Below are 60,948 nucleotides of genomic sequence, written 5' to 3'. Positions count from 1 at the left end.
AGTTTGGGATGAGTCTTCCCTATTTCTCACAGTCTGTCTTGAATTTGGCATCCTCAGCTGTGGCCTGCTGAAGTCTGGTGGCACCGAGTTGTAAAGCTTGGACCCATATCTGTCTCCAAGGTTCCCCAAAGTTTATGGTTCAGACCAGGCATTGTGGTCTGAATGAAAATTATGTGATAAGTGTGGTTGGTTTCCCATGGGCTTGATACAAAGCCAAATGAAGCTTGGCCATTTGGACTGAGTTTTGCCTTGAGATTTTGAACTCACAACTCAGAGTGAAACTTAGGTGGGAAACAAACAGTGAATTAAAGATTTATAGTCTCATGAAGTGACACCATCAAGGTTTGCACACCCAATCATTAGTGCTCCTTAAGAGTGAAATTCACCCCCTCCACTGCATGAGGTTTTATGCATGGAACTCCACAGGAGTAGTTGGGAATAGAAATCAACTCCTAACCTATGGGCAAGTCCTGGAGCTGCAATGGCTCCATGGCACTATGTCAGCATGTACTCATTGCAAGCCCCTCTGAACCTGGAGAATCTGCTCTGCGTTCTAGAACTCATGTTCCTGGTCTTGACCTACCCCAGTGGTCTCTTCTATGCCAGTCTATTCAAAGCTGTTATAGATTCCCTCTACATGGCAAATAAGGGGTGTAGCTCCCCTGTGCACCCTCTCTATCTGCACTCCCTCCCCTTAAAGCCTCACCTCTGGGATTTAATATCTCATATAATGTTGAACCTATATATTTAATTTCACCCTCAATGCCTGTATTTGAAGCATTCAAGAAACAAAGCAGAGTTTGCCACTATTCTTCTTATTAGCAATATCTGATCATATTGAATTTTGTAATTCATGGACATGTACCTCAAGGTGCATTTTGATAAACTGGAAGGATAAACAACCTTACTACTTTGGTACTTCCAGTCTCTTTAGCGAAACTCAATCATAGCTAGCTAGTGGCAAAACAAAGTGTTGTTAGTTGTAAATGGCCCTAAGGAAAAGAATAAACTTTGTTTTACTGAACTGGAGGTGATGTAGTTAATCTACTCCAAGCACAGCAGATGGCATGAATAAATTGTTCTTTGAACTCAATGGAAATATTCACCTGCATAAATTTACTCATGTGGAAGAACCATTTGCTTGATTAGGATTAATAATAAGGAATATGCTCTCACTTGTCAAGTTGTCTTTTTAAGACTTCCATTCTGCTGTTCTGTACCATAGCATTCAGATTAGCTCTCCCCATTTTCCCCACTTTTTTTATTCTGAACACTTTTTAAAAATGTATTGGTCTCTTTTTTGTCTGTTGTGTTTCTTGCATGATGTTGGTTGAATGAATTGATTCTAGCATGTTATTTTTTAAGGATAAGATTCAAACCTTCTTTGGATTTTTGTGTATGTCTTGCTGTTATTCTTACCTGTGCTGTTATCATTTCAGAGCTCTTAAATTAAGAAGGATGGGTGGGGTCCATAGCTGGATTGCAAACCTCAAAGGAACATTTAGACACTTCTTGAAATGTTACTGGTTGGTGAAGACAATGGTTCTCTATCTTCTGAACCAGGGCTGAACCAATGTCTTAGGAAGGGACAGTTTTCAGCTGGGATGTAACTCCTAGGTCCAGATCATTTATGGCATTAAAGATCTTATAATGTTTCTTATAAGAGTATGGGCATTAACCCTATTTTCCTAATCAAATTTCAGCTCAGATAATTATATTCTACCTACCTAAATTCCCCCTGCAATTTTAGCTAGGAAAAGAGACAGTGTTACTATTATTGATTGCATTCAGTACATAATGTAGATTACTTAAATAATACTTTGCTTCATTTTTGTCCTAAAAATATCCAAGAGACAGCCAAAACACAGCCAGGATGGAAATGATCCATACTTATTCCTTTCCCACCTCACTTAGTTTGTCAATGATTGTAAGTACTCTAGTACTGCGTGTTTTTTGTTGTTCTTTTTACAGTCCAGGTCTCAAGCCTGCTCGCACTAAAACCAATGACAAAAATTCTCTTGACTTTGATAGGGATAGGAGCAAACACTAAATGCAGAGGGAAAAACACTGGATGTTATCAGATTGGATTGGTGGAAATACACTCAGAACCAGCCTGGCTCAGATGCAATCATTATAAATACACCCAATAAATGAAAGCATATTTAACTGAACTCCCCAAATTGCTTTTGCTTTATTATAAATGTTGAACACTCCAGTAGTACCATAATCATGCCTGGTGGTTTACAGAAGTACTTTCAGTCTAGGACCCCCATCCAGCTCCCATTGTAGTCAATTTCAAAATTTCCACTGACTTCACTGGGAGTACAAACAGTGCCTTACAGGAGACAAACACAAACCCAGGTGAACAAAGGTACAACAAATGAAGACACTATAATTAATATAATGGTGCAGATCAAGCTTCTGAATCTGGACCAGATCCCCAGGCAGACTTGTGGATCTGACCCAAAGTGCAGAAGCCTGATTTGCAATATAGTCCAGGCCAGCTGTGCTCTGTGTCACCTTACTGCTCCTCTGATCCTGGGACCAACCCTGGAGCAAGTTAGAGCTGCCTAATGGCTGCTCTAAATTATACCAACAGGATTGATCCATTCTGGCCATAATTACTCCTGCCATTAGCAATGCCCCAAACCTCTCCTTTATGATGTGGTATAGGGGAGAAGGTGGAGTGGCATACAGCCTATGTCAGGGAAATTCCCCACTGGACAGAAAGCTGACAACCCAGGCCTTTTAAAAAGTCTAGCTATTTTCTCACTGTCTGTCTCCAACTCCAAAGGGAGCTGAGTATTTCCTCAGATTTCATGCCCAGATGTGACAGAAGGATCCAGAAGTTTAAAAATAAAGCTTTGAAGAACTGGACACTTGTGAAACTACAGACATGCAAAGTAAAATTCATCCCGGTGCAGAGGACCAGCAGCAAGGCCTATGCAGCCCATACATCTTCAAAATAGGGCTTAAATGAGAAGTAAGGGATGCAGAAGCCTTGTGCTGGCTCTTGACACAGGAGTGAATTTCACCTGCTGTGGGAGAACAGTTTGCTCCTACTGTAGCCATGTGAGGTTGATGAGGCTTGTATTTGTATTGATGCAATCAAACTCAACAACACTTACTGGCAAAATCCTTAGGCCCAATATAATCCAAAGAAATGGAGGGAAAAACATGCATAGACAAACACATCTAGTTACATAACTTACCTACAACCTTCATTACAATAGCTGGGGGCTGTTCTACTAAAAAGAACAAATGTATGTTATAATTTTTGCACACTTTTGCCAGCAATGACAAAAATGGAGAAATCTGCTCACACCGATGCTATTTTAATTCCAAAGCCTATTGCAATTTCTACTGGAAACATTAAGGTAGGAGCTGTGAGTAATCACATGGCTACATTCCTTTCCTATCTAATCTACTGACTTATATTGCCTCCATTCCGCATAGTATTTGAGAACCTAATGCACACTCTACAGATGCAAGTAGGCCTTATGCATGTGCATCTCTCTACTGACTTCAATAGAATTACTGATGAGTGAAATTCACTGGACCCACATAGAGCCTAAGAATTCAAGCTTTATGCAGCTGGAGTACAGGTCAATTGGGGATACAGAACCCACACCCAGACCCCTCAAAGCAGAGCCAGTGGGCTATTCATGATCTGGAGTAGCCACTACACGAGGGGGGTCACAATCATGCAAGATGATGTAGAGGCACTCTGATGCTTTACTTTGTAAGGTGTAAAGAAACTCAAGAAACTCTCAAGAAACTCCCTGAAAAAGCACAAGAACAATTCCGGACAGACACACCCCTAGAATCCCTACCAGGGGTACTCTATTGGCTACCCAGATCTATAAACCTGAAAATCCTGGACGCCCCATCATCTCAGCCATTGGCACTCTGACAGCAGGATTGTCTGGCAATGTAGACTCCCTCCTCAGGCCCTACGCTACCAGCACTCCCCGCTATCTTAGAGACACCAATGACTTCCTGAGGAAACTACAATCCATCGGTGACCTTCCTGAAAACACCATCCTAGCCACTATGGATGTAGAAGCCCTCTACACCAACATTCCACACAAAGATGGACTACAAGCCATCAGGAACAGTATCCCAGATAATGTCACTGCAAACCTGGTGGCTGAACTTTGTGACTTTGTCCTCACCCATAACTATTTCACATTTGGGGACAATGTATACCTTCAAATCAGCAGCACTGGTATGGGTACTTGCATGGCCCCACAGTATGCCAACATTTTTATGGCTGACTTAGAACAACGCTTCCTCAGCTCTCATCCCCTAATGCCCCTACTCTACTTGCGCTACATTGATGACATCTTCATCATCTGGACCCATGGAAAAGAAGCCCTTGAGGAATTCCACCATGATTTCAACAATTTCCATCCCAACATCAACTTCAGCCTGGTCCAGTCCACACTAGAGATCCACTTCCTGGACGCTACAGTGCTAATAAGTGATGGTCACATAAACACCATCCTATACTGGAAACCTAATGACCGCTATGCTTACCTACATGCCTCCAGCTTTCATCCAAACCACACCACACGATCCATTGTCTACAGCCAAACTCTACGATACAACCGCATTTTCTCCAACCCCTCAGACAGAGACAAACACCTACACGATCTCTATCAAGAATTCTTACAACTACAATACCCACCTGCTGAAGTGAAGAAACAGATTGACAAAGCCAGAAGAGTACCCAGAAGTTACCTACTACAGGACAGGCCCAACAAAGAAAAAAACAGAAAGCCACTAGCCATCACCTTTAGCCCCCAACTAAAACCCCTCCAACGCATCATCAAGGATCTACAACCTATCCTGAAGGACGACCCATCACTCTCACAGATCTTGGGAGACAGGCCAGTCCTTGCTTACAGACAGCCCCCCAACCTGAAGCAAATACTCACCAGCAACCACACACCACACAGCAAAAACACTAACCCAGGAACCTATCCTTGCAACAAAGCCCGTTGCCAACTGTGTCCACATATCTATTCAGAGGACACCATCATAGGGCCTAATCACATCAGCCACACTATCAGAGGCTCGTTCACCTGCACCTCTACCAATGTGATATATGCCATCTTGTGCCAGCAATGCCCCTCTGCCATGTACATTGGCCAAACTGGACAGTCTCTACGTAAAAAAATAAAGGGACACAAATCAGACATCAAGAATTATAACATTCAAAAACCAGTCGGAGAACACTTCAATCTCTTTGGTCACTTGATTACAGACCTAAAAGTGGCAATTCTTCAACAAAAAAACTTCAAAAACAGACTCCAAAGAGACTGCTGAATTGGAATTAATTTGCAAACTGGATACAATTAACTTAGGCTTGAATAAAGACTGGGAGTGGATGTGTCATTACACAAAGTAAAACTATTTCCCCATGTTTATTCCCCCAACCCCCCACTGTTCCTCACGCTTTCTTGTCAACTGCTGGAAATGGCCCACCTTGATTATCACTACAAAAGGTTCCCCCCCACCATTCCCCACTCTCCTGCTGGTAATAGCTCACCTTACCTGATCACTCTTGTTACAGTGTGTATGGTAACACCCATTGATTCATGTTCTCTCTGTATATAAAATCTCCCCACTGTATTTTCCACTACATGCATCCGATGAAGTGAGCTGTAGCTCACGAAAGCTTATGCTCAAATAAATTTGTTAGTCTCTAAGGTGCCACAAGTACTCCTTTTCTTTTTGCGGATACAAACTAACACGGCTGCTACTCTGAAATTTGTAAGGAATGTGGATCCTGTGTGATATAAGGTAGCAATATATACATGATATAAGGTAGCAATAACCATCTGATAAATTGCAGAACCAGATGATAAAGGAAATAATAAATCCTAGTCCCCTGGTACTGCTACTGACTGACTCATTTCATTTGCCCTGGTAGGACTGCCAAGCAGATCCTTGAGGAAGCCTGCCTGCCATGCCCAACATTATAGTGCCTGAGCTGGTACTTGTTCTGGATGTGGAACTCCCTTTGAAATCAATGGAAGCTTTCATGTGAAAAGATGGCAGGATCAGGCGCCAGTATCTTTTTCAACTCTGAGTAATGAAAGCAGCCATATGAAATATCTAGACATCCTAGTCCTGCCTTGTGCAGCAAGCCCACAACATAAAGTGAATGCCTTTCTGGGTTTTTTTGAATGGTTGGTGCATGTTTGTTTGTGTGTGTCTGTATATCTGGTGTCCATTTCTAAATATGTATGTTTGTTTGAGAGAGTGTCAATATTAATGGAGAGAAAAAATACTAGATCACAAAAAGTGATTTCTAAAAAATAAAAAGGGCTATAATGAAGAAGTGTGGGATTTCCCAGTGGATTTCTGCCCTCCAAATTTTCATTTGTAGTGTACATAACATACATTCCAGCCACTTCCAAATTACCACTATGTGTATTGCTTTGCTTTCCCATTTCTGCTTTGGGGGTCTCTACTTCTACTTAAATGGAATCAGACAAGTGTGAAAGAACATGCATACTTTGTTAATCAGTAATAATCTTTCAAGTATTTTCTGATAATCCCCCAAGAAGCCTAAGAAATGTCTTTATTTCTTCCAAGCAATTTCCTAGCTGGTTCATTTTGCTGTTAGTAACAGTAAATACATTATATGCACACACTCATCCCCTTTTACACAGAAAGACTTCATGGGACAAATTTTATTAGGTTCAATATACTGTAAATCATTTCATTCTTGTGTTGTTGTTATTCCACGGTGGAATAATGTAATATTGTTACAACTGAGTAACTCTGGGGTTCTCAAACTGGGTGTTGCGACCCCACAGGGGGTCGCAAGGTTATTACGTGGGGGGAGGGAGGTTGCAAGCTGTCAGCCTCCACCCCAAACCCTGCTTCACCTCCAGCATTTATGATAGGGCTAAATATAAAAAAGTGTTTTAATTTATAAGGGGGTCGCACTCAGAGGCTTGCTGTGTGAAAGGGGTCACCAATACAAAAGTCTGAGAACCACTGGAGTTATTAATGAATTTGGCCCCATACTGCTAAATCAGCCTAAGAACAAAACTAATACTCTTCATTGCATGTTGGTCTATAACTTGTTTGATGATGAAAATAGGATAGCAGTGCCCTTCTGATGCAAAACTGACCAAACCAACAGGACATTAAAAATGTTCCTCTTGGGCCCTGTTTTGCAAACCCATATGAAAATAGTTACTTTACACACACAAGTAGTTTCACCGCCTTCGGGTACAATGGGACTGCTCATGTGAAGTAAACTGCTTCACTTCTGTAAGGGTTTGCAGGATTGGGTCCTTCGTGCCCAGCAATTAACTACTGTGGTGCTGGGCAATGTAGAAAAACCCAAGACATGTATTATTGACTACTGCTTTAGGTTTATTTTCACAGGCTCATTGGATTAGTTTACCAGTCCTGTGCTGTTATTTTAGGCTGGTAATTTACTCACCCCGAGTATATACCGAATTTTAACTGTCAAACGTGTACCTAGACATAGGAGGCTTGTAAATGTAAGCAGTGTAGACCCACTTCAGGGGAAGCCACACAGTCCACCATTCTCGGGATGTGATCATAGAAACACACTATGAAATAACAGGGAGTAATAATGTCCCTACTCAGGAGGGCCCATCCCCCCTCCCTTCTTCAATGTTACAGTTGTTTCCTTCTAATAAATTGGTTGAGACTATTATAAATCCCCCCTCGAAATCCCCAGTAATTGCTTTCAAATGTTGGCACCTCTGGAAAACTCTGAGCCTGAGAGGATTAAATGTTTCTCTCCAGAAATAAATGCCCTGATTGCAGCACCTTTTCCTTCAGCTCCCAACAGGGAGCAGCAGCAACTTAACTATTCCCCCCCCCCCCCCAGCCCAGGCAGCAGCTCCAGCTCCACGCCCGCCCTGCCGCAGCGGAGCTAGCCCCGCGCTCACGTCCCAAGGTCACCGCGCTGCCCGGCGCTGAGGCGAGGGCCGCCGGCAGGGCCGCGTGCGCACCCGCGCTGCAGGTGTGGGGCCGGCCCGCCGCTCTCGGGGAGGGCGGGCGCGGTGGGAGTCGCTCCGGTTCGCATCCCCAGGGCGCGGGAGGGCAGCGCTCGCTCGCGCATCCCGGGCGCCCTGCCGGGGTCCCGGCCAGCCGGGGGATGGGCTGCGGGCCAGCCCGGCTGCCGCTCTGCCGGTCCCGGGCTGCGCTCCGGCGGCGGCGGCCGGAGGGAGGATGGCGACGGCAGGTTATAAAGGGCTCGCTGCCTCTCCCCGCCCCCTGCGCGGGCTGAGCCGGAGTCGCCCTCCTCCCCCCGCCGGCCTCAGACGGGGGCATGGAGTTGGCGGGAGCCTATAAAAGCCCCTGACGGCGAGCCGGGGCCACCGTCCTGCAGGAGCCGGCCAGGCCAGGAGAACGAGACCATGTCCCATCACTGGGGTTACGCCAGCCACAACGGTGAGCGAGCCGGCGCGCCGGGCTCCATCCCCCGGGGGTCCCCGCTGGGCTTCCCCGGCCGGCTCCCGGCTGCTCCGCCGGCACCTGCCGCAGCCACCGCGCGGCTCAGCCTGCGCCGCTGCTCTTTGCCCCTTGGCAGCGCCGGCTCCGCTGAGCGCGGGGCGGTGCGGGGCATGCCCTGCCGCGGAGCCGGGCGGTGCTGCGGCCGGCACGGGGACCGCATTGCCTCTGGCACCGGGGGGGCGGGGGGGGGGAGCCGGCTTGGGGCGCTGTGGAGGTGGAGGGACCGGCCCCAGCGCGATCTACCCCACTGAAGCCCATGGCAGCGCCTCCGGATTTACTGAGCTGAGATCGGAAGCCGGCCCCAGGAGCCCCGATTGCTCTAGTTGGGGGGGGGGTCTGGTGACGTGCGGTCACTGCCCCCCTGGAAGTGCGGTTCCTGGCAGAGGCATTGCCACGCAGGTGCCCGGTCCCAGGGCGTTCCTCCTTCTTCCAGCCCCACGAGCTCTTTCCCCAACCGCTGGACAGTTCAGCCGAGGGTGGCTCTGTCCTTTGCGATGAAGTTTCTCTCATAGATCTGGACTCGTGGGGGAGGCTGGAGCATCTTCTGGTTTCTCCTGACAGCAGTACTGTAGCGGAGCTCTTCAAATCAGATGGGGAGCGGGGGAGAGGTCAGACCTGTGTCCCCTGCACATCCCAACCCCTGCTAAATGCAGTGAGGGGCTGGGCGGGCAATCAGCGCAGGATCGGGCCCTCCTGCGTCCACACCGCATCCGCGTCTCGTGAGTTCTCTCATTTAAGGCGCTTGAGACCAGCGTCTCCCTAACGTGAATGGTCAGTTCTCAGGATCTCCGGGTTTATGTGGCAAGGGCCGGAGGTGGCGAAGACGGGTGCATCGTTAAATATTGATGCAAGAGTTAAAGCAGCAAATGCACTTATAGCATCAACTCCTCTATTGCATTTGTTATAAATTATTTCCACCCTCTGTGTCTTGCCTGCATCTTTTTCACGTTGGATTTTTGTGTGCTTTCTCTTGTAGGACCTGCTCATTGGCATGAGAATTTCCCCATTGCCAATGGAGAGCATCAGTCCCCTATTAATATCAACACCCAGTCCGCCCAGTATGACGCTTCTCTGAAGCCTTTGCATGTCCATTATGACCCCTCCACAGCTAAAAACATCGTCAACAATGGGCACTCTTTCAATGTGGAGTTTGACGACTCTGCTGACAAATCAGGTGAGTCCTCGCTTTCAGGTGCTCCTGTAAGGGATTGAAATTGGACAGATTGGGAAGGGGGGAGAGGATTTTAACACTTTCCTCCTTATCTTCTACTAAAACGATGTGGTGAAATCCGGCTCCCGCTGAAGTCAATGGGAGTTTTTACCTCATCGGGTCAGGATTCAACCCATAAAGATTCATTCACTTCATTTAGGCATCCTTTGCTCTAATTACAAGAAAGTTGATATTTTATGTACTGTCTTGACCTGGCCTGATCCAAAGGCCACTGAAGTCAAAGGGAATCTTTTCAGTGAATTCAGTAGGATTTGCATCATGCCTCAAATGCACAATAGACAGAAGTAAGGTAATTTATCAGGGATGACAAAAGTGTATTTCTCCACCTGAAAAATACTAGCTTTGAGTAATACCTGCTAAATGGTTACAGTAAAAAGGCAGGATGCACTGCAGGAAGAAAAGGACAACAGAATAGCAAAACAACTAAAATTAGCAACTTGAAATGATTTGGAAATAGCTTCTTCAGTTTTATATTTTTGCTGCCAACAATTGCAGTGCAGAAAAAGGGGGCATCTCTCCAGGTCAGTACTGGGACAGCCAGGAAATGAGTTTGATATTCTCTAATTTAAATCCGCATCAGCCCTGGCATTCCCTGACTCTGTGCTTTCTAGATAAAGATAGCAATACATGTAGCATGTTCCCACACAGTTCACTGAGAGCTAGCTATTCTGCGGTATTTCAGGAGCCTGTTCATTGTACTGTACTGACAAGGGCCTGATCCTGAAAACCTCTATACACATGATCTGTCCTTACTCACAGAAGTAGTCCCATTGAAGTGGATGAGAGTATTTGCATGAGTCAGGGCTACTTGTATGAGCAAGGGTTTTGCAGGCTTGCTCCCTAATTGTAATTTCTCAGCTGGCGGGATTTGCAGAAATCACCACCCTTCTGCAATGAATGTGCCTCTATATTTAATTTAGAAAGGGGAAAACAATCCCTCTGTAGAGACAGTAGCTGCCTTCTCTAGACACTGCCTTATTTAACTTGCTTGAGCAAGTGCCCTGTTTTTCCTAAGCAGTTCCTTGGCAATGTCATTTAGGGGATGGTGCTGAAAACAAATTATCAGTGCCTACAATATTTTGTGTGTGTGTGTGTATGAACCTAGGCAGTATTGTAGTTGTTCAAAACTATAATGAAAACTCAACAACATATTTTCCAACCTGCCTTTAGAGTAAATGGGACTAAATGGATAGCTAAATGTTTCACAAATGTATAGACAAGGATATACAATTCAGTCAGAACATCCATTGTAGCATGAATATCTGTTTTGCTTCAAGAAAAGGAGTACTCTGACTCACACAGTTTTGTAGTGCCCAATTCTGTGCTGAGAACTCTTAAGTCCTGTTAAAGTTGGTTGGAATTGACAGTGCTCAGCGCCATGCAGGTTCAAACCTTTAGTGAATTTTAACTATGTCATGAGAAGTGGGAAACATGATGAAATTGCAAAAAGCAGATTTGCTTTTCAGGGCCGCATCCTTCTCCGTGTGTGTGTGTGTGTGTGTGTGTGTGTGTGAAGGATGTTGTGAAACTTAATTTAAATTCAGTAACTCAGAAACAGAAAACTGCCAGGGTATATAAAAGTTTTCATAAATATCCTTTGGAAGAACAGCTCCTAATGAGAAAAAAAATAGCACAGAAATTGAATATCTCTATTCTGCGAGAATGATTCACACACAGCTACAGCTTGCAGAGAGTGGGAGGAGGAGGGGATGAGAGTGAAAATACAGTAGCTCTACAACTCATCAAACACTGGACTGGAAAAAAAAAACATTATACAGATATCTGTATACATTCACCTGAGGGTAGATTCTGTACTCTCTGATAGTCTTGAAAATCCCGGTACATAAAATCTAGCTGGCTGCACACTTAATTGATTAATTTGTATGCATTTAACTAGTTAGCCTAATTTTACAACACAACAAAAGCTGCTTATGACTTGCTTACATTTCATGCACTTCCTATATACAACATTCTGATGCTGAGCTTGATTATTTGTTTACCAAGTTCCTGGTTAAACATAATGTAGCAAGCACAAGGAGAAATTATAAGAATTTATTTTATGTGATGTCCCTTTTTACATTAAAAATTAAGGACCTAATCCTGCAAATACTTATTAAAAGGTGTAGTTCTCACGCCGATGAGAAGTCCCATTTATGTCTGTGGGACTACTTAATGTAGTAAGCACACCATGAAGTAGTAAGTAAGGTCCTGATTTGTGACTAATTTTACACACAAGTAATTTTATGCAAAGAAGTAGTCCCATTGGCCTAGATCCTACAAGCACTTAAACATGTGCATAGTTTGGCTTGTGTGACTAATCCCATTGAAGTCAACAGCACTACTCTTGTGACTAAGGTTATGCATATACTTAAGTGTTTGCAGGATGAGGACCTTATTGTTTACAGAATCAGGGCATGTCCCTGAAATTACAGGCAGAGGTTCTAATGTCTTAGTAAAAATAGGTGCAAGAGCAAAAAACGTTTTTGGATAAAATCTTTTGGAATAGCATCATTGTGACCATTATGCATTTCTCTGATTCAGACAATATTTCATGTGGTCATTATTAATAAAATAATCATTAAAATAAACAGAAATTAGAGATCAGAATATCCAGATACCTGATATAAAACATAGCCCCTAGAAAAGAAAAGGTTCCATATATATTTGTTATATAATGCATTGCATGTGTCTCCTGCATAACTTGTTGAGTGCCTAAACACTAATGCAAAAAAAATGTATTTAAAAATCATCCCTCTCCCTTGCTGAGGCACCAAGGTATTGTGCAGTGTAATAAAAGTCCAAAATAAATGTTTAAATCTCTTCAAAATAAAAACAATTCCATGTGTCTTTTACGAATACTCTATTGTCATAGGGGAAAAAAAGTCTTTAGTCTGCTCTTTTAGAAAATTTGCTCTTTGGTAATAACAGAAGCTTATATGTGCATAATTCTTGATTCAATTTCTATTTTCATTATTCCAGTATCCCAAGCATGTTCAGTATTCTAAAAAACTCCTTTGTATAGTAATGGTTTAAGATTTCTAAACTAAATCATGATAGAAAAAGGTATGTGATAGCTTCAGAAAATTTAAATTTTTAGAAACCACTAAGTATTGAGAGTAATCTTTTTTAAAAAAATGTTTTATAAAAGCTCTCGGCCCAATCCTGCAGCTCTTACTTACAAGTGTAGTTCTTCTGAAGTTCTTGGAACTACTGGTAAGGATTAGATGGGCAGGATTAGACCCTGGGCTTTTTAAAGTGTGTCCTTAATATTTTACGGTTACTAGTTCAGCCTTAGAAATGCTGTAAGTAGTGAAATGCCCACAAATCAATAGTGACATTTATTTTACTCAAGCGTTTTTCTATTTTGAAAGGCCACGATTTTCCCTTAGTATGGACATTTTATGTATTTTGTTTTGTTTGCAATTTTACGGAAAGCTTTCTGAGACTGTTTGTACCAAGCAGGATACAAACTACTCCAATTATTTTTATCTTCTCTTCATCCACTTTAATTCTTGTGGCTGAACATTTTATTTGGCTTCTCCGTGTCTACACATCATTTTGGAGGAAGCAGGAGTGAGCTTCCCAGCCTGGGTCAACAGACTTCTGCCAGCGGGGCTCATGTTAGCACTCTAAAAATAGGTTTGTAGACACTGTTTGAAGTTGCGGCTTGAGGTAGGAGCTCAGGCTCTGAAGTTCACCCCACCCCTCCTCAGGCTTCATAGCCCAGGCTGCACCTTCAAAGCAACTGTCCATACAGCTATATAGAAAGTGCTAATGTGAGCCCTGCTAACCCGAGTACGTCGACCCAGGCTGGGAGGCTTGCTCTCACTTGCTCCAAAATCCTGTATAGACATACTCTGTGGTCTTTTAGTAATAGTGAAAGTGTGAGTATTTCCTAGCAGTGGCATTTAAAATGTCTGACACTTTAAATAAGGGCAAATAGTCTCTTTGCTACAAATACCATAGGGCAGTGGTTCCCACACTTGTTCCGCTGCTTGTACAGGGAAAGCCCCTAGCAGGCCGGGCCGGTTTGTTTACCTGCCTCATCTGCAGGTTCGGCCGATCGCGGCTCCCAGTAGCCGCGGTTCTCTGCTCCAGGCCAATGGGAGCTGTTGGAAGCAGCGGCCAGTATGTCCCTCGGCTCACACCGCTTCCAGCAGTTCCCCTTGGCCTGGAGCAGCGAACCCCGGACACTGGGAGCCGTGATCGGGCGAACCTGCGAACGCAGCAAGTAAACAAACTGGCCCGGCCCGCCAGGGGCTTTCCCTGCAAGCGGCGGAACAAGTTTGGGAATCACTGCCATAGGGACTAAATCAAAGACTACAGTGTATCCATTCTGATATCTCAGAAATGCAACTACATCAATGGAACACCTCAAGGTAGTAAGCATTACATGCAGTATTTAGTGTTTGCAGGATCAGGCCCGAAAATATTATAATAAATGCACCTTATTCTTGGGATTTGTCCCTACTGCATTTGTAGCAAAGATGATATTTGCACCTAGTTAAAGTTACAGGCACTTTAAATCCTGTTGTGAGGAAATAGTTACACTTTCACTATTGCTAAATGACCGCAAGAAACAGCGACTAACCAAAGTTGACAACTGACTTGCCTCAGGACAGCTAAAAGTGTCAAGAAAACCTGTAACCTGGTTATAACCTGATTTATATAAACGTTTCTCAGAAATGTTTTCACAATATGCATAGGGCCTTAATTTCAATGGCACTGCTCACAGTAGTGAGCACAATGCTCTATAGCACCTCTCATGCTTATTGAGCTTATATGAAGCAAAGAATCCTGTCAGTAATGAATTTGTTTTATAATCATAATATAAACTGATCTATTTTTTAGCTATAAAGATGATACAATATAATTGGAAAATCTGATTTCAAGTTCTACAGCTAATAGTAAATAGACTGGTAATTTCTCCTTATGGCTAACGCTTTGTTAGTTGTTTCTTTTCTTTTTTTTATAATTGCTTTTAAGATAGAGAAAATATTCTAAGTCAAGCTACAAATTCATGTACATTTGACATTTTTATGGAAATACAATCAATATAAAACCTTAAAGTTACTCTGCCATCTCTGGGAGGTCAACATATAGGGGCAACTTTGACACTAGTACTGCATGGAAGACTCTCCTCAATAATTTTACGCAAGTATATTTTTTTCAGGTGATTCTTTCTATAATGGAAAAGAATGGAGGTACCTGGGGGACCATTCAGATACATTTCTTTAGTTATGACTCAGTGTAAACAGACCAAGGAATATTTGTTATCCTAAGAGAGAGTGTGTGGGCACTCCTTGGTTTGCAGTGAGTTACACTGCAAACTGCGTCGCTGTTGGATTTTTCCATTTCCCACTGCAGCAAGGATCAGTTTAGGGAGGAAACATGCAGGTCTGCAGTCTTCAAGATAAGATGTTCTGAATACAGCCTTTGGCACAGGAGGTCTATTTTTAGGCCCACAAACACTGACGGTATAACATTAGCTATTGCCCAATGTTACATGTCACCATTATATGTCCAGAATACTGAATATTTACATTACTGTATGTCTAAACCAATATTTTGAATCATAAGGGGAACTGACTGAAAAGAACTCCTGTGGCTAAAGAAATGGAGAGGCTAACCTCTGTGCTTCAGGACACATCTGTGCGAGTCAGAACTTTCTCACTGTTATAGTCCAAGGCAGCTGTTGTGTTATTTCTTTCAGTTATGTTTTAAACCAGGGATCAGTAACTTTTGGCATGCGGCCTGCAAGGGTAAGCCCCCTGGTGGGCCAGGCCGGTTTGCTTACCTGTCGCATCCGCAGGTTCAGCCGATGGCAGCTCCCACTGGGAGGCTGCGGGAAGCGGTGCAGGCCGAGGGATGTGCTGGCTGCCGCTTCCCACAGCCCCCATTGGCTTGGAGCGGCGAACCGCAGCCAGTGGGAGCTGCGATCGGCCGAACCTGAGGATGCAGCAGGTAAACAAACTGGCCCAGCCCGCCGGGGGCTTACCCTGGTGGGCCACGTGCCAAAGGTTGCCGATCCCTGTTTTAAACTATAAATCTGGCCAGAAATCAGTTTTGGAATGGGCACATAGGGTGCGAGGAAACTCTCCTCACTTCATTCAACTCCCTCCTTAAGAGTCGCTTCTACTGTGTCAACGGAAGAAGTTAGTCAACTAATAACAGCTAAGTTGGGCAGCACTTGTTTTTAAAATATACAGCTAACGAGATGTGTGCCAATCATCCCCATATTCTGTTGTTGAGAGAGACAAGCTTTTGAACTTACACAGAGCTCTTCTTCTTCTTCGTGTAAGCTTGAAAGCTTGTCTCTCTCACCAGCAGAAGTTGGTCCAGTAAAAGATATTACCTCACCCACCTTGTCTCTCTAATATCCTGGGACCAACGCGGCTACAACAACACTGCATACAGTCATCTCCGTCTGTTCTGTTTGTCTGATATCATTTTCCTCACCCTCTTTCATTTGTTCATTTACTGGAAGTTGTAAAAGACTTGTAAGCTCTTTGGGGCAAGGGACCCTGCCTTCCTATGTCTCAGTTCATCATCCATCAGATGTCAAGGAAAATAAGCACCTGTTGGTACTATTGTAATATTTTGCAATACACAATACACTTTTTTAGTAACAGTTGCTAGGACTGTTCCATACATCCAGCTGCCAGGAGACAAGACGACATATTGTTACCACAATATTGTTGAAAATCATCTTCATGCTTATAATATGGCAATTATCAATTCAAGGACAGCTCATACAGGATGAAATTCACCCCATTGCAGAGGGTGCACACAGGGTCTGACCATTTAAAACCCATATAAATCGCTTGCTAAGGGATAATGTAGGACTTAAGTGCTGCACTGAGCCTTGTGCCCTGATGAATTTCACCCTTAGAGGCTTGGTGTTCCTGATCTGTTCCCCTCTGATGTTAACAGCAATGCACTTTACTCACTTTTTTATTAATGATTCATAGGGATTTCTGACATATATTATGTTTAATATGCATAAGTTGTATCTGCAAATGGTTTCACTATAGGGAAATTTGTTTAACTGTACCCATTGAAAACAACCTTTTCTGACTCTGTTAGAAGTAGGGTTGCCAATTTTGGTTGGACACATTCCTGGAGGTTTCATCACATGATATAATTTTTAATTAAATTTTAAATTTTAATTCCTGGCAACTCCAGGGCAATCCTGGAGGGTTGGCAACCATAGTTAGAAGCCATTTGGAGAGCCTGATAGAGAAGGTGTGTTTTTGAGAGATAAGATAAAAGAAATGAAACACCTCTCATTATGTGCCATATTTGCACATACTATATATATATATATATATATATATATATATATAGGCAGCTTGACAGTGACTGTGACTCACCTGGGCTGAACTTTTCAGTATGGCCTGTGTGTCAACTAGGGACAGCCCACCCCTATTTAAGGACTCAAGATTATCAGGTGAAAATGTTCTTCAGATTTTTCCTTATGCCATGAGTCCATTGTGCATCTGTAGGGAGGTGTGTGTGTACATGTATACACATGGGTGTATGTATGTATGCCTGTCTACACACACACACACACACACACACACACACACACTCTTAATTGCATTAACTACTAATGGCATGAGGAGTACTCTGGTCAGCATGCTCAGGGGGTAGCCTTATATCCTGGACAGGGCAAGCTATCCTTAGCTGACACTCAGGCCATATCTAAAAGTTCAGTTAGGGTGTGTCACCGTCACTGTCACACTGCTAATATACAGTTTGTGCAAATATGGCACATATTGGGAGTGTTTAATTTCTTTTATGTTATCTCCTCAAAACACCTTCTGCCCTCTGGGGCTTCCCAAATGGCTTCTATGAGAGTCAGATGAGGTTGTTTATCAGCAGTAATTGTCACACGGTTTTCTTTTGGTGAAATTTATTGCGGAGGTTTCCCACAACAGCCTTGCATCACAAGGTGAACCCGTCCATTCAGAACCATTGGTCCTGCTTTACTCTCTGCTTATTGTGATATATTCTCCTAGGAGGGATGCTTGGGAGAGATAAAATAAAAAGGGAACATCTCCCCAAATGTGACATTCTGTCCTGTGTATTTGCAGCCTTACAGAAAGTATGATTCACCCTGGCTGAACTCTTCAGTATATCAGCTGGGGAAGCCCACCCCCTACATAAGTACTCAGAATCCCTGAGCATGCTCTTTAGTGTATTCCCCATCCACTAACAGTACAGTGTGTTCAAACATAGCATGTTTTTAGTAATATTTCATTTATTATATCTCCTCAGCCAAATTGGTGTTCTGTGACTGCTAGGGTTTTCATTTGAGAGGACTCTGAATTAGCACTAAATCCCATAGATTTTGAGCAGTGGACTTCCATCTTGCTTGGATGACTATTTTTTCAGCTATAGGAAAATGTTCCATTTTTACTCATTTCCATTTGAGGAGTATTCCCTTTTTCTGCATTTATTCAGATTAACAAGCCTTAGAATAGTTTATTTCCTACCAATTTGATTTGTGTAAGTGGAGGATTTCATTCAATGTCTGAATTATTTTTTGAAGGAATCTTGCAGTTTAGCCATTTGGATTCTTTCCAAGAAAAGCGTTTCCCTGAATAAGATAAATTAGGGCTTGCTCTTTATAGTGAATACATCCCATCAGTGTTTGGAATCCCAGCAGTAAAGCCACAGTATTCCTGCAAATCTTCACATAAAGGACCTGACTCTTCTCTAAATAACATCAATGCTACCCACACAGTTTAGGCCAAAGTTGCTAATGCTCTGAAGTAAATATGGGAGTGGTAACTGCTCAGTAAAACTTCTTTTACAGTAGAATAGCCTGGCCCATGTAACCAGATGCCTTTGACTGTGTAGATTTCTCTTAATCAACAAAATGTCCTTTTAGTTCTACACACTCTACGATCTCACCAGGAAATGTGTTAGGGCCAAATCCAGTTTAATGTATTCATGCAAGGAATCCCAGTGACATCAATGGGACTTCTCGCCTTACCCATGTGAATAGGATTTGATCATTAAACTTTCCTACGAGTCAAAGCACTTTTACCTCCTTTGTAAAGTGCTTTGGGATCTATGTAACTGCTCAGGGTATTATTCATCATCATCATCATTACTGATAATAAATCTCAAATCTGCTCAACATTGTCTCAATACAGAAAAAATATAGTGCCCACTTCTAAATTGAAATGAAGTGCCTCAAAATGTATTGTACCTTAACATCTTTCATGTTGTCATTGAATAGAAAAAAAATCACATTTGTAGCCCATCATCATGTAGTCACATGAGCCTTAGCCACAGAACAGGAGTTACTGCTGTATAGAACATGCTGCTTTGAGACAGGAACATGTGACAAAGATTGGCTGTTCCCTTTTTCACCCCACACCCAGCTAGCAATTTTCTCCTGCTCACATTTACTTGCGCTTGTGTTGTGTGCCCATGTTTAAACACCTACAGGTTCAGTGGAAGTGGAGTGGAGCTTTTGTGATTGCCAATGGGTTCCGATTTGGGATGTAGGCACCTAACTGCTACTGTGGGTACCTAATTCCTTTTGTGACTCTAGCCCAAAGGGTATATTTTGCCCATTGTACCTAAGTTTTTCAAATCTAATATTATACCTACAAAGCTGTAGCCTTGACAATGGATGCAAAGGTTGTTGTGTATATCTTAAATTGCATTTTCTTGTGGCTAAAGTCTTGAGTCATTCCCTTCACATCATTGTAATTACCCCTGCCCCAGTTGTCAATGGCTATTTTAGTCTGTGCTTGCATATAGTCAAAGTTAGCCAAAACTGAACAGATAGTGGCCTACTGTAATCAATTTACATACTCTCACACATGCACACACTGGCACAGTCCTGGGTATGGACTGTTTGCAAACAGAGAAAAGCATTTTTATTCCATTGACCTATTTTGTTTGTGATGCATAATCCAGGCACTTTTATGGTAACATATAGCACGTTTCTGTCACTTTGCAAGTACAAAATTGGGTTTTAGGGTCTATATCATCTTAAATTTTATTCCTAAAATACCTTTGCTTTTCAGATAATGCCAGCTTAAACAAAGAATTAGATTGTGAGGCCTAAATGCTCTGCAGAAGAACAATTTGGCCTAAACCTTTCTCTGTTTACCCACACGATTTGCTCCATTAACTTCAATAGGATTACTTATTACCTGTTCGGGCTTGGTGCTGCACATGAAGACAGTTTCCCTGCCCTGAGCATTTTCCAGGCTCAGGGCTTGATCCTGCATCTCACAAGGGTGGGCTGTTCGGAGTCTAAACACAAGGTGAAAATTAATGAGCAGGAAAGGGAATTCAGGGAGCCCAATCCTGCATAATTGAGAGTGCTACTGAGTGCTCTGGTTACACTAGGACTTAGTTACTGTAGTAGCAAGAGTAATACCAAATAGGGGCCTCATTTCCAAACCCGTCTCTCCTCAGACCTGACTCATGTGCCAGTCCTTATTTTACCAATATTTTGGGAGGGACTAATGGAGAAGGGAACACAAGAGGCTTGAGATTTACCTCACTTTAGTGAGGAAGGCTATGCCTAGTGTTTAACCTCATATGTGCCTGTTGCTGGCCTTTACTCATACTTACACTAGAGCACAGCAACATTGGGCTCCCTGCTGTGCACCATGACGTTTGCAGGATTAAGGCCTAAATAGATGGCATAAAATGAAAGGGCAATTTGCATGAGTAAGGCAAACACTTTTAGGCCTTTAAGAGTGCTTTGGTGGAACATTTTCTATATGGCCCTAGAATTCTGGTTATTCATCTTTTTAGAATTTTTTATTATATTGTGACAGAAAAGTTTCTCACAAACCTTTCCTAAATCCAGTCACCTTGTATTATTAGCATGGCTGGTAAATTGCTGATGAATCTCATATATTAAAGCCATTTAAGTTTTTAGATGTCTGGTATAGACTAGGTGCAGCTGTGCCAATACAAGTTTGTAGTGTAGACCTGCCCCTAGAAGCCCGGAGTTCAGTGTTCTGTTTTAGAGTAAGGCTCCATAACAAAGGAGGTGAGGCAAATACTAATGGAGGCTGTTTGGTTTGCAGTGCTGAGGGGCGGAGCGCTTGAGGGAACCTACAGACTGATTCAGTTTCACATTCACTGGGGCTCCTGTGAAGGCCAAGGTTCTGAGCACATTGTGGATGGAGTGCAATATGAAGCCGAGGTAAGAATGGATTTTTTCTTATAGGGGACTGTTCACACTAGGCATTTTTCCTTAAAATTTCCCATCAGCGCTACTCCCCCAGTGGCAGCAGTGCTGTGAGTTCTAGCAGGGTAAGACAACATGATGGTTCAGATGTTGGCTGCTGGTCTACATTAGTGCTCCCAACACAGAAGCAGCACCATACTATAGAATGGTGGGAAATGTTAAGCAAAATCTTGTGTAGATACAGCCTAAAAGTGCTGGATGGTATCAAGCGAGATGTGGTATTCACTGTAAAAGATTTCCATTGCAGCCACTTCATTTCACAGATGTGACAGAAACAAAACAAACAGACAGCTCATGGGAAGCATTGGAAAAAATTCTATTCCCTGTGCATCTGTATATCATAGGTTCCCCATTTTCTTGTCTCTAGTGTTAAAAACCAAAGTGTTTGCTCTGACACGACAAGACTTTTGGTTTCTTAAAGGCTTTATTGTAGTTTTCAAGTCATGATCTGTGGTAGTGAGCGAGTAAGAGGAACTGTGGAGGGGACATACAGCAGTGGGACCTCAAGCAGACATTTTGGTTGACCCAGCCAGGGACCCCTATAGGACTGCATGCTAGAGCAGTTGCTGCACTACCCTTTGCTACACTCCCCTGGACCCAGGCTCACCTCTACTCTGCTCCTGGAGCGGAAGGAGGACAAAGCCCTAGATTAACTATCTCACCCCTCTCTGTCCGCTTTGGAAGTCTAGCAGTGGCAGCAGAGGTGGCATTTCCCAATTCTTGCACTAAGGTAGCACAAGGATTGGAATTGTGACTGGCTCTTGCACTGGAGTATAAGAGAAGTAGCTCCTTGCACCCTTTCTTTTCCTATCCCTTGTGCACCCATGCAGGGCCAGTGACAATCTGGTCTGAGAGTTCACCTGCCCTGCTTCTGCTTCTTTTTCACGAGGTACCGAGCATCTTTCAACTTTCTGAAGGTTCTGAGCACCTTGTAGGATTATACAAAGATTATAAAATTCTGCTTGTGGCACCATAATTAGCTGCTGAACTTCCTGTGCAGATAGTTATGATGGCACAGATTGTTATAATTTCAAATGAAGAATAAGCAGCAGGAGCAGATGAGCTTAGAAGAATCAAAATCCTGTCTTCATCTTAATAGCCCTAAAAACAACTAAGAAAACAAAAACAAAAAAGAAGAGCAAACCAACTAGATTGATGCAGAGGTACATTTATTTCCAAACAGAATGTCCTCCAAAGTTTTCCAGGAGCTGTCTTTTTTAAGGCATTACCTTAAAATTTGCAGGCCAAACTCAGCCATAGTGTAAACAAGTATAACTCCCCTAAGTCAATGGAGTTTATTTAGAGCATGTTTAACTCTATATCCTTTAAAAAAAAAAAAAAAGGACAGAATACTTTGATTTAAAATTAGGCCAAATCCTGCAGTCCTTGCTTCAGCAAAATTCCCACTGAAGTCAACTGGAGTTTTACCAGAATAAGGACTGCAAGATATGGCCCACACTTGGCATTTAGAAAATGTTTTTGAAAATAAGTATGAGAAGCACTTCTTCTTATAAATATCTATTGCACAAATTTCTACAAGAGACATAAAAGCAAATCAATGATGCAACAATTTCAGAGCTGTATGCAAAACTCTTCAAGTTTCAGCAGTAAAACACAATCTGTGTTAATGTTTTTGGTAAATGGTCATCTATTAGTTGAGATGCTCTGTTAGATGGAAGGTGCTGTTTGTAAATGTCCCTTGTCTCCTGGATTCTAGCTTCACCTGGTTCACTGGAACACAAAATATGGTAGATTTGATGAAGCTGTGAAGCATCCTGATGGCTTGACTGTGGTAGGCGTTTTTCTGCAGGTTAGTTGAACAATCACCTTATTATTATAGTAATGTATTGTTTGTACAGCACCTACCATGATGGAGCACCTAGCACTATTGCAATACAAACACAGAACTAAAACATGCCCCCATCCCAACAAGATTACAGTCTAAGGCCTTGTCTACACCCAGAAGTTGTACTGGTTTAGAAATACCGTAGAGTTAAAGAGGTACTTCCCCCCAGAGTTATATTGGTATAAAGGTGCCTATACTCACTAAGTCCTACTGTATGAAAAGCAGTAAGATATATTGGTCTATGGCCCTTTATACCAATATAATTGTGTCCACATTAGGGGTGGTGGTATTGGTATAAGTATGCCATGAAAAAAAATCACATGGTATAAAAACTGTGTAAACCAGGCATAAATAACCTCTATTTTCCCTTTCATTTGTCACTCCTCAATGGCAGGATGTTTTCTGCCACATTAATTACCTTGGCTTAATATAAAGGTTGAGAAATACACAACCAGCTAAAGATGATGATTTGTCTCTACTATGCTCCCTCTATTCTGGTCATGCTGGTTTTGTTGGGAGTTTAACTGTTCATTTCTCAGAAGTCAAATTTAAAGTCCAATAATAAATCCACATACCTTAAAAGAAAATCATTTTATTCTGTCCCACAATCCTTGACTTCTGCAGATTAGTCAGCACAAATGGCTTGTGCTGACTGGCAAACTTCATATGCTTTACAATGTGAGGGCACAGCCACTTTCATCATTCAGCATTATGATAAATCTCTATGAAACTAATTGGTGCTGTGGTGATCTAATTTAAAATGGTGTCTTCAGTTAACTATGGTGGTAAATCTAAGCAAGCACATATGCACCTACTTACTTTCTTTTCATGTGGTTTGCATTATAGGCGGGAAGTGACAGGCCTGAGATACAGAAAGTTATCGATGCACTAGACTCCATTCAAACCAAGGTAGTATATGATCTCTATGCCAACTGACAACAAGCACAGCTGTTTTCTATAGTCTTCTTCTTGAAAAGTGCAAAATTGAAGTTCCTTACTTCTGCTTGCTATATGCAAGTACTACAGTAGAACAGCTCTCCATGTCATCAGCACTGACACCTTTGTAATCCCTACCCTGACGAGAGCTCAAATGCTTTTTTTTAAATTAGGCTAATAAAAGATATACAGCATTGTAGGTCATCAGCAATCGGAAAGGATTTATGTAAATAATGTTTTCATACCATTATGATCGTGTGCTTCTGGCTTTCAGTTGCAGTGGAGTCCATAGTTGTTATGCTGGACTAGGTTCATGCCTGGTGTAAATCAGATGAGTTACACTAATGACTGAAGTCGATGAGTTTGGCCATTAACGAACCAGACCCACAAATTTTTATATTTGCTCTGTCTCTTTTGCCATCTATGCATGGGATATAGATTGTGGATGTTTTTAGAGGAAGAGGCAGTAACTTTAGACATTTGAAACAAGGATGGAGGGCTTGATCCTGGAAGGTGCTAAGCAACTTTAACCCCAACAGTTTTCAGCAAATTGTAGGAGGATCTCAGTACTGTTCAGAATTAGCATCCATCTCTCTCTCTCTCTCTCTCTCTTTCTAAAGCAGGGGACACACTTGGCAAGAAATATCAAACCTCCCTTAACTAGCTCCACTAATGCAAGCAAGGTGTGTATTTTCCAACTAGTCTTACACCACAGTTTTAACAGGCTGTTCTATCTTCTTAGGGCAAGCAAGCTTCCTTCACAAACTATGATCCCAAGAATCTGCTTCCCACATCCCTGGATTACTGGACTTACCAAGGTTCGCTGACCACTCCCCCTCTACTTGAATGCGTTATCTGGCATGTTCTGAGAGAACCCATCAGTGTCAGTCCAGAACAGGTAAATCTTCAGTAGCTAAAGGTCATTTTTCTATATGAAAATACTCTCATTCGCCTTCGTTTAGACTTCAGTGGGATCTTCTGCTGAAGCTGCAGTTTACATTACTGGAACAGAATAGAGTCCGATTGCAAAGCTTTGTGAAAGAGAAGATAGCATCATGAATCATTGGTTCAATATGCATATCTGAAATGTTTTTTTTCTCCCTCTCTGGTAACTGTGTTCATATGTGTGTTGAAGTGGACTTTGCTGCTACTCAGGACAGGAGTCAAGAAGAAATGCCATTGCTTGGAATGCAGAAAATTTGCAGCTTCCAGAAGTTTGCATTTTATCTCAAGAAACTCTTTTATCGTGCAGCCTGATGACACTGGCAAATGCTCTCAGAGTAGAGCACTGACAAGTTGAGTGTCTCTGGGCATTAGTTCTGTGCACCATTCCTTAATGAAATTGTGTAGATTCAAGTTTCATCCTCAGGGCTGCAGTGGTTTAGCTAAGAAGATAAAAATAGGACCCTTGAGTCTATAAATATAAGCCATATTTGAAGGGCTTTAGTTTACCCTCACAGGCTTACATCAATTTTACCAATGGCTATTGCTCTAACAATAAATCAAATAATTGTGTTTCTTTATTGACTTGAGATGAAAAGAAGCTGTGATCTGGTGCTGGGCATAATTTAATAAAAGTGCAGGGGAAAGGAAGAGGATGAACTATTGGAAATGTTCATTAAACTACAGTATCTATTACTACTAATAAGAGGCTTTGGAGTGAGTCTTAGCTTGACATCTGTGTTTAAAGCCACAGGAACTATTACTGATGATCAAGGGGACATGAATGTAGCTTTACAACATGGGAGAGAGGAGAGGGGAAATACTCAACATAAATGAGTATTTTTCCCTTATGAAAGCCATCCTCCATCTCTTCCCATCCACAAATCCATTTATCACATTGCACCTTTCAAAACCAACTACTCAAGACCAAAGCTGCACATATCATGTATTTTGTCATTCCTAAATGCTGAACAAATCAAGAAACCATAAAACAGCTTGGGGAAAAAAGGAAATCCTAAAATTTAGCATCTGTTGGGAATGTTTTCACTGGACTTCAATTCACAATTGGCAACTGTTTTTTTCTAAAGATAGGCAGATTTTGAATATTTGTCAGGAGGAGGAGGTTTAGGATAGCAAATCCATAAGAATTGCTATACTGAATTACTGATTATTGGAACACGTAGGGTTGCAGCATTCTGAGCTATGTACCATGTCTCTCAGTGAAGTTAAAAGCCTCTCGTAAGGCAGCTCTTTGCCAATCAGAGCGTAGCATGATTTTATGTCTACAGAACCATTCTGTACAAATGCTGCAGCCCCCTCGCATCCTTCTGTCAGCAATTTCTATTGCTGTGTGTTTTCAGACATGGTGTCCCAAATCAGTTAATTAAAATGAGGACTATTTCTAACCTGCTGGTTACTTGCATTGAATTATATTTGTCTGACCTTTGTCACACATGAGAAAGCAGCATGAATAGCTGAGTACCTGTGACAAATCCACATGGTGTCCTGGAGGGCTGGGTTTTGCAGTTAGTTCTGAATTAGCTGAAGTATGTGTAAAAATCACACATAGTCAGCTCCCTATGGACCACATCTAAAGAGTCTCCTGTGTGTTGATTATTCTAGCAGGTACCTCAAAGGTGGCAGAGCAAGACTTGTTTTTAATGGAAGTACATGAATAAACACTGTGTAGGGTAAATGTCCTACTGCTTGGGAAACCGCACATTTACTTCAGATATTTCAGGGCCTGGCTGTCCCAAGGGACCTTTGGAACAGAAGAGTATTATGGCACAATTATACACAGAGATGGTTCTATTTTAGAGGGCTATGAAATTGCAGATCATGCTTTAGGATAGACCGTCACATTCTTACTATACATTCCCATGGAAATTGAGATCTATTCTCTTCTCATACCAGTTTAACCCCAGGATAGCTTCACTGACTTCTGTTGAAGTAATTGCTGAATTACACCAGTATGAGAAAGGGATCAAGTAAATGTTATTTAAAAAATCAAACTGTCAAAAGAGTTTCAGCTTTCAAAATAGCCAAGTGTTCAATTAATCTATAGACCTGGAACAAACACAGAGCCAGCTCTGGCCCCTTTGTGAAGTTCCTGTGATTCAAAAGTTCCATAAAACCTATACCACTCTTTCCCAGCTCTACCAGCACAGATGGCATGTCGATGGCCAAAAAGAATGTGTCAGGGGCAGGAAAGGGTTTGGGTGAAACACCTTGCACTGAGTTCCTTGGCCAGCAAAACAAAGAGGGGGGTGATCACTTAGATATCTTTAAGCCACCTTTCCCAATACCCTAAGAGTTGTACTGTCTCTGGCTCACAGTATATACCGTAAATAGGTTGCCGGAGGCATGAGGATGCATCTGAAGGTTAATGTTGATCCTTTCTTTTTTCTCCAGCTGTGCAAACTCCGTGGCCTTTGCTTCAGTGCTGAGAATGAGCCCCCATACCATATGATGGACAACTGGCGTCCATGCCAGCCTCTGAAGGGCAGAGAAGTTAGAGCATCATTCCAATGAGCTAAGCACTGACCTCATAAGAAATTGCTGTGTTTGTGAGGGAGGAGTCCTTTCTGCTAAGCACAAATCAAACCTTTGCTAGCTGTGCACTGGCAACATTTCTTCTCCTAGATCTCTCGCTTCTTCCATTCAGCATCTGAAGTTCTGGCTAATGAAATGTGAAAGACCCTAGACCAAGAGAAAAAAAGGTCTTAAGGTGTGGGGAGAGGGGAAATCTGTGTGGTGTTTGATAATTGCTGTGACTGACACTTTGACTGTTTGGCAAAGCGCATAATGACCGCAAAATAAGCCATTTTAAGTAACCTCATCTACAGGTGATGGTACATATAACTAACTGTACTCAGTAATGTGAAGCTTTTTGGAAGCACAGGAATACAGAATAATTTGGACATTTTAAATGTGATTTAAGAGATTAAGTTGTGTCAACATAGGCAGTGAAAAGCAAATTAATAATTATTAAATGTCTTAGATTTTAAGAAATTGATGTGTAAATATTTTTTAAATTTTACATTTTTAGCCATGGTATCATCAACCTCAATTATGTCTTAATGTTAGTGTGTTTTTTTAAATTACAAAATGTCTTAAATTAAATATTTATAAAACTAATTCCCATAGATATAATACAGAGTAACTTTCCATTAAAATAATATGTCATAATTTAAAGAAGAAATGAATATGTATTTTAGATAAATTCTCTAATAAAAAAACCTCTATAATTATAGTTCTGTTTCCAGACTATTATTCAATCCAGGAAAATGGGACAGGGAGTTTTCTGCATTCATGTGTGTATATTATATAATTAGACACATAGTACTATAATAAATATTAATTAGAAACATAGAATACACAGGGACCAGTCTCACAGGTTTTGTCGCAGAGTTCAAGGAAACAGAAGCTGAAATGTGAACCAGTTTTGGTAACAGGGTGATTGCCTTACAGAGTCCCTGGTAGCAAAAGGAAGGCAACTATCTTTAACATAGAGTATTAGCCTTAAGCAACCGCCCTTGAGGATCAGCAAAACTACTTGCATAATGGAGCTGCTCCTTAACAAAAAGGAGAACAAAATCATACTGAAGACCAAGTTAGGTTCTGAAGGCCATAGGTAGGCCTCTGTTTAAATGGATTGATTTTCAGGAGTCCTGCACTTAGGACGGAAGAATCCCGTGCACTGCTACAGACTAGGGACCGAATGGCTAGGCAGCAGTTCTGCAGAAAAGGACCTAGGGGTTACAGTGGACGAGAAGCTGGATATGAGTCAACAGTGTGCCCTTGTTGCCAAGCAGGCTAATGGCATTTTGGGCTGTAGAAGTCGGGGCATTGCCAGCAGATGGAGGGATGTGATCATTCCCCTCTATTTGACACTGGTGAGGCCTCATCTGGAGTACTGTGTCCAGTTTGGGACCCCACACTACAAGAAGGATGTGGAAAAATTGGAAAGAGTCCAGCGGAGGGCAACAAAAATGATCAGGGGGCTGGGGCACATATCTTGCGAGGAGAAGCTGAGGGAAGTGGGATTGTTTAGTCTACAGAAGAGAAGAATGAGGGGGGATTTGATAGCTGCTTTTAACTACCTGAAACAGGGTTCCAAAGATGATGGATCTAGACTGTTCTCCGTGGTAGCAGATGACAGAACAAGGAGTAATGGTCTCAAGTTGCAGTGGGGGAGGTTTAGGTTGGATGTTAGAAAAAACTTTTTCACTAGGAGGGTGGTGAAGCACTGGAATGGGTTACCTAGGGAGGTGGTGGAATCTCCTTCCTTGGAGGTTTTCAAGATCAGGCTTGACAAAGCCCTAGCTGGGATGATTTAGTTGGGGATTGGTCCTGCTTTGAGCAGGGGGTTGGACTAGATGACCTCCTGAGGTCCCTTCCAACCCTGATATTCTATGATTCTGTGAGTGCTGAGCACCCAGCAGCTTCCATTGACCGCCCCGAGCCTACATCAGCTGACCCCTGGTGTTTTTATTAAAACATGTGGAACAAATTCAAAGACAATAATGCTGAAGCTGGGGGTGCTGTAACAATGTACATAGTGGCGGTGCTGAAAGCCACTGAACCAAACTGTAAACCCTGTCTATGATGGAAACCACTTCAAGCCAGGGGTTGCAGCAGCACTCCTAGTTCCAGCATCTGTGGCTGAAGCTGAATGTGAAGACAACACACAGGCTCCATCAGGTACAGAAGGTGACTGCCTGCCTTCTCAGGCCTTGTGCTCAAGTCCTTCTCCCAGCTCCCAGTCAGCTTCTGATACCAGCTTAAATCTCTGGTTCTAATTTTTAAAGTCCCAGCTATATTACATACCAAATTTTGATCACTGAATCGCTGAGACAGTTGTGGTCCTATGGGTCAATGCAAAGCTGAAACCGCAGGGTGAAGTGTGTGCAAACTGTGGATAACACCCTCAGGTAAGGGGATCCAGCTATGGAAGGGACTTTCAGAGGAGATTAGGAGAATTCAGAATATGGTCATTTTAGGAAACCCTGCAAAACCTTCCTTTTCAAAAAGGCCTTGCCAGCATATGAATCACAATCTCTTCTTCCCAAATCATTCCTTCCTATGTGTAGTACTTTGCAGTTATCTGTATTAAATTTCATCTTGTTACATTCAAACTAATTCTCTAATTTGTCAAGATAGCATTAGAATTCAAAACAATCCTCCAAAAGGCTTGCAACCCCTCCTAGACTGTTGGCATCTGTAAATTTTATAAAGCATACTCTCCACTCCATTAGCCAAGTCATTAATGAAAATATTGACTTGTACTGGACCCAGGACTGACCCCTGCCAAATTTCACTAGATATGCCCTCACAGTTTGACAGAAAGCCATTGATAACTACTCTGAGTATGGTCTGTCAACCAGTTTTTCACCCAGACACGTCCCTTGGGTATGGCGAATCGGGACTCCACGCTTTGGGGGTCCCCATGGGTGGGGAGATGAGGCGGGAGGTGGGCAGGTGAGTGCGGTGAGGAGGTGAACAGGGAGGCAAGTGGCAGGTGGGCAGGGGAGGGGGAGAAGGAGCCCCCCCTACCAGAACCTCCTCTTCCCCCCAGCACCTCTGGCAAGCCCCACCGATCAGTGCCTCCCCGTCGCATGCCATGGATCTGATGTTTCACGGTGTCAGGAGGCACTGGGGGAGAGGAGCAAGGGCACAGTGCATGTGGGGAAGGGGTGCTCAGAAACTACAGTGATGGGTGGCAGTATAAAGTCCTAAGATAGACAGAAGCTTAAATTTCTGGGTTAAACTATCCAGCAAACCGCACACTGTATTAATCATATTCAGGACATGTGTGGCTGGAGTGCGCCATATGAAACTCTGATGCAGTGATGGGGAATATAAGAGGCTGTAACAGCCAGAAAAACAAGACACTTACTGAAATGTGCCACCGGTGTAAAGTAGCCAGGTTACATGCCTGAATGGGGTATGGCTGATGCCATGAGGAATAGCTGAGGCAAAGCCTGCTTTAAGGATTGTAATGCAGGTGCTAAGGTTTGAGGTGGAGACGCATTCTCTGAGAGTATGTTAATAATAAATAATCATTTAAAAATTTGCATTGAGCCATCAGGATGTACACATGTTTGTACAGACTAACTGCATGGCCTCAGTGCTGGAACCTTCACCCTAACCCTTCCCTATTGGTTGTTACTCCCACACATTGCATCATGTCTAAAATTAGATTGTAAGCATCTTGGGGTAGGGACTATGTCTTTCTATTTACTCTATAGAACACCTAGTGCATTTTTGGATGCTCAATAAATAATAAACCCCAGTTAGCAAAGAAAGTTCAGGATCCTGACACAGGGAAGAAAGGTAAGCAGCAGGATACGGACCCTGGACTTCAGGAAAGCAGACTTCGACTCCCTCAGGGAACGGATGGGTAGGATCCCCTGGGGGACTAACATGAAGGGGAAAGGAGTCCAGGAGAGCTGGCTGTATTTCAAGGAATCCCTGTTGAGGTTACAGGGACAAACCATCCCGATGTGTCGAAAGAATAGTAAATATGGCAGGCGACCAGCTTGGCTTAACGGTGAAATCCTAGCGGATCTTAAGCATAAAAAAGAAGCTTACAAGAAGTGGAAGGTTGGACATATGACCAGGGAAGAGTATAAAAATATTGCTCGGGCATGTAGGAATGAAATTAGGAGGGCCAAATCGCACCTGGAGTTGCAGCTAGTGAGAGATGTTAAGAGTAACAAGAAGGGTTTCTTCAGGTATGTTGACAACAAGAAGAAAGCCAAGGAAAGTGTGGGCCCCTTACTGAATGAGGGAGGCAACCTAGTGACAGAGGATGTGGAAAAAGCTAATGTACTCAATGCTTTTTTTGCCTCTATCTTCACGAACAAGATCAGCTCCCAGACTGCTGTGCTGGGCATCACAACATGGGGAATAGATGGCCAGCCCTCTGTGGAGAAAGAGGTGGTTAGGGACTATTTAGAAAAGCTGGACGTGCACAAGTCCATGGGACCGGACGAGTTGCATCCGAGAGTGCTAAAGGAACTGGCGGCTGTGATTGCAGAGCCATTGGCCATTATCTTTGAAAACTCGTGGCGAACGGGGGAAGTCCCGGATGACTGGAAAAAGGCTAATGTAGTGCCAATCTTTAAAAAAGGGAAGAAGGAGGATTCTGGGAACTACAGGCCAGTGAGCCTCACTTCAGTCCCCAGAAAAATCATGGAGCAGGTCCTCAAAGAATCAATCCTGAAGCACTTACATGAGAGGAAAGTGATCAGGAACAGTCAGCATGGATTCACCAAGGGAAGGTCATGCCTGACTAATCTAATCACCTTCTGTGATGAGATTACTGGTTCTGTGGATGAAGGGAAAGCAGTGGATGTATTGTATCTTTACTTTAGCAAAGCTTTTGACACGGTCTCCCACAGTCTTCTTGTCAGCAAGTTAAAGAAGTATGGGCTGGATGAATGCACTATAAGGTGGGTAGAAAGTTGGCTAGATTGTCGGGCTCAAAGGGTAGTGATCAATGGCTCCATGTCTAGTAGGCAGCCGGTGTCAAGTGGAGTGCCCCAGGAGTCGGTCCTGGGGCCGGTTTTGTTCAATATCTTCATAAATGATCTGGAGGATGGTGTGGATTGCACTCTCAGCAAATTTGCAGATGATACTAAACTGGGAGGAGTGGTAGATACGCTGGAGGGCAGGGATAGGATACAGAGGGACCTAGACAAATTAGAGGATTGGGCCAAAAGAAATCTGATGAGATTCAATAAGGATAAGTGCAGGGTCCTGCACTTAGGACGGAAGAACCCAATGCACAGCTACAGACTAGGGACCGAATGGCTAGGCAGCAGTTCTGCGGAAAAGGACCTAGGGGTGAGAGTGGACGAGAAGCTGGATATGAGTCAACAGTGTGCCCTTGTTGCCAAGAAGGCCAATGGCATTTTGGGATGTATAAGTAGGGGCATAGCGAGCAGATCGAGGGACGTGATCGTCCCCCTCTATTCGACATTGGTGAGGCCTCATCTGGAGTACTGTGTCCAGTTTTGGGCCCCACACTACAAGAAGGATGTGGATAAATTGGAGAGAGTCCAGCGAAGGGCAACAAAAATGATTAGGGGTCTGGAACACATGAGTTATGAGGAGAGGCTGAGGGAACTGGGATTGTTTAGTCTGCAGAAGAGAAGAATGAGGGGGGATTTGATAGCTGCTTTCAACTACCTGAGAGGTAGTTCCAGAGAGGATGGTTCTAGACTATTCTCAGTGGTGGAAGAGGACAGGACAAGGAGTAATGGTCTCAAGTTGCAGTGGGGGAGGTTTAGGTTGGATATTAGGAAAAACTTTTTCACTAGGAGGATGGTGAAACACTGGAATGCGTTGCCTAGGGAGGTGGTGGAATCTCCTTCCTTAGAAGTTTTTAAGGTCAGGCTTGACAAAGCCCTGGCTGGGATGATTTAATTGGGGATGGGTCCTGCTTTTGAGCAGGGGGTTGGACTAGATGACCTCCTGAGGTCCCTTCCATCCCTGATATTCTATGATTCTATGAATGTATGTATTTAAAAATCCCAATGGATGTTAACCAACCAAGCCTTGTTATTCTCAATGAGACCTCTGTGCCAGCACTGATGAGTACTGGCACATCTCTGGCTTCAAATCAAGCCCCTTCTCTTTCCCTTCCCCCTTTTCTATTTTCTAGTTACTCCTCTGTTCCCTATCTCATGTCCCATTGTAAGGCTTGACAAAGCCCTGGCTGGGATGATTTAGCTGGGGATTGGTCCTGCTTTGAGCAGGGGGTTGGACTAGATGACCTCCTGAGGTCCCTTCCAACCCTGATATTCTATGATTCTAAATCCAACATCACCCATATATTTACATTTCTGTTTGTGTGGGCATGTACATTGCCAATGCCACATATGTGCCCTCATCAAATATACAGAGGATTGGTTATGCAGCCTGGAAGTGAGAGAGAATTCAGTGATGGTTGGTATTAACAGACTGGCAACTGTTTCCAGTATGGAACTGTTGTAGCCCACCCAGGAGCATTGCCACTGGTTGGTTATTTACAGTCATAGTTCTTCAGACTTTCTTGCTTTCCCGTAACTGAGAACAAACTAAAAAAGAAACAAGAATTCCCAGCATAAACCAAGGTGCCAGTTTTCCCTACGTGTGTCCTATATAGCTTAACTATTGCACTACCACAGCCATTTCAAGGAAGATATTTATGCTGAGGCCAACTGAAAAAGATAAACATACAGTAAATGTTTTTCCTGGTATTCATGGGCTGTATCTGCAATGGTAATTTTGTTGGCGATGAATGTGAGTGGAATGGTAGGGCTCTGCTTCATGACCTATGTTCTCCTTCCTTGTTGATTTATTTGAAGAGGTTATAATTATATTTCACAAGTCTCTCCCACTGGGGGAAAAGCAATGCCTACATGTATCACAACATGACTCAGTATGACCAGGACAGTTGGTTTCTGGTATCTATTAGACCGGGGGTCTCAAACTTCTTTGCACCGTGACACCCTTCTGACAACAAAAATTACTACACAACCCCAGGAGGGGGGGACCAAAGCCTGAACCTGTCCGAGCCCCACCACTCTGGGTGGAGTGGGGGCAAAACCTAAGGGATTCAGCCCCAAGCAGGGGGCCTGTAACCCGAGCCCCACTACCCAGGGCTGAAGCCCTCAGCCTTCGGCTTTGGCCCCACGCAATAGGACTCAGACTTTGGACCAAGGACTCAACAAGTCTAACACCAGTCCACTTTGGGGTCCCAACCCACAGTTTAAGAACTGTTGTATTAGACTAAAGATATCTGGCTGACCAAAAGATAACATTTCATGCAGAGTAAAATGTGTGCATCATTACTGCAAAGTATGCAACTTCGGTACTAGTAAAATGAATTAGCTGTTGATGATAGAAAAATATTCACCTGTGATCTGTCCTTTTTGCACAGCTTGATATCCTGTCTCACACTGGCCCTTCAGCCCCGGGTATTAGAACATTTCATGATTCCTTCTTAGTTTCCAAACACAGGATTTGTATTGAAATGCTATGAATGGGTAGAATGTGATCAGAGATAGTCCTCATCGGACTGGATTATGTATTAGTGTCCCACATGAAGTCAGAGATGGGAGACTTTGTAGCAGGGGATTGACCCTCATGAAATTGAGAAGAGTAGGATTTTCTGTCACTTCAAAGAAAAGCAGCTCACAAGCAGCAGCTGTTTTAAATTTAGGGGCAGAGAAGCAACTAGTTGGTGACTAAAAATGTGGCCAACATCTTCAGAGATATTTTCATGGACTATCTTCCCATCTACTCACAATTGCATGGACCACTTTCTCTCCCAAAATACAACCAGTCAGACATCCAGACAACATTCCCTGGCAACAGCTGTAATGAAAAACTAACATTAGGAAAGTGTTTGATGTAGTTTTAGCCCATTGTACTGCAATTTAATAATTGGATGGCAGCATGCTCCAGTCATGTGTCCTTCCTCCCTCAGCACATGGAGGGTGGCTGGGAGTGCAGTTATACTGGCTCCCTCATGCTGGGAGAATCCCCAGATACCAGTTTAACAAAGCTTTATGACGCCTTTGTTCCACCAAAATGGGGCAAAGACAGCATAATGGGAGTCAGGAGCTCCATGGTGATAAATTCTTGCCTGGTTTTCCAGATTACACTATTACTTATTTGTATTACAGTAAAACCAGAGGAGGGGCTAAGTAACTAAGGCCAGCTCCACGTTGCGGTAGAGCAGTTTAGCTATGGTGCCAAAACAATGCCAGCATAACTCTATAATACAGACACGGCCTCAACGAGGGGTAGGCAACCTATGGCACACGTGCCAAAGGTGGCACGCAAGCTGATTTTCAGTGGCACTCACACTGCCCGGGACCTGGCCACCGGTCCGGGGGGCTCTGCATTTTAATTTAATTTTAAATGAAGCTTCTTAAACATTTTAAAAACCTCACTTACTTTACATACACCAATAGTTTAGTTATAGATTAAAGACTTACAGAAAGAGACCTTCTAAAAATGTTAAAATGTATTACTGGCACGCGAAACTTTAAATTAGAGTGAATAAATGAAGACTTGGCACACCACTTCTGAAAGGTTGCCAACCCCTGGCCTAAACCAACAGAAGGGTGTGTTTTTTCATTGCTGTAGCAACACTCCCTCCCCGAGTGACAGTAGCAAGTTCAACGGAAGTATTCCTCTATCGACCAAGCGGCATCTACATCACAGTTAGGTCAGCATAGCTATGGCTCTGCGGGGTTTGTAAAATCCATACCCCCTCCCCCACCGAGTGCTGTAGTATGTTGACCTAAATTTTGGGTGAAAACCAGGTCTATTTGCTTTGAGAGAAATTTGTGTTTCTGAGTCAATTAGGCACTTTTGAGAATCCCACCCTAGAAACTTGAACTGGGACTAGAGTAGCACCCCCATTGTACTAAGCATCAACAAACACATAGTAAGACAGTCATCTTATCAACTAAATAGGGAAGGAAGGGCTCCAATACACAAACATAGTGATCAGAACAGATGGCTGGCAAAAGTCATGTTGATTCCATGCTTTGCTTATTTGAGATGGGGCTTTAATGAGTCTGATGGTATCACCAGTAGCCAGGGACTGTAAAAATCTACTGTGAGGGTAAGTCCACATGGGTTTGGTGCATGGGGAAGGATTTGGTGCATGTGATGGGATCATAATCAAATGTTGCCTGCATTTGGTAATGCTCTGGTGAGTGTTATTTGGATGACGCTTCTCGTCACCACCTGGGTAATAGTATTCAATCAAAATAACATTTTAAACAATACATGTGATTTCCTCTTAGAACAGCTGGGTACCTGCTCCTGAAAATCAGAGAGACAAGGTGAGTGAGTTAATATTGTACCAACTTCTGTTGGTGAAAGAGACAAGTTTGAGCTACTGTGTTGGCCCAATAAAAGATATTACCTCACCCTCCTTGGGTCTCCAGTATCCTGGAACAAACACAGCTATAAAACTGCACACAACAGTGGAAGATATTGAATTTTTCCTCATGCAAATGCCTCATTTTACCATGGCCAGTCAGAACCATGCCCACAGGAGGAATAAGAAAACAAGAAAACCAGAGTAGCACTATGCAGACAACAGAAAAGTGAGGCTGGAATGAAGACATATAAATATGGTTTTTGTGATCCTGAAACAGATTTGAAAGCACAGCATCTTGAGGTTCAACCTTAAGGATCATGAAACACATCATTTCCTTCTACTCTTTCTAGAACTATAATGCATTAAGTGCTGAACAACTGGGAATGGAAATCATTGCAAACTACATATTTGAATTCAAAGCACTTCAAATGGTTTTCAAAAAACACAGTAAAATAAGACAATCATTCAGCAAATTATAAAACCAACAGATGTAACTAACTGATGCTATAATCCCAGAATGACTACAACTGCCCCCGCTGTGCCTTCTTCTTAAATATCATGTTCTACTTGCTGTATTTCCTAATCTAACCAAACCTTATGTCTGTCTCTGGAGACAGGGTTGTGGGGGAAGGAATATATAAAATTGGGGCCTGATCCTGCAAACATTTATAGCTGTGAGTAATCCCTCACATGAGTAATCCCATTGATTAATTTAAATGGGCTGGATTTTCCACCCCCTAGGTCCTCCCTCTAATCTACACATGGATCTGTCCACTTCCATGCAGGGTGGAATGGGGATATAATCACCATTGTAGCACTGCCCCCACCACCCCTGAATACACACAGATCCCTAAGGGAACTGCAGAGGTTTACGGATTCAGCTGGGGGAAGGAACAATGATGTACTGGGGTAGTAAGCAGAGGAAGGACAGATCATCTCCTGCCTATGACAGATTCCCTGAACCAGCACAGCCCCACCCAGCCAATCTTTATCATGAAGCCAGTGCAGAGGCACAGAGCCACCATGGGGAAGATCCCAACCTCCCAAAGATCCTCCATGTTTGGGGTCCAGCCCCACAGCCTATGCAGAGGCATAGGGGTTAAGGTTAGCCCTAACTCCTATAGAACAATCAGGGAGAAACTGTATCAAGGGCTCTCTGCAGATAATTTCCTCTCCAGAGTCTGCTCCTGCGGGTGTCATCACAGAGGGATCAGAGTAACAGCTGTGTTAGTCTGTATTCGCAAAAAGAAAAAGGAGGACTTGTGGCACCTTAGAGACTAACCAATTTATTTGAGCATGAGCTTTCGTGAGCTACAGCTTCACTTCACTTCACTTCACGAAAGCTCATGCTCAAATAAATTGGTTAGTCTCTAAGGTGCCACAAGTCCTCCTTTTCTTTTTATCACAGAGGGAATGATCTGTGCTGATGGAGCTACATATCTGAATAAAGTTAATCATGGTTGTTAAATATCTGAGGGATCCAGCCCTTAATTTCCATGTATTTCACCCTTATTTCCATACAGTTACCCAGTCCATGGAAAATCCCCAGAGAACTTGGAAGGACAATTCATTCCCACTTGAAAAATTCATTCCTATTTCACTAGGGATTGTCCTAGAACCAAGTAATTATCTACATTACAGCCAGGAAGAAAGTAGTATAGGAAAAGTTCTTTGCCTTATATTTTGTTTAAGAGGAATAGTATAGCGAGAAAAAATCCCAAGACTGTGGGATGTAAGGGTGATTTTTATACTAAGAATTGTCATCTCTATGTAATAACTCCCTGCCCTGTAAAGCACCTAATGTACTAAAATATAATAAATTAATGTTTTACTATATTTTTGTCTCACACCTGTCTGCCTAGACTAATATCTGTCAGCCTTGATCCAGCAGGCCTGTTCTGCCACTTCCTATTTGTCTGACTTACTCAAATGTGATTTATTAGCTTGTCTGTTTTTTAACCCTGTCCTTCTACATGCTATGCTTTCCGATACAATCATTGTGTATTAAACGTGTTTATGTTCTTTTCATGTAACTGTGTTATTTAGCCTAGACGTATATTGTAAGTATATTGGCTTTTTCCTCTAAGACCATAAACAATCCATATGAAGTCGAGAGATATGTAATATTTTCATCATGCAGTAGTTGTGCTTATTATAACTTCGTAGTAGACATTTTGCACTTTGACCAAAAGTGCCCTCCACAATTTTAATTTCTAATAACAAAGACAAAATATGAATGTAAGTCACAATTCTGAGTGCTCTAGCAAAATATTGTACATTTCAGAAAATATACACTTGTCTCTGGTTCTTTACAGGAAACATAGCTTCTTACCGTGGTACAAAAACCTTGTTCTGAGGCCTCAACTGAAGCTGTTTGCACAGGAAAGACAGTGCGATAAGCCAGAGGTAGTGCTGTAGTTGACAGCCATCACTCCTACTCACTGCATTACCAATGATTGCCGATCTAATGAAACGAGACCCTCAGAAAATTCAGACTGAAAATTTGATTAGGTAAGACAGCAAGTCTCAGCTGAAGTCTATGAAGGAGGCAGGCTGTCTGTGTCTGAATTTAAGATAGCGGTGCATAGGTGGAAAATGGCACATATATTTAGGATTTTATAAAAACAAAGGTTTTATAAGGCGTGAGATCACAAAAGAGAAGACAGCTAGGAACTGATTAGACACAAAGTGAAACTCACCCAGGCTCCAGTGCTACAATGTGATGTACACAGGCAGACCCTTAGGCCTGCACGGAGTCCAGCTGACTTCAAAGGGTCTCCAGAGAGACACTGGGGTCTGCCCACATATACCACATTGCAGGATTGGGGCCTAAGTTGTTTACAGTGTCCAAACTGAATGAAGTGGGATAAAAAGTAATACACCAATAATATGAAATAAAAATCCAGCACAAATAATGGAAAGTTAATTAGATGTTTAAAATTCTTTCAGTTTTAGTCATTCATGGTGTTACTACTAACATCCATGAGGAAATGTAAGGATTTCTTTTTAATGTGTGATGTTGCTCAAATAGATAACCTTTCTGGCAGGTGATGTCAGCAGCAACAAGGGCAGGGTTCAATACCTGGGGGTTCCTCTTAGCATTACAAAATATATCCAGCTCTAGCCACCCAGTGCCTCTGACAGGCAACACTTCCCCACTCACAAACACTGAGTCTGGTATAACCAAAAGAAAAGTTTTATTAACAGGAGGGGTAACATTAATTTGAGAAAACTCCACTACAATGACTCAAAGGTATGCAAACAATAAATAAAATACCCACCCCACAATATCTTGGACAGTGTCCTTTGCCTCAATTTCCCTTGCAGAGTGAAATTCTAATGACCCTTTCATATGCCACTGGCTATTTCCCTCTGCTTCAGCCCACTCGTGGTTTGTACTTCAAGGTCAGTGAAATTCCATAATCCAGGGATGTGTTCAGGTGAGTTCACCTCAAGCCTCGGTGGATAGGGGTAGTGATGCCTCCACCACCTCTTACTGCTGCCATCTCTGCCAGCGCATTGTGGCATCTCATCTCAGTTGCTTTTCACCACTCTTCCGCTGTGTTAGTTTGGTCCACAGCACCACAACCACCTAACCCAGCCAGCAGTAATCTCAGCTCTAAGATTTGCTGGATAGGGAGCACCTTAGCAGCTCTCAGCATGCTGCCCTTGGCTATGATGCCATGTTCTGGGTCCCACCATCTAGCTCAGATTATTTCAGCTCTAGTGGTTTCACTGAGTAGTGGGGAACCTCACAGTTGCTGCTCTCTCTGCACTGTCCTTCAAGGCAATGCTGTTACCATACCAGATCTAAAGCTCAGGCCCCCCTAGACCAACTTATCAGTGATTTCAGCTCTCGTGATTGTTGAAAAGAGACAAGCACGCTCAACTGAAAGTATTTAGCTCTGGCTTTAAACAGTGCAAGGGGGATGGGTCAAACGGCATGTAGGGCTCACCACCAGGTTGTCCACTCTCCTCTGATTTTCATTTGGGTTTGGCATCAGAACCTCCCACTTAGCAAGTGAGGTTTAAGTCATGGTGACCCACAGTGAGGGCATATTAAGTACATATTAAGTGCCTTTTAGTCCCACAATAAAGATAACATTTCATTACCCCTGCATCCAAGCCTTAAGCAAAATTCAATCCAAAATAGACAAAATTGATTACTTTGGCAAAATTTATACAAATAACGTCTACTCATGAGGTCTTTTTCTTCAGCTCATCAGTAGAAAGCAGGAAACACCTCATTCCTACCGGCTTACTAATATACGATTTTTCAACTGAAATTTACTCCTGAATGTTTGCAGGGCAGTAGAACCGGCATTTGAGAGGCTGCATTGACAGCTACAACCCATAATCCACAATAATGCTGCCAACGCATGGGTTATTCCTGAACTTTAAGAAGCCTCCTGTATCTTCCTTGCTATTTGGTGAGTGAACCAGCCTAGTTAATGCTGACTGATGTCTAGATTCTTGGTGGAGGAACGGAGGTTTGGTGAGATGGACAGTTGCCACCCACTTCATCCTGGTCTCTCAATACCCTGGCCTGTCCCCACAAAGCAAAATTCACACAAGCAGCACCAATAGCCAAAGAAAGTTACCTTTGGACAGCTGAGCTGTGGTCCCTAGGGGAGACACAACGGCTGCTTGTTTATTGTATGCATAGGCTTTTCTCTAGTTCGTATTACTGTAGTATCTGATCCCCTCATAAATATTAATTTAACTAATCAACATTCTTGTAGTAGGTAAGTATTAGCTCCATTTTGCAGACAGGGAAACTGAAGTAGAGACGTATTAATGACTTGCCCAAAGTCACACAGGAACTGCTGTGGCAGAGCCAGTAATAAAATCCAGATTTCTGGAGGACAAGTCCTATGTGTTAGCCACAAAACCAACCTTAGTTCCAGACAAAAGGGATGAGCCACTGATTGAAAGAGGAATAGAGACTCCTGACAGAACGCTGACTCTTGGCCTTTTTAAACAGTGTCAGGAGAGTCAGGATTATAGCCAGTCAGTGGCACATCTTGTCTAGCCTCACGGCTAAGCAGTCAGTTTTACAGTGTAGAGTCTTTCACCATGTGTGCATGCAACTGTATACATCATCAAGTATATGAGTCAATGTCTCCACAGACTTATGGGGCTGAAAATATCAGCAGCCTCGACACCTTAAAAGGTCTTGGAGTAGCTGAAGATGGAAGTGAAACCTGATACAGCAAGCCCAGCCAGAAGGGCATGCAGACGTAGCACAGAGAGTATGGGTATGTCTACACTACGGAATAAGGTCGAATTTATAGAAGTCGGTTTTTTAGAAATCGGTTTTATAAATTCGAGTGTGTGTGTCCCCACAGTAAATGCTCTAAGTGCATTAAGTGCATTAACTCGGCGGAGCGCTTCCACAGTACCGAGGCAAGCGTCGACTTCCGGAGCGTTGCACTGTGGGTAGCTATCCCACAGTTCCCGCAGTCTCCGCTGCCCATTGGAATTCTGGGTTGAGATCCCAATGCCTGATGGGGCTAAAACATTGTCGCGGGTGGTTCTGGGTACATATCGTCAGCCTCCCGTTCCCTCCCTCCCCCCGTGAAAGCAAGGGCAGACAATCATTTCGCGCCTTTTTTCCTGAGTTACCTGTGCAGACGCCATACCACAGCAAGCATGGAGCCCGCTCAGGTAACCGTCACCCTATGTCTCCTGGGTGCTGGCAGACGCGGTACGGCTTTGCTGCACAGTAGCAGCAACCCCTTGCCTTCTGGCAGCAGACGGTGCAATACGACTGGTAGTCGTCCTCATCGTGTCCGAGGTGCTCCTGGCCGCGTCGGCTGGGAGCGCCTGGGCAGACATGGGCGCAGGGACTAAATTTGGAGTGACTTGACCAGGTCATTCTCTTTAGTCCTGCAGTCAGTCCTATTGAACCGTCTTATGGTGAGCAGGCAGGCGATACGGACTGCTAGCAGTCGTACTGTACCATCTTCTGCCAGGCAGGCAAGAGATGAGGATTGCTAGCAGTCGTATTGCACCATCTTCTGCCAGGCAGGCAAGAGATGGGGATGGCTAGCAGGCGTACTGTACCATCTTCTGCCAAGCAGCCATGAGATGTGGATGGCATGCAGTCCTTCTGCACCGTCTGCTGCCAGCCAAAGATGTAAAAGATAGATGGAGTGGGTCAAAACAAGAAATAGACCAGATTTGTTTTGTACTCATTTGCCTCCTCCCCTGTCTAGGGGACTCATTCCTCTAGGTCACACTGCAGTCACTCACAGAGAAGGTGCAGCGAGGTAAATCTAGCCATGTATCAATCAGAGGCCAGGCTAACCTCCTTGTTCCAATAACAACGATAACTTAGGTGCACCATTTCTTATTGGAACCCTCCGTGCAGTCCTGCCTGAAATACTCCTTGATGTACAGGCACCCCCTTTGTTGATTTTAGCTCCCTGAAGCCAACCCTGTAAGCCGTGTCGTCAGTCGCCCCTCCCTCCGTCAGAGCAACGGCAGACAATCGTTCCGCGCCTTTTTTCTGTGCGGACGCCATACCACGGCAAGCATGGAGCCCGCTCAGCTCACTTTGGCAATTAGGAGCACATTAACCACCACACGCATTATTCAGCAGTATATGCAGCACCAGAACATGGCAACGCGATACCGGGCGAGGAGGCGACGTCAGCGCGGTCCCGTGAGTGATCAGGACATGGACACAGATTTCTCTGAAAGCATGGGCCCTGACAATGCATGCATCATGGTGCTAATGGGGCAGGTTCATGCTGTGGAACGCCGATTCTGGGCTCGGGAAACAAGCACAGACTGGTGGGACCGCATAGTGTTGCAGGTCTGGGACGATTCCCAGTGGCTACGAAACTTTCGCATGCGTAAGGGCACTTTCATGGAACTTTGTGACTTGCTTTCCCCTGTCCTGAAGCGCATGAATACCAAGATGAGAGCAGCCCTCACAGTTGAGAAGCGAGTGGCGATAGCCCTGTGGAAGCTTGCAACGCCAGACAGCTACCGGTCAGTTGGGAATCAATTTGGAGTGGGCAAATCTACTGTGGGGGCTGCTGTGATGCAAGTAGCCCACGCAATCAAAGATCTGCTGATATCAAGGGTAGTGACCCTGGGAAATGTGCAGGTCATAGTGGATGGCTTTGCTGCAATGGGATTCCCTAACTGTGGTGGGGCTATAGATGGAACCCATATCCCTATCTTGGCACCGGAGCACCAAGCCGCCGAGTACATAAACCGCAAGGGGTACTTTTCAATAGTGCTGCAAGCTCTGGTGGATCACAAGGGACGTTTCACCAACATCAACGTGGGATGGCCGGGAAAGGTGCATGATGCTCGCATCTTCAGGAACTCTGGTCTGTTTCAAAAGCTGCAGGAAGGGACTTTATTCCCAGACCAGAAAATAACTGTTGGGGATGTTGAAATGCCTATATGTATCCTTGGGGACCCAGCCTACCCCTTAATGCCATGGCTCATGAAGCCGTACACAGGCAGCCTGGACAGTGGTCAGGAGCTGTTCAACTACAGGCTGAGCAAGTGCAGAATGGTGGTAGAATGTGCATTTGGACGTTTAAAGGCGCGCTGGCGCAGTTTATTGACTCGCTTAGACCTCAGCGAAACCAATATTCCCACTGTTATTACTGCTTGCTGTGTGCTCCACAATATCTGTGAGAGTAAGGGGGAGACGTTTATGGCGGGGTGGGAGGTTGAGGCAAATCGCCTGGCTGCTGGTTACGCGCAGCCAGACACCAGGGCGGTTAGAAGAGCACAGGAGGGCGCGGTACGCATCAGAGAAGCTTTGAAAAACAGTTTCATGACTGGCCAGGCTACGGTGTAAAAGTTCTGTTTGTTTCTCCTTGATGAACCCCCCCGCCCCTTGGTTCACTCTACTTCCCTGTAAGCTAACCACCCTCCCCTCCTCCCTTTAATCATTGCTTGCAGAGCCAATAAAGTCATTGCTGCTTCACAGTCATGCATTCGTTATTCATTCATCACACAAATAGGGGGATGACTACCAAGGTATCCCAGGAGGGGTGGTGGAGGAGGGAAGGAAAATGCCACACAGCACTTTAAGCACAGCACTTTAAAAGTTTACAACTTTAAAATTTATTGAATGACAGCCTTCTTTTTTTTGGGCAATCCTCTGTGGGGGAGTGGCTGGTTGGCCGGAGGCCTCCCCACCGTGTTCTTGGGCGTCTGGGTGTGGAGGCTATGGAACTTGGGGAGGAGGGCGGTTGGTTACAGAGGGGCTGCAGTGGCAGTCTGTGCTCCAGCTGCCTTTGCTGCAGCTCAACCATACACTGGAGCATACTGGTTTGGTCCTGCAGCAGCCTCAGCATTGAATCCTGCCTCCTCTCATCATGCTGCCGCCACCTTTGAGCTTCAGCCCTGTCTTCAGCCCGCCACTTACTCTCTTCAGCCCGCCACTTACTCTCTTCAGCCCTCCACCTCTCCTCCCGGTCATTTTGTGCTTTCCTGCACTCTGACATTATTTGCCTCCACGCATTCGTCTGTGCTCTGTCAGTGTGGGAGGACAGCATGAGCTCGGAGAACATTTCATCGCGAGTGCGTTTTTTTTTCTTTCTAAGCTTCACTAGCCTCTGGGAAGGAGAAGATCCTGTGATCATTGAAACACATGCAGCTGGTGGAGAAAAAAAAAGGGACAGCGGTATTTAAAAAGACACATTTTATAAAACAGTGGCTACACTCTTTCAGGGTAAACCTTGAAAGTTAACATTACATACATAGCACATGTGCTTTCGTTACAAGGTCGCATTTTGCCTCCTCCCACCGCGTGAACGGATTTTGGTTGAATGCCAGCAAACATACACTGCAATGCTTTGTTCTACAGTGATTCCCCAGTACGTGTTGCTGGCCTGGAGTGGTAAAGTGTCCTACCATGAAGGACGAAATAAGGCTGCCCTCCCCAGAAACCTTTTGCAAAGGCAGAACCGCAAATGCCAGGGCAAAGTAATCCTTTCACATGCTTGCTTTTAAACCATGTATAGCATTTTAAAAGGTACACTCACCAGAGGTCCCTTCTCCGCCTGCTGAGTCCAGGAGGCAGCCTTGGGTGGGTTCGGGGGGTACTGGCTCCAGGTCTAGGGTGAGAAACAGTTCCTGGCTGTCGGGAAAACCGGTTTCTCCGCTTGCTTGCTGTGAGCTATCTACAACCTCCTCATCATCATCTTCTTCGTCCCCAAAACCTACTTCTGTATTGCCTCCATCTCCATTGAAGGAGTCAAACAACACGGCTGGGGTAGTGGTGGCTGAACCCCCTAAAATGGCATGCAGCTCATCATAGAAGCGGCATGTTTGGGGCTCTGACCCAGAGCGGCCGTTCGCCTCTCTGGTTTTCTGGTAGGCTTGCCTCAGCTCCTTCAGTTTCACGCGGCACTGCTTCGGGTCCCTGTTATGGCCTCTGTCCTTCATGCCCTGGGAGATTTTCAGAAAGGTTTTGGCATTTCGAAAACTGGAACGGAGTTCTGATAGCACGGATTCCTCTCCCCAAACAGCGATCAGATCCCGTACCTCCCGTTCAGTCCATGCTGGAGCTCTTTTGCGATTCTGGGACTCCATCATGGTCACCTCTGCTGATGAGCTCTGCATGGTCACCTGCAGCTTGCCACGCTGGCCAAACAGGAAATGAGATTCAAAAGTTCGCGGTTCTTTTCCTGTCTACCTGGCCAGTGCATCTGAGTTGAGAGCGCTGTCCAGAGCGGTCAGAATGGAGCACTCTGGGATAGCTCCCGGAGGCCAATACCATCGAATTGTGTCCACAGTACCCCAAATTCGAGCCGGCAACGTCGATTTAAGCGCTAATCCACTTGTCAGGGGTGGAGTAAGGAAATCGATTTTAAGAGCCCTTTAAGTCGAAATAAAGGGCTTCATTGTGTGGACGGGTGCAGGTTTAAATCGATTTAACGCTGCTAAATTCGATCTAAAGTCCTAGTGTAGACCAGGGCTTAGGGTTAAGTGTCTGCCAATGTTTCCATTATCAATCCTTAATTCCAGGGGTTTGTAACGGCTCCATAAATACTTAGTCCCAAGGGAAGCTAAGCAGGTAAAACCCCAGTCTGCTAGCAGTTCTCTTTATTTATTTACTTCCTTTTGCCTTTCAGCAAATCTGAAAATATGACATAGCTTGAGAATGTGAAATATCTAAGATTTCGGTGCCTTGAGATTTTTTCATTTCAAAGTTTAATAAAAAGATATTAAAAGAAAGAAGAATGAAAGAAGAGATTTCTAGTATTGCGCTTAGAACAAATAAAGCCTAAGGCCCTTCATAGCACAAACGCCTACTCACATGTGACAATGGGACAACTGCTGTGCAGAAAGTAACTCACGGATGTTTGTAGAATCAGGGCCTACATCAGTACTTTAAAGATGCCTTTTTTAATGATGTTTCTGCTGTGTATCTGCTGAAAACAGTTGGCAGGTGGATTTGCTGCAATGCATACCCATCAGCCCCACATCATCCCTCCTCTGAATGCCCTGCCCCATCAAACCCCACTCTGCACCCCAGGACAGAGACTGCACTCTACCATATATAACGATACGCACACACACAATCAATGTTTCTGCATTCAGCACCTCAACCCATTAGGGTTCCCTGTGCAGGGCCAAATTCTGGCCCTCATCATAAATATCTCACAAAACCTCTTGTGGCCCTCTTAGGATACAAAACCATAGGAGGAGGCTTTGAGGAAGTAATAGACAAACAATTCCCCCTATACTGTCTTGTCAGTGGAGCAGGGTTTGAAAAGGCTGTCAGAGGCACCCCCGATCTTGCAGATACCCAGAGATCCACAAGAGGCCTGTGCCTCTGTGGCAGTTCTAAGTCATAGTAGAAGTTGTGCTGTCAAGGCTGATTCCTAACTATGAATGTCCCAAGACTGCCCCTACTCTGTATTCCACCTCATCTCCACAGAATCAGAGGTGGAACGGTAAGTGCTTCTCCCACAGTCCCATTCATAGAATATCAGGGTTGGAAGGGACCTCAGGAGGTCATCTAGTCCAACCCCCTGCTCAAAGCAGGACCAAACCCCAATTTTTGCCCCAGTTCCCTAAATGGCCCCCTCAAGGATTGAACTCACAACCCTGGGTTTAGCAGGCCAATGCTCAAACCACTGAGCTATCGCTCCCCCGCATTCACCCCATATGACCTGCCTCTCCATTCCTCTACTCAGCCCACCCAGTCTACAACCCCTCTCCAGTGTAGATGCCTGACCCACACAGACCAACATAGTCCTCTTCATCTGGAGGAGCTGGGGTGATACTGCAGAAACATCTGAACCTCTCTTCCCAAGTGGGAGGCAAGGAAATCCACTCACAGAGAGTCTCCTCTTTGTGCAGAGATCATGGAATGATTGTGTGTGGAATGATCCAGGCTTCTGCTCTTAGTTATTCTCGTTACTACAGATTTACTCTCACTGGTATAAATGCAAAAAGAATTTGATCCATGGTATGGCACTTAGACCTTCAGCTCAAGGAACAAGAAAGTAGACTTTATCGTCATTTGTTACAAGTAAAGTAGACTTTGTTGCTGAAATAAAATTGGGGTTTATTTATCTTAGATAACAATTCACATTTTTGCAAAGATACCCATTGCTCTGGTGACTGGACAAAAATGTTATGCCACAGACAGGCAAGTATTTCTTCACTGTGCATACATTGTTGCTATACATTGCCATGCACTGGTATGTTACATAAGAGATGGTTCCCTGTACATTGAGAACGTTAAGTACAGGCTGCTACAGTAAAGTGTTCATTTTTTTCAGCAACGCTGTAACTCCTAACTAACTGAATTGTCACATTGGTTTATGAATTTAGCAGGAATATGTTTTAACAAATGAGATTCTTTTAAAATTTTTGTTCTACTAGTTCTGCCTTATGCAAAAATATTGTAAACGTTCCTTTAAGCAGTTTGGACAACAGGGTGGAAAATATGTTATAAACTTTAGGGGAGATTGTCAAGTATTTGTATCCTAATTTTAAACTTCACTTTCTGTTATAAATATCACCTTATAATAAAGGATTTGCCATGCAATGTAAGACCATGTTAACTTGTCTCTGCTTGTGGCTGTGGCCAGGTTCATCAATAAAAAGTAAATAGAGAATATTTTCAGTTATGTTGAACCAATAACTACACCAGAAACCTGATTCTAAGAATTCCAATCTAAACAAAAACAATAGCATGTGTGTGACCCAAGGAGTCCCTCACTGCCAACTGGCAGAGGGAACATTGTATCATAATTCACATCAGGCCTGGCACACTTGTCCCAACATGGTCATACTCTATCTAAACTGTGTCACGTAAGGTATCATGTGCAAACCAGTAACTAGCTGGTCATTAAGATTATTGTGGAAGGTATGTATGGGTGGTGTATAAAGAATTAGAGAGGTGTGCTGGAAATCTGTTTTTAAAAAGGAGTTTTGCAAGCAGTGCATAAGGTCAGCCTATCCTAAACAAAGGAATGTTATTTTGCCTGTTTTCCTGTATCTCCAATGTAAATCGAGCCAGGTAATACCTGTGATGACAGCAACAGTACATTTACATATTAGGTAAACAAAGCTATCAAGCTAAATGTATGAGGGAAGACTGTTTAATGAGCATGACAGGGGATGGAGCGTACATCCCCAGGAAGACTACCTGGCTTTTGAAACAGACAATAGACCTTGAGAAATATAAGCAGAAACAGAAAACCATTTTGGCATCCATCTCCTAGGGGACAAAGAGGGAGCAGTGCCCTTTGGGATCATGAAAAGTGGATTCTCTTGGCCTCAAAACCAAGTGGGACTGGAACTGACTGTAGGTGGATAACCTGCTTAGACAAAGATTGTAATTTGCTGAAGTTAAGTTTGTCACTAGAAAATGTGTTTTGTTTTGCATGTCACCATATCTGTCTTTTATGCTTACTTCTTATTACTTAAATATCTTTTCTTTGTTAATAAACTTATTTTTGTTTTATTACAGAACCATCTCAGTTCATTGTATTAAACTGAAGGGTGAAGTCCTCAGATAAACTAAGAGGCTGGTGTGTGCTCTGTCTCTTTGGAGGCAGTGAACTTAATAACTTGTGAGTATTCAGTGAGAGGGACTGGACATCACAGGTGAAATGGTTTTGGGGAGAGGACTGTCGCCTTGCAAGGAGTAAACCAGGCTGGTGAAATCCAGGGTGAGACCATTGTGCTGTGAGCAGGTGGCTGGTGTCATGGGTCTGAGCCAAAGCAGCACAGCACCTAACCACCCAAGGTTACAGAACAGGCAGTGACAGAGCCCCTTACTGGTCTGGGTAAAACCCCAAAGCATCACATTGGTAGTCATAGAGGATTTACACAAGCTTGCTGTTTGACTTTGGTTCACACCACAAGGCATCACAATGGGACCTATCATAGAAATGTAAGGCTGGAAGGGACCTCAAGAAGTCATCAAGTGCAGCCCCCTGTGCTGAGGCAGGACCAAGTAAACCTAGACCATCTCTGACAGGTGTTTGTCCACATGGTTCTTAAAAAACTCCAGTGATGGGAATTTCACAGCTTCTCCTGAAAGCCTATTCCAGGGATTAACTGCAGTTACAATTGGAAAATTTACCCTAATATCTAACCTAAATCTTCTTTACTGTACATTAAGCCCATTATTTCTTGTCCTACTTTCAATGGACATGTAGAAAAATTGATCACCATTCTCTTAACAGGCCTTGACATATCTGAAGACTTATCAGATCCCCCCAAATATTATTTTCTCAAGACTAAGCCTGTCTAGTTTTCTTTTTAACCTTTTCTCATAGGTCAGGTTTTCTAAACCTTTTATCATGTTTGTTGCTCTCCTCTGGAGTCTCTCCAGTTTGTTCACATCTTTCCTAAAGTGTTGTGCCCAGAAGTGGACACAGTATCCAAGCTGAAGCATCACCAGTGTGGAGTAGAGCAGGACAACTAGCTCCAGTGTCTTACAACACTGCTGTTAATACACCCCAGAATTATGATAACCTTTTTTGCAACAGCATCACATTGTTGACATGTGTGGAAGTATAACATTGTATAAGTATAGCCTTGTATAAGGGGACATGCTGGATACATTGTATATGAGAGGGCATGCCAAAACATGTTACAAAGTATCTGAGGGAGCACATGTAGGGACAAAAAGAAAAGGAGTACTTGTGGCACCTTAGAGACTAACCAATTTATTTGAGCATGAGCTTTCGTGAGCTACAGCTCACTTCATCGGATGTATACCGTGGAAACAGCAGCAGACTTTATATACACACAGAGAATATGAAACAATACCTCCTCCCACCCCACTGTCCTGCTGGTAATAGCTTATCTAAAGTGATCAACAGGTGGGCCATTTCCAGCACAAATCCAGGTTTTCTCACCCTCCACCCCCCCACACAAATTCACTCTCCTGCTGGTGCTAGCCCATCCAAAGTGACAACTCTTTACATAATCAAGTCGGGCTATTTCCTGCATAGATCCAGGTTTTCTCACATCCCCCCCACCCCCATACACACAAAAACTCACTCTCCTGCTGGTAATAGCTCATCTAAACTGACCACTCTCCAAGTTTAAATCCAAGTTAAACCAGAACATCTGGGGGAGGGGGGGTAGGAAAAAACAAGAGGAAACAGGCTACCTTGCATAATGACTTAGCCACTCCCAGTCTCTATTTAAGCCTAAATTAATAGTATCCAATTTGCAAATGAATTCCAATTCAGCAGTTTCTCGCTGGAGTCTGGATTTGAAGTTTTTTTATTTTAAGATAGCGACCTTCATGTCTGTGATTGCGTGACCAGAGAGATTGAAGTGTTCTCCGACTGGTTTATGAATGTTATAATTCTTGACATCTGATTTGTGTCCATTTATTCTTTTACGTAGAGACTGTCCAGTTTGACCAATGTACATGGCAGAGGGGCATTGCTGGCACATGATGGCATATATCACATTGGTGGATGTGCAGGTGAACGAGCCTCTGATAGTGTGGCTGATGTTATTAGGCCCTGTGATGGTGTCCCCTGAATAGATATGTGGGCACAATTGGCAACGGGCTTTGTTGCAAGGATAAGTTCCTGGGTTAGTGGTTCTGTTGTGTGGTATGTGGTTGTTGGTGAGTATTTGCTTCAGGTTGCGGGGCTGTCTGTAGGCAAGGACTGGCCTGTCTCCCAAGACTTGTGAGAGTGTTGGGTCATCCTTTAGGATAGGTTGTAGATCCTTAATAATGCGTTGGAGGGGTTTTAGTTGGGGGCTGAAGGTGACCGCTAGTGGCGTTCTGTTATTTTCTTTGTTAGGCCTGTCCTGTAGTAGGTAACTTCTGGGAACTCTTCTGGCTCTATCAATCTGTTTCTTTACTTCTGCAGGTGGGTATTGTAGTTGTAAGAAAGCTTGACAGAGATCTTGTAGGTGTTTGTCTCTGTCTGAGGGGTTGGAGCAAATGCGGTTGTATCGCAGAGCTTGGCTGTAGATGATGGATCGTGTGGTGTGGTCAGGGTGAAAGCTGGAGGCATGCAGGTAGGAATAGCGGTCAGTAGGTTTCCGGTATAGGGTGGTGTTTATGTGGCCATTGTTTATTAGCACTGTAGTGTCCAGGAAGTGGATCTCTTGTGTGGACTGGACCAGGCTGAGGTTGGTGGTGGGATGGAAATTGTTGAAATCATGGTGGAATTCCTCAAGGGCTTCTTTTCCATGGGTCCAGATGATGAAGATGTCATCAATATAGCGCAAGTAGAGTAGGGGCTTTAGGGGACGAGAGCTGAGGAAGCGTTGTTCTAAATCAGCCATAAAAATGTTGGCATACTGTGGGGCCATGCGGGTACCCATAGCAGTGCCGCTGATCTGAAGGTATACATTGTCCCCAAATGTGAAATAGTTATGGGTAAGGACAAAGTCACAAAGTTCAGCCACCAGGTTAGCCGTGACATTATCGGGGATAGTGTTCTTGACGGCTTGTAGTCCATCTTTGTGTGGAATGTTGGTGTAGAGGGCTTCTACATCCATAGTAGCCAGGATGGTGTTATCAGGAAGATCACCGATGGATTGAAGTTTCCTCAGGAAGTCAGTGGTGTCTCGAAGGTAGCTGGGAGTGCTGGTAGCGTAGGGCCTGAGGAGGGAGTCTACATAGCCAGACAATCCTGCTGTCAGGGTGCCAATGCCTGAGATGATGGGGCGCCCAGGATTTCCAGGTTTATGGATCTTGGGTAGTAGATAGAATATCCCAGGTCGGGGTTCAAAGGGGTGTGTCTGTGCGGATTTGATCTTGTGCTTTTTCAGGAAGTGTCTTGAGCAAATGCTGTAGTTGCTTTTGGTAACTCTCAGTGGGATCATAGGGTAATGGCTTGTAGAAACTCGTGTTGGAGAGCTGCCGAGCAGCCTCTTGTTCATATTCCGACCTATTCATGATGACAACAGCACCCCCTTTGTCAGCCTTTTTGATTATGATGTCAGAGTTGTTTCTGAGGCTGTGGATGGCATTGCGTTCCGCATGGCTGAGGTTATGGGGCAAGTGATGCTGCTTTTCCACAATTTCAGCCCGTGCACGTCGGCGGAAGCACTCTATGTAGAAGTCCAGTCTGCTGTTTCGACCTTCAGGAGGAGTCCATCTAGAATCCCTCTTTCTGTAGTGTTGGCAGGGAGACCTCTGTGGATTAGTATGTTGTTCAGAGGTATTTTGGAAATATTCCTTGAGACGGAGACGTCGAAAATAGGATTCTAGGTCACCACAGAACTGTATCATGTTCGTGGGGGTGGAGGGGCAGAAGGAGAGGCCCCGAGATAGAACAGCTGCTTCTGCTGGGCTGAGAGTATAGTTGGATAGGTTAACAATATTGCTAGGTGGGGTGAGGGAACCATTGCTGTGGCCCCTTGTAGCATGTAGTAGTTTAGAAAGTTTAGTGTCCTTTTTCTTTTGTAGAGAAGCAAAGTGTGCGTTGTAAATGGCTTGTCTAGTTTTAGTAAAATCCAGCCACGAGGAAGTTTGTGTGGAAGGTTGGTTCTTTATGAGAGTATCCATTTTTGAGAGGGACAGTTAGCTTTTGAATGGAGAAGCAATTAAGATAGAGCCAGCACGTCTAAGAAGCAGGCATCAGAACGGAAGGTGTGAAGGGCAATTAGTTAAGTTAACTGGAAGCTGTTAAAGGAGATTGTTAAGGGTGGCAGGTAATTGAAGATACGTGACTGGTCTCAGGGATCTCGAAGGGTGGTGACTAAAATCTTTTTTCTTCTTTTGTCTGTAACTTCTCTGTAACTTGTTCTCCAAAAACTGTATAAATTAAGAGACACAAGCCCCACTCGGGGGGCTCACTTCTAAATGTATTAGCAGAGCAGCTTTGCTAATAAAACAGAGGGGTCTGATAAATTGTGAGTCTGAGTCAAACTTTGACACATGTTCAATTTGTGATCTACTATAACTGATCCTTTTCAGCAGTACTAACACTTAGCCAGTTATTCCTCATTTTGTAGTTGTGCATTTGATTTTTCCTTCCTAAGTGTAGTACTTTGCACTTATCTTTATTGAACTTTATCTTGCTGAATTCAGACAAACTGGAGAATTGATCAAGGTCATTTGGAATTCTAATACTATCCTCCAAAGTGCATGCAATCCCTCCTAGCTTGGTGTCATCTGAAAATTTTATAAGCATACTCTCCACACCATTATTCAAATCTTTAATAAAACTATTGATTAGTGCTAGACCTGGGACTGACACCTGCCAGATCTCACAAGATACACCTTTCCAGTCTGACAGCAAACCATTGATAACTACTCTGAGTACAGTCTTTCAACCAGTTGTGTACCCACCTTATAGTAATTTCATCTAGATCACATTCCCCAGCTCAAAAATCTTACTAAAATCAATACACATCATATCTACTGTTTCCCCCCTATTCACTAGGCCAGTAACCCCATTGAAGAAGGAAATTAGGTTGGTTGGGCAGGATTTGTTTTTAACAAATCCATGCAGGCTATTCTGTATCACCCTGTTATCCTCTAGTTGCTTACGAACTGATTGTTTAAAACTTGTTCCAGGTATTGAAGTAACACTAACTGATCTATAAGTCCCTGGATCCTCTTTGTTCCATTTTTTAAAGATAGGTACTATGTTTGCTGTTCTGCAGTTCTCTGGGGCCTCACTCATTCTCCATGAGTTCTCAAAGATAATTGGAAACAGTTCTAAGTTTCGCAAAAAGAAAAGGAGTACTTGTGGCACCTTAGAGACCAACCAATTTATTTGAGCATGAGCTTTCGTGAGCTACAGCTCACTTCATCGGATGCATACCGTGGAAACTGCAGAAGACATTATATACACACAGAGACCATGAAACAATACCTCCTCCCACCCCACTGTCCTGCTGGTAATAGCTTATCTAAAGTGATCATCAAGTTGGGCCATTTCCAGCACAAATCCAGGTTTTCTCACCCTCCGCCCCCCCCCCCCCCCCCACACACACACACAATCTCACTCTCCTGCTGGTAATAGCCCACGAAAGCTCATGCTCAAATAAATTGGTTGGTCTCTAAGGTGCCACAAGTACTCCTTTTCTTTTTGCGAATACAGACTAACACGGCTGTTACTCTGAAACAGTTCTAAGTTTGCTTCAGCTAGTTTCTTAATTCTATGATGAATTTCTTCAGGCCCCACCTGATGCCCTGTGTGTCCTATCAGAATTAACCCACAACCTTTGAATTGCAGATTCTGAATCTTTACATGATGAATACACAGCTTGAGAATTACTTACAGAAATTGTGCTGCAGATAATTTCACATGTAACCCTTCCACCAGGTGGAGCCAGCAGCAACCAGGGCCAGGTTCAATATCTAGGGGTTCCTTTCCATTGATACAACACAGGACCAGCTCGAGCCCCCACCCAGTAACACGGAAAAATTTTAACAGCACCCCTGGGCACCTCTGAGAGGTAATACTTTCCCACTCGCAAGCACAGAGTCTGAGTGTAGAAAAGAAACTTTTAATTAAAAGAGGGAAGTAACTCTTGTTAATTTGGGAAAAAACAGCAAACAAGGTTCATAAACATAAGCCATGAGTAAAAGACCCACCCCCCAAGTAAGTTGGGCAGTGTCCTTTCCCCCTCAGGTTATTAAGCCCAGCAACCCAAAAATCCCTTTCACGTGCCTGATCCTTCTATGCCCCCACTCACAGTTGCTGTCCTTGATCACTGCAGAATTCACCTCCCCGCCCCCAGTACCTTACTCATTCCACTGCTTGGGCACTCACTCACTGCCCCACTCCACCAGCTGCCCTGATGGCCGCTCGTTATACCTCTCTGCCACTGCCTGCCTGCTCACCACGCTTCTCCACTAGCTGCCCTGCTGGGCGCTCATCATGCCTCTCTGCTGCACCAGCCACTTGTTCACCAGCTGACTGTCAGTTGCTACCTGCCTCTCTGCTGTGACTTCTGCACATCAGTCTCTTAGTAATTTTCAGGTTTCAGAGGAACAGCCGTGTTAGTCTGTATTCGCAAAAAGAAAAGGAGTACTTGTGGCACCTTAGAGACTAACCAATTTATTTGAGCATGAGCTTTCGTGAGCTACAGCTCACTTCATCAGATGTATACCGTGGAAACTGCAGCAGACTTTATATACACACAGAGAATATGAAACAATACCTCCTCCCACCCCACTGTCCTGCTGGTAATAGCTTATCTAAAGTGATCAACAGGTGGGCCATTTCCAGCACAATTTGTGCTGGAAATGGCCCACCTGTTGATCACTTTAGATAAGCTATTACCAGCAGGACAGTGGGGTGGGAGGAGGTATTGTTTCATATTCTCTGTGTGTATATAAAGTCTGCTGCAGTTTCCACGGTATACATCTGATGAAGTGAGCTGTAGCTCACGAAAGCTCATGCTCAAATAAATTGGTTAGTCTCTAAGGTGCCACTAGTACTCCTTTTCTTTTTAGTAATTTTCAGCTCTTTTCAGGCAGTGCAGAAACACTACTTCATCTCAAGTGATTTCAGCTCTCATCAGGCAGGGCAGAAACACAGTCTTACCACAACCTGTTTCAGCTCTGATTGGGCTTTTAAAATAACAAAGAGGCTCCTAGTAAAGCCTATTTAGCACTATTCTTTGAACAGTGGGGAGGAACAGGTTAAACCAGTCTAGGGAAGGACCCGAGAGAAAGAGACAGAATGCAGTCTCCTGGCTAGGAATATCCATCTTCACCCCCTCTTACTTTCACAGGGCTCTGACATTCGAGCCCCTGCTTAGTGAGGTTCTTTCAACTGAGAGTGCCCCCCCCCGCCCCCACATTTGGGATAGGTTAAGCCCAGTCCTGCTTTCCTGTTATCCTACAATAATTACAACACTGGTAACCATATTTCACTACCCCTGCATTCAATTCTATGGTCATTTGTATCCAACAGCAGCCAAAGCTGATCCTTTGACACAGCTGTAAATTATGAATATGTAAACAGAGCAGGAGCAAACTGTATTTACATAAACACACCCATAGTCTCTTCCCCTCCCACCTAGCTGTCAGGGAAGCATTAGTTCAGAGCCTGCTTACACACATATGAAAATATTTGTGAAAATCATAAGTGGTTTGCAGATACCCCAGTAATTCACAAATCAGAAAAGAGAATACATTGATCAGATAAATTATTTCCTTTGAATTATTTGCTGAGGTCTATGCAAAACCGACTATACATCTCAGGTGGAAAATGTAATTTATATACAAATTGTCTACAATAGCCAGAATTCTTTTCACTTCATGGTTCTTTGGGAACCTAAGTGAAATGAAGTAGTGAGCTTAATCCTACTGGACAAGCAGGGCTGGCTTTAGGGAAAACACCCTGGGCAAACTTGTATTTTGGCACCCATCTCAGGCTCCACACCCCACCCCTGTCATCCCAGCCCCTGCTGCCTTTCCCTCCATTGCCCCAAACTCCCATCCATGACCTCACACTCAGAACCCACTCTGCTTCTTGCCTCTTAACCACAGCACCCCTCTGACCATATCACCCACCTGTAGGGATGGTCTTGCACTACGTGACTAACAACTGGATGACACAGTGATGGACATCATAGGGAACCCCACAGCAGTCACTTTGACTTCTCCAGCCAATGCTACAAGGAACCATCATCTGCTCATAGAGCAGGACAGCCAAGATAATGTAGCAAGTGGTCTGCCGCAATCTGACAGGGTGAGTAGGCACTGGGGCAGAGTCGTACCTCTCCTGCACCTCCCAACCTCTCCCACTCAGCATGACATCCAGATCCCTTGCCAGAGCCCCAGAGGGTCAGCAGCCCAAGGGGAGGCGCAATGACAGGAGGGAACCAGAGGGCTATTCTGCAGGGCATATATCACGTTGCTGACATATCACACTGATATGCCATTATGTGCCTGCAATGCCCCTCTGCTATGTACATTGGCCAAACCAGACAGTCTCTATGCAAAAGAATAAATGGACACAAATCAGACGTCAAGAATTATAACATTCAAAAACCAGTAGGAGAACACTTCAACTGCCCTGGACATTCAATTACAGACCTAAAAGTGGCAATTCTTCAACAAAATCTTCAAAAACAGACTCCAACGAGAAACTGCAGAATGGAAATTAATTTGCAAACTGGACACCATCAGTTTACGCCTGAATAAAGACTGGGGGTGGATGGGTCATTACACAAGCTAAAAACTAATTTCCCAATGCTAATTTTCCCCCCTGCTGTTACTTACACCTTCTTGTCAACTGTTTGAAATGGGACACCCTGATTACCACTACAAATGTGATTTTTTCCTCCTGCTGATGATAGCCCACTTTAATTGAATTGTCTCATTAGAATTGATAAGGCAACCCCCATTTTTTCATGGGCTGTGTGTGTATATATATATTCCTATTGTATTTTCCACTCCATGCATCTGATGAAGTGGGTTTTAGCCCACGAAAGCTTATGCCCCAGAAAATTGGTTAGTCTCTAAGGTGCCACAAGTCATCCTCGTTGTTTTTGCGGATACAGACTAACATGGCTACCACTCTGAAACCTGTCACCATTGATGCAGAGGTTATCAAAAGTGTCTATTGTGTAGGAAAAGACTGGTTTAACTGCAACACTTTGTTGCAAAAGGACGAAAATAGGCACCTAAGTTCTGTACTTGCCATTAATGAGGTAATTATGCTGAGAACTAACTGCTAGAACCAGTTCTCCTACCTTTTACAAAATACTCTACCATTAGGCTAAGCTCACACCACCCCTAGCACAGGTGCGAGTGCAATTATTTTAGATTACTTGCTATATTGACTGATCTATAGCCAGCAGATTTCAAAAGAAATAAACTTGGGGGTTAGCACAGGTGGATGCATTTCTTCTCAGTCACAAGAACAATAATAGTCCCACTGTTTTGACTGGGCTTCATCCCCAGATTTGCCCATTGTGCCTCTTTTGCTTTAATGTGAGATATCCGTTAGATGTATTAGGACACCTAGACATGGGTACAATATAGATGCTTACGGCAGAGCTAGAAACAAGTGATTTGGGACATATGGAGCCAATTTGTGGCATAAACAAATTTGCCCCTCAGTGATTTCAATGAGAGTTTAACCTTCTTATACCACAGCTGCATTTTGCCTATGGAGAGAATTTTGTAAAGCATGAGACTATTCTTGCAGTGATTACTGGTCAGATAATGCTAATGTTTTGTTCTTCTTGCCCATGAAAGAGCCGGGGCCTGCAGCATGTTCTCAGGCAAAACTGTCACTGAAGCCACTAGGCCTGAGTTGGGTCTGGAGATTAGGCACTGAATTATTTGTTCAAAACTGCATCAGAACAAACAAATTTCTGCCAGCTAGAAGAGAGAGAGAGGGAGAGAGAGAAAAAAGACCCCTGTTTTTAGTGATACCGTTCTTACCTGAGTTTAAAATGAAATAGGGATGCTTTTGTAATTTCAAGGAGAATCATGCCTACAGAATCGTATCAGTTTCGAAACTGACAATTATTAGACAGCTACATTTCCCCACTATTTAAGTCTACTTCATATATATTGTCAATGCAATTCTTCTTCTGTGAGTTGGCACACAATAGAAAGTTATTCATGCACATGCTGCCTAGAACCTTAACATATAATTACAACACTAAGTAAATCAGCATGCAATATGTACTCCTAGAAATGGAATAACCATGGAATGAAAGCAAGTACACTGCAGCTTTCAGCTTTGAAAAATGACGGGTGGGTGAAATGATTGCGAGTCTTTATAATGTAGTCAGAGGCAGATTACCGCTTTGTGGGGCTCTGGGCCAGTGCAAGTGGGGGCCCCTCCCCACCCCTTCCACCTGCAGTCTCCCCCTCTTCCTCCCCCACGCTGCTGCTGGGGAAATGGGGTCAGGGCCTGGGGGCTTGCCCTGCTTCCTGGCAGGAGCACCGAGCAGGCAGAGTGGGACAAGCCCCGTGCCCTGACCCCGCTCCCCAGCAGGAGTGCCGGGTGGGCGGAGTGGATCGGGGTGTGGGGATGCCCATTTTTACAGGGTTCCCCAATTGTCTGGGACCCCTGGGCACAGACCCCGCTCGCCAAGTGGCTAATCCGTGGCAGAATGTAGTTCATTTTATTTTGCCCTGGAATTTCTAGTATGTTGGCATTCCCATAAATAGGCCCAAGATGTTTTAAAACATAGTCTTCTGTCCCCTTTACAGTTTGACTTGTACTTTCAGACCCCTGGAGCTTCACTACACTTGTTGATTGTCACAGTTTATGAAGTGTGTTTTCAAAATTAAGCAACTTCTTTACAAAGGTCATCTTCACATTAAATCAAATTAACATCTTTCACATATTGAAATCTAGAACAATCATGCACAAGAGACAGAGTTATATCACTCTAACATGATGTCACCTGGAAGACTGTAAACGCTGTAAATCCATTTTCTTTGGAAGGTGGGAGTGTCAGGGTGGAGAGAAACCCTTTTATTCTGGAGGAGTTCTTCTTATCTGACTTGTCCTGAGCTTTCCACGTCCATACTATGGCATGGCATATCCTGCCATGGATTTTAAAGCAGAATGCCCCACATACACAAAACAATGACATAGGTTTCAGAGTAGCAGCTGTGTTAGTCTGTATTCGCAAAAAGAAAAGGAGGACTTGTGGCACCTTAGAGACTAACCAATTTATTTGAGCATAAGCTTTCGTGAGCTACAGCTCACTTATTTGTTAGTCTCTAAGGTGCCGCAAGTACTCCTTTTCTTTTTGAGAATACAGACTAACACAGCTGCTACTCTGAAACCTGGTTTTTGAATGTTATCATTCTTGACGTCTGATTTGTATCCATTTATTCTTTTACGTAGAGACTGTCCAGTTTGACCAACGTACATGGCAGAGGGGCATTGCTGGCACATGATAGCATATATCACACAGGTAGATGTGCAGGT

The 60,948-nt window shown here is 43.7% G+C and overlaps 1 protein-coding gene across 1 annotated transcript; it reads left to right on the top strand.

Annotated features, from left to right (window-relative positions):
• The first annotated feature begins 8,294 nt into the window (after positions 1-8,294).
• LOC125632616 (carbonic anhydrase 2) lies at positions 8,295-27,955 on the top strand. Its single transcript, XM_048841115.2, has 7 exons — positions 8,295-8,451; positions 9,491-9,688; positions 20,815-20,933; positions 22,696-22,788; positions 23,671-23,733; positions 24,503-24,658; positions 27,115-27,955. Exons 1-7 carry the CDS (start codon positions 8,418-8,420, stop codon positions 27,232-27,234), a joined length of 783 nt encoding a protein of 260 aa, XP_048697072.1. The 5' UTR covers positions 8,295-8,417; the 3' UTR covers positions 27,235-27,955.
• Positions 27,956-60,948: the final 32,993 nt, after the last annotated feature.

This window comes from Caretta caretta, chromosome 2 (genome assembly GCF_965140235.1).
Source record: "Caretta caretta isolate rCarCar2 chromosome 2, rCarCar1.hap1, whole genome shotgun sequence".
In the NCBI taxonomy this organism is placed as follows: domain Eukaryota; kingdom Metazoa; phylum Chordata; order Testudines; family Cheloniidae; genus Caretta; species Caretta caretta.
Note: the sequence above shows the minus strand (reverse complement) of the source record. Positions and strands in the feature narration are given on the sequence as shown.

Coding starts and splice junctions, on each gene's coding strand:
- LOC125632616 (XM_048841115.2), top strand. CDS start 8,418: ATGTCCCATCACTGGGGTTACGCCAGCCACAACG. Junction 22,789..23,670: donor TGGTAGGCGTTTTTCTGCAG/GTTAGTTGAACA, acceptor TTTGCATTATAG/GCGGGAAGTGACAGGCCTGA. Junction 24,659..27,114: donor TCAGTGTCAGTCCAGAACAG/GTAAATCTTCAG, acceptor TTTTTTCTCCAG/CTGTGCAAACTCCGTGGCCT.